At 33.0% G+C, this 60948-nt stretch overlaps 1 protein-coding gene and 2 long non-coding RNA genes across 3 annotated transcripts; 2 read left to right on the plus strand and 1 right to left on the minus strand.

Moving 5' to 3' along the window:
* Positions 1 to 1771: 1771 nt before the first annotated feature.
* LOC140039847 (uncharacterized) lies at positions 1772 to 3074 on the minus strand. The gene is made up of 3 exons (XR_011842654.1): positions 2548 to 3074; positions 2118 to 2222; positions 1772 to 1995 (listed from the first exon to the last, which is right to left on the minus strand). It is a non-coding gene; the product is annotated as an uncharacterized lncRNA (long non-coding RNA).
* Positions 3075 to 36721: 33647 nt separating this feature from the next.
* LOC140040856 (uncharacterized) lies at positions 36722 to 39108 on the plus strand. The gene is made up of 4 exons (XR_011842780.1): positions 36722 to 36905; positions 37455 to 37613; positions 37991 to 38075; positions 38646 to 39108. It is a non-coding gene; the product is annotated as an uncharacterized lncRNA (long non-coding RNA).
* A 17384-nt stretch (positions 39109 to 56492) lies between these two features.
* LOC140039848 (uncharacterized) lies at positions 56493 to 58978 on the plus strand. The gene is made up of 3 exons (XM_072085430.1): positions 56493 to 57372; positions 57581 to 57723; positions 57925 to 58978. Exons 1-3 carry the CDS (start codon positions 56530 to 56532, stop codon positions 58220 to 58222), a joined length of 1284 nt encoding a protein of 427 aa, XP_071941531.1. The 5' UTR covers positions 56493 to 56529; the 3' UTR covers positions 58223 to 58978.
* The last annotated feature ends 1970 nt before the right edge of the window (positions 58979 to 60948 follow it).

The following is a 60948-nucleotide window of genomic DNA, read 5'->3' on the forward strand; positions in this document are numbered from 1 at the left end:
AGATTCGTTGCAAATTAGCATCTAATCAGCGCAACGTTTCAGCTTACAATGCTACAGATTTTAAAGCAGTAATCTCATAGGGAACAGATTCGTTGCAAATTACCAACTAATCAGCGCAACGTTTCAGCTTACAATGCTACAGCTTAAGCAGTAATCTCATAGGGAACAGATTCGTTGCAAATTACCAACTAATCAGCGCAACGTTTCAGCTTACAATGCTACAGCTTAAGCAGTAATCTCATAGGGAACAGATTCGTTGTAAATTACCAACTAATCAGCACAACGTTTCAGCTTACAATGTTACAGCTTAAGCAGTAATCTCATAGGGAACAGATTCGTTGCAAATTACCAACTAATCAGCGCAACATTGCAGCTTACAATGCTTAAAATGGATATGAAAGGATTTTAAAATTTCACAAAAAGGACTTTGTATGAATCCTTTTAATGTTAATAAACAGCACACAAAACATTAGATTCAAATACCTAGTAGAAATTGAGAAATAAACAAATTAAATTTTGGTATAAAACGTCCGCAAAATGGCCGACCAACTGGCACGCCATCTTAATTTTTATGAACGTTCTATACGCACGTACGAGATCGTCAAATTTAGAGTTTGAAACACCCGGGGTTGTAGCCACGGCAGCAGTCGTTTTGTGATTGGTTAATGAATTTTAATACAGTCCAATCACCGCCTTGTCTCGTTCGCGGACTGTGTGGTGTAAACAAAATAAACAAACCCATCCTTCACGAGACTCGCGTGTTGCAAGCTCCCTGTTGCTGCAGTCGTAGAAAATATCGATATTTCACAAATCAATAAAAAGTTATGTCTGCAAAGATTGTACGTGAAAAGAAGAAAGTGTGTATTTGTACTTCTCACACTAAACCACTCACGCAGACTACAAATTAGGCTAGGTCTAGTAGACTATAGTTTCTTCTAAATTCGCTAGTAGTAGTAGGCTAGGCCTACACATGGAGTTACTCCATGGCCTACACTACAGTACAAGAGAGTAGCAGTCGCCGGTCCACCGACGAACCTCCAGGAAGTGGACAAGGCGCGGGCGTAGACGTATGTAAAAGGCGACGTAAATAAAAAAGGTAAGCTTGTGTTGAACTTGTTTTTGGCTCTGACTTTTGTTATTGACTAATATAGTAATATAATAATACTAATAATTAAAGTAGAGCAGAGGAGGTGAGGCCGAGAGGATTATTATATTATAGTTTAGTTAGTAACTGTAGTGTAATTAAATAATAACCTCTTTCTGTTTGTTACCAAGTCATAAAATATAATACTATAGGGCCTAGAGGTAGGATTGAATAAAAATAATAGTACATTTCCATCCATTTATTGGTCTTATCTTTGCAGATTTATGGAATCAACAGTACATGAGATGGCTTTGAAGAACTGTAATAGTACTAGTAATAAAATTGTAAACATCAAATTATATGGCAGAAATAGTGTGTGGAATGAATTTTATTAAACAAATGTATCATAATGAGTTTGGAACAAGCAGGATTTTTCAAACGGGACATAAATTACTTTTGAGACCTGAGTGATACATTTTAATTCTATCAACACCAGCCAGCTCCATCATATTCAAGAGATGGATTCTTTCATAAATGTCCATTGTACATAGTATTTGGCTAAATAAATAAAAAAAAGAAGTACAGTAGTGGTTTATTTGTTTATATACCCAGACCCATTTAGATGGTTAAAAACAAATATGATGCACTGCTACTAGTGTACTGTCTGGTAGTACCAGAACTCTTCCCTGGTAGTACATTACCATAGTTACAGTATGACTGTAACCCTAGCACTCGCATCTAAAGAATTCTATTATGCATATTTTACTATTCTTCATAAATATTTAGTTCTGTAATTTTAATTGTCTGCGCTCATTCTATACTTGGTGTCTTAGTATACTGCATAAATGTATCGTGCAAGCATGATCCAAGTAGCATCTATTATAAAGTACTCTGGGTATCTTTCTATTCACCTGAAAAAAGGAAAATGAATAAGCACATGTTTATCTGCCCTCAAAACAAAATAATAATTTAGTATAATGTATTATGTAGGTTTGATCAACAGTTTAAAATAGCAATGCTCAGTATCTGTTACCTTAATATTATAATTTGACTCTAACATTTGCGCTTCCATTCCAATCAATAAATACATTTGCTTATCCCGTCCATCAATTATCATAGTTGCACTCCAATTATAGACCTGTAGGTAGGTAAAAATACAAATGAATTGTTTATTTACTGTATACTGTACTGTATATGATACAAGCTGAAATACCCCTAACTAGGCCTGGCCTGTTATAACCTTTATTACTACATTAGAGAAAATCCAACTCTATTCATTTTATTGGGAATCATAATATTTAGTATTCAGTGTTGCCTAGCCTACTAGCTAGTAGGGCGGCATGTAATAACAAAAAAATATTTTAATAATGCGTTAGTCAGGACACTACAGCACACAACAATATTAATAAACGTACTTATAAATAATGTGTATATACATAAAACAGTAACACAATTGTGCCTACCATTAACACCCTCAACGATACATCAAGGAGCATACGCTCTCAGCTCACCTCTGGCCGGGCGACTGAACACCGTATCCAGCAGTCATCACTACTAAAAAGGCCTAGGCTAGGCCTAGCTAGCTCCAGGCCATGGCATTGTCAAACACCATTTACTCGTCCAACCGTTTCTTCAAAACGATGTTAACACCCGTGTTAACAAGACGATGTGGACGAATTTCCATCAATTTCAGTTAATTACAACGAAATAATAATAAAATGAATGTTTCAATAATACGTGTATAATAAATAGCGAAATAAACATCGCTCGCGAGGAGGGTCGAGAGAGAGGCCAAGGTGGTCGACTCTGTGATTCTCACGCTTGCGCAAAATAACTCCGTGTACCCAGCAAGATAGGCATTTGGCTATGAATTTCTTAAAAGATGGCCTTGAAAAACGAAATTAAAATCCGTTTTAAAAAAAACATGGTTGATAATATGAATTAATTTTATTCGATTAGGCTAACATACTTATCCAAGAATAAAAATATCAAAGCAATAAGTAATTACTACCATGCTTTTGCAGCAATCAATGATTTACTGCTAAATTCCTATCTCTGTAATACAAAAATAACTTTTAGTGACGTCACAAAAAGTTTTTCACAGGTTTCTCAGGGGCGTTTTGAGGGCGTTTTCGTCCTCCAAAACATTAAGTATGACTATGGCAAGCTTAAAACTGATTGATCTACACGTTGAGCCAATAAAATGATATTGCTAGGAACCCTTTCATATCCATTTTAAGCAAAATAAGCAGCTTAAGCAGAGACTTCACAGGGAAAGGATTCGTTGCTAATAAGCAACTAATCAGCACAACATAGCAATACATTTGAATTTAAATAAAATAACTAAGTTTTATCGATGGGTGTCTTTAAAATATAAATTCAAGGTTCAGAATAAATAGTTCAAAATTTAGATTGAAATCAAATAATATTACTTTATTAATCTTTTTACCATATTTTCTCTGATAGTAATCAAAATATAGGCCTACATAGGTACATTAAAGATGAAAATGGGCCACATAAACCCGCAAGGCTTATAAAGATGTGGAAACCATAATAGTAGGCCTAAATGAATGAGTAATTACACAGTAAGCAAAATTGAAACGATAAAATTAAGGGTAATAGGGCCTACATAATAATATATAATAATACATGTTTAGTAAACTAAAAGTTAATACATATTTCGTTAACAAAAAAAGATGTTAACATCATTATGATTAATAGATCAATACTCTATTATTTCTACTACATTTTAATTCATAAAAAAAAATGGGTACAGAGTCTGAATTAGTATCTAGATCACCGGTAAATAATATTAGGCTGCCAGTTATTGATTTAAACAATGTTTAAATGCGAAGGCTTGTTAATATGCTTCCTTCTTCGTGGTAAATTAACGGCGAACTGTACTAAAAAAGAAGACACATTTGCTTCGGCCTCCAAGCGATTATATAAAACACATTGTTTTCAGTGGGGTTTTATCGCAGGACATGTCTCGGGGTAATGGTATCGAGATCGTCACGGGCTATATATTGAACTATGCCCCAGTCAAATGTATATTGGCCTAATATGCATTAAAGCAGAATAATGCATGTCTGTGTACATTATTATAATGAAAGAAAAACAATGTAAATAAGTTAAACATTTTGGCAACATAAATTTTAGATAGGCCATTACTTTAATTATTTTTCTTGAGCCCAAAGAAATATATTTATTACATTTTCGTTATCCGTGCTCTTAAATTGCTCAGAAAAAACGTCCCCTTTTTTAGTAAACCAAATATAAACAGGTTAAAACCAAATATAAACAGGTTAAAACCAAATATAAACAGGTTAAAACCAAATATAAACAGGTTAAAACAAAATATAGACAGGTTAAAACCAAATATAGACAGGTTAAAACCAAATATAAACAGGTTAAAACAAAATATAAACAGGTTAAAACCAAATATAAACAGGTTCCGAATTATGACATTAGGTTACGTATCATAATCAGCAACCATGACTAATACAATTAATAAAAACCAAGTACGAAAGGATATGTAAACATTTTCTCAGTCGGTCAACCATGTGCTTTTTTAAAATGATAAACGAGTTATGGCGAACACGCACAGTATACATCAACTGAAAGAAAAAATAATATTTTAGGAACTGTATCTTGGAGTTGTGGCTTGGTGGTTATGATGCTTGGCTACCAATCCAAGGGTACTGGGTGCCTGTCGTATGTCAGTAGTTTTTCTAATTTCTAATGACCAATTACAACTCCACTCCAAAACTTGTAATAAGACATTGTTTATGTAGGGCATCTTATGTATGTTTGTCTTCTTGTGAACGGGATTGCCAACTTTAAGAAGGATAGTGAATGAATTCGCGTTTGGTTCGTCCTTGGCAAATGAAAATTTAAATTAATTTTACACTTTATTTTATATTTTACACTGTGTTTTGTCAATATATTTTGCAAGCAAAAAATGCAAAATACATGCATGAAGTAATTTTACTTTGTGTTCTTTAAAATTATGTTCTGTCGTGATACGGCGTTTTAAAAGAATGGGGACGAATGAAAAAGAATTTAGGCACACTGAATAGATTAATATTTGTTTAAGTATACTTTTTTTATGGCTACATGTTGGGCCCATGTACCCATTGGAGCATTTGCAGACGCTTGTATTATCTGTTGTAACACAAGTACCACCATTCAAGCATACACCGCAATCATCTTGAATATCATCTGTAATAAAGAAATTAGTAATGGTATATTTAGTAAAAATAAGATGTTAGACTTGTGTCTAAAATGAATAATGGGAACTTTTATGTTTACGACCTACCACCGACTAACCTAGGTCAGGTCAATCGATGTGTCTTCCTCGTCGTCTAGACTGGACCTAAAAACTATTGAAACAAACATGTGTCGAGGTGAGGAGCAGGATATGGAACGCCATGACGGACATAACTATGTCAAGTTGACCTCGCTCGTGTTATGTAGACATCGCTCTCGTGTTATGGAGACATTGCGCGAGTTGAGTTTACACATCGATCGTGTTATGGAGACATCGCTCGTGTTATGGAGACATCGCTCGAGTTGAGTTTTCGCGATGTGTAAACTCAACACGAGCAATATCTCCATAACACGAGCGATGTGTAAACTCAACACGAGCGATGTCTCCATAACACGAGCGATGTGTAAACTCAACTCGAGCGATGTCTCCATAACACGAGCGATATGTAAACTCAACTCGAGCGATGTCTCCATAACACGAGCGATGTGTAAACTAAACCGGAGGAAATGCGTCCCATACGTAGTTCAGTCGTCACAAATCAAAATCTACGATATTATATCCTTAGGTCCATGATTATACTCTAAATTGTTAGACCACAAAAAGAATAGTCTTAGTCCATGGTTAAACCTACCTGTGAATGGGCCTATATATAAGCTTGAATATGGATATTGAAATCGAGTAATACTGCTCTCCAATGATGGATTTCCAGTTCTTCTATCAACTCGATATATGTCATAAGTCCCCGCATTTGTCCAGTAGATATAAGGGCCATATATTTCAATATCAATGCAGAAATATCCGGCCAAATCAGCAATGGTTGTTCTGTTGGTTCCATCAAGGTTAGCTTCTTCAATGATATTAGCTATTTCATCACACCAATACATCTTTCCATCTTGAAGATAACAACAAAAATATATTTAAAAAAATAATGAACAATGGGATGTAGTTTAATCCAATAATTCAAAATATTATAATAATTTATCAAACTTCGTAAAATACATAATCGGTTGACACTTTTGCTCTTTTTTTTTTATCCCTAAACAGATAATGCTTTCATTGTTTTAAATTATAAAGAAAAAAGATCGAGTTTGTTTACGCTCAGTGTCCAGGCATTTACGATATAAACAAACTATGAGATATGTTTTTTATAATAGTTATGGTGTAATTGTTCTTTATCACTGATTTTTAATATTTAAAAAATAGAAATAAACTTCCACACATCCTACAAAAGATTTGTATAAAGTCCTTTGCATAGAAAGAATGTTATCTACAATCTCCGAAGATAAAGAAATATTACAACATTGTATTAAAACACTGAATGAGGAATTAATTAACAATTTGAGTATTGCTATTGAAGAAATTGAGACAGAAATAGACCTAAAACAAAGGAATTCGAAAATATTTACAGTAAAGAAACGAAAGGTGCTTATATACGATCAAGGGTTACAAATGGATAGAGGAGGGTGAGCGCGTAGCACAAAATACTTCTTAGATTTAGAGAAAAAAAGCATATAAAAAATATTTTAAAAAATAATTGTAAATTATTGAAAAAACCAAAGGAATCATATGTGAAGAAATAAGATTCTTTAAGAAACTATATGCTAATAAGGGAATCTCCCAGGTAAAGTTACTACCTAGATCGTTCAAATGTAAATAGTTTACCAAAATGAAGAAAAAACAAGTTGTGAAGGCTTAAAGAAGAAACGTACAAGAAGCAGTGAAGCATTAAAGCATATGTAATTGAATAAAGCCCCAGGGTATGATAGTTTACAAATATTAAATTTTTGGGAAGAGCTCAAATATTTAATATGTGATGTATTAATTTTAATGAATGCTATTTAAATAGCAAAATGAGCAATACGCAATGACTGGGTGTTATTAATCTGAAAGGGGATAAAAATCAACTACAAAATTGGAGTCCTATTACTCTGCTAACCACAGATTATAAAATATAGATGGTACGCTCGCTTCGCTCGCGTACCATCTAGGTCGTGCCCACAGATGGTTCTCGAATACATAATAATTTCAGCGTTAAAAAACTGGCGATTTCAAATGTACGTAGAATAATACATGTCGTTTACAGGAACGAATAAATAGACAATGATTTATGTACTCAACTAAAATTATCACCCTGAGAATTACTTCCGAAAGAGAAACTTGTCACAAAATGAGACCAATTGTTTAAGTCAAATTTAAACAAACTTAATTTGTGTTTTGTATGTAACATTAGGGGTGAGGGATGGGGAAGAGGATGGGTGCATAGAGGAACAATTTTTAAATATATTAAATATATTCTTTATCCATTTAGTAACGAAATATTAATTGTTTTCATGTTTTACAAATAATATACCACTAAACACAGTAAAACATTGCTATGTAATACTTTGTTGAAACTATAACCGTCCTAGTCGATTGAAATAGTACAGTACATGTAACGATACATCACTACGACGTGTATGTTTATATAATGTAAAACAATTTGTGAAAACCCGGGTGAAAACCACCTTTATTCGAGGAAAATCATAAATTCGATTTAATCGTCAATAAATATTAAATTATCTAACTCAACTTAATTAGTAGGCCTAATGGTTTTCAATTGTTTCTTAGAGCCAATTCATACTTAAGTTGGTTCTTACCCCAGTTCTTACCCTACCCACCAAAGTTGTTCTGCGTGTGATGCACTGGCTTTACAACGCTACTCATGCCAGAGAGGGAAGGGTGATGATGTGGGTGGTTTAAATGCAATAATAAAGATTTTTTACATAATATACTGCGACTGAAAACGGTAGCTCATTATCCGTTTAAAAAAAAATTATATCCAACCTCTGCAGCACAGATTGAAAAAAAAATGGATCAAATTTACGACGCCTGAGGGAATAGACACTTGTGGAACAGAGATTGGAATGTTCCATTCATCGCAAATCAATACATTTGTATAAATGTATATTAAATCTATCAAAATAGTATTTTTTAAAGAAAAGCGGCCTGTCTTCAACATTATGATGCTGTACTCGAGCTGTTCAACCGGTTTTCAGCCATTAAAAACAATTATCGTAGGAGGAGATAGGAAAATGCGAAGCATCCTCGTATTATTGTCTGTGGGTATTTTTCAAGACGGACATCCATTAGACAGTGTATACCACGATCGAAAAACACCCCTATTTGGGGCAAATCGTTGAACCTAAATTCGTTTTAATTGTCAATAACTAATTATCTAACTCAATTTAATTAGTAAACAGGATTACATCAGGTGGTTAAAATCAGTACCGAGATTCTAACCAACTTTATATACCATCGAGTAAACATTCTAGAAATAACGTGCGATTTACCGAATTTTGCCCTTACGCATCCTCGTATTATTGTCTGTGGGTATTTTTCAAGACGGACATCCATTAGACAGTGTATACCACGATCGAAAAACACCCCTATTTGGGGCAAATCGTTGAACCTAAATTCGTTTTAATTGTCAATAACTAATTATCTAACTCAATTTAATTAGTAAACAGGATTACATCAGGTGGTTAAAATCAGTACCGAGATTCTAACCAACTTTATATACCATCGAGTAAACATTCTAGAAATAACGTACGATTTACTGAATTTTGCCCTTACGTAAATTTATATATAGATTAACACACATCCTTAGTAATGTGTATATGACAGGGATGTCGCTTGTCAGCATTATTATTTCTATTGGTTGTAGAAGCAATGGCAATTAAGTAACCTAAGAAATGATCATCATTATAAAGGAATGTTGCTACCTAGTCCTATAAAAGAGGAAGTGCGTCCCGTGGGGGTCACTTGTATATAAACCAAACGGTGGGGGGGGGGGGGTGCAGCAGCCACTTCAAGACATGAGGCACTTGCGCTACCTGTTTTACTGAAAAATACTACGGATTTGAACTACAATTTACCAAAATCCAGTGTACTCTAAAAAGACGGTAGGCAGAAACAAGGCCACGCCAGAGAGGGCGCAATGTTTGTACTGGTTCCCGGCATGATCTGCGCATTGCCAAAGAGACCGTTCATGGCAAAATCACGAAGTTTATCGCTCGTCCGTGTGGTGCATGACGACGATGATCAAGATTGGTCACAGTTGAATGATTTTTGATGCAAAAACTCTAGGCCTATTCAAAGGTATTTAGCGATGGGCTTATATAGCCGGGCTTATAGCATCCAGTATGCTAAAATACCTGCAAAATGTGGCGATAAATCGTCAAATTTTGACACGGGTGGGCGGGCCAGGGACTTGAACTACTAATTTCACCCTGTCATTTCCCACACTTGTGCTACCAACTCTCCATATTTTCCCACACTTGTGCTACCAGGCCCTCGAAATCATACCCGTAAATGCGGCACCTCCCCGTATGGAAATATTAAGAGTGACCCCCCCCCCCCCTGTGAAGTGCGTATAGCACAACTTGCAGATGATACAGTATTGTTTGCAGGAAACGAAAAAAGTATAACAAGAGGTCTATTCATTGTTAATAATTTCTGTGAAGTATCTGGTTTAAGCTTAAATAATAACAAAACTAGTGCCATGTGGATTTTATAGAAGGTATTACCATTCCCAAATGGGAAAAAGAAATTGGTATTGAAATTACAAACTGGTTTGATATTTGGTCAAGAAAAGTAAGAAATGAGAAATACAAAAAATATGCATAACTTAATTACAAATTGCTTCTCAGAATTTTACCAACACATTTACAACTAGAGGGTACTCCGAGAGTACAAACCTCCGCCTACTGTAAATTTCCCTACATAAAATTCACCCGGAAAATATTATAGGCTAACTGCACACTACAAAGTTGTGGATGAGCGTTTGGTGTAATTGTTATGTATCCAGCCTCTTACAGTTGAGATCGCTGGTTCAAGTCCCGCTGATGTTTTTTTTTTTTATTATTATTGTATTTTATTTATTTTTTTGGACCTTGATCTTTGACCCTGACCCTTCAAAATTTAACCACAATTATATGATGAGTCATTGATCATTGTGGCTAAGTTTGGTGAGAATCGGATTAAAACTGTGGTCTCTAGGCAGTAAAATAGTTTTTTGTTAGTTGTGACCTTGATTTATGACCTTTCCCCTCAAATTCAAACTCCTCTGAGCTTTTTGGGCTTAGATCATTGTGAACAAATTTGGTGAGAATCAGCTAAAAACTGTGGTCTCCAGGATGTTCACATACACACACACACACACCCACACCCACGCACACAAACATACAGGGGTGAAAATATAACCTCCTTGGCGGAGGTAACTATATAAATGGAATACTAAAAACCCCAAAAAAGGTTATGTGATGTAACTGAGGATGAAAAACACATGTTTTTCAAATGTAAAAGCAATGTCTATTTATGGAAAAAATCAATGAAATAATAAAAAGTTAGATAATAGTATCGGTTCTTTTGAAGAACTTGTTTTTGGGTGAATGCAATATAAAGAAGAATTTATGCTCTATATTCTATATACAAAATAAAAATATTGTCAGAATTAAATAGGTCAATCTGTAAAAACTTATGGATTATGTTTAAAAATATACTTACACAAGAGCATTCCATGAATGTATTTTTAATTTTTTTTTTAAGGTTACTGTAAATAAACTAATTTGTACAAAAATGTAAATAATGCAAATAAAACAGAAAAGAAAAATAGGGGGAAAACACTAAAAAGAAAAGTAAGCAGAAAGCACTGAAAATGCTATACTCTAGTATAGTTTTTTCAGATGTAAGGGGAAACTTAATATTATAAATGAAAATATTTATACATTTAAAAAAGATAACACAAACATAATAAAATTGTTTATTTATCAAAATGATTATGTTTTGAAATGAAGTAAAGGTGAGTGAACCTCACAAAAGAGAAAAAAAAGAGGCCAGGGGTTCTCAACAGGCGGCTCAAGGACCAAATGCGGCTCGTGGGTGCATTTCATATGGCATGCAAAGAGATACTGCTAAAAAGTTTACTCCTTATAGCGGCATGGGTTCCCGTAAGCAGGGCTTTAAATATTAGCAGCAACCGGAACCGGCACATCAACCGTCTAGCTCTATTTTTCAAATGGTACTGGTTGGTCATGGAAACTAAGTGCCATTTCCCGTTTTTTTTTATCTTTGTAGGCCTACTCCATGACCCAATGCCCTTGTTACATGGCTGTTCTAGCCTATAATATCTGGCCCGCGGCGACATTTGTAAATTGCAATATGGCCCACGGTAGGAACGGTTGAGAACCCCTGACATATTCTAATAACTAAAAAATAAAATATAAGTTGTATCTGAACCGTTAACTGATAACGCAAGCCCGTTTGGTAGATAAAGTGCCGTTGTCACAAGTTCTTCTCTGGTACTCAAGTCATTCAGCTTCGCGCGCTCTATCTTTTGCAAACCATAATCAGTCCAGTACAGGTATCTATAAAATAAAGCATAATAATTTCTCGTATTTATAACGTCCATGTGTAGAAATATATAATACAACTATTACAACCGGAACAGATGAAAATATTCAATTTCATTATTAATAAGAAAACCAATGGAAATTAATAAAATTAAACAAATCAATGTTGAATTTTGATCTACGTCATTTAAAAAAAATTATTTTGTTAAAAAGGTACCGTGATAAAGCCCTGCATAGAGCAAGGATAGATTGATTTGCATAAGTAAACCCACCTAAGCAAGATTTAAACCCGATTTCTTCAGATAAGCTACATACCCGTTAACAGTATCTATCGCAATCCCACGTGGACCGCCTAATGATGTATCAAAAAGAACTGTTCTGCCTGTTCCATCCAGATTTATTACTTCGATTCGGTCTTCTACCTCATCTGTCCAATAAAGTTTATTTCCAATTACGTCAACGGCAATACCACGAACACCTTAATTAATGAGAAATATCATCTTTATATTATTGCTGTGGGTTAACATTACCTTGAAACATTACCTATACAGCCTCGGATTATGTATTAGTGTAACCCTTCTTGTTCGATAAAAAATAATGAAAACTCGGATTTCAAATAAATTTATATCATTCCGGAATTTATTCCAATTGAAGTTTAATCTTAAACTAAAATAGAAAATACATACATGTATTATAATATAACTAACATACATCGATCGATTAAAACAATACAACACTATCAAAACAGGTAACTCTTGATATCTTAATCCATAATTGTCTTCATAATTAATCAATAATCAATAATATCGTAATAAAACAAAAATGCTATAGCAATAGTAATTAAGTGAAAATTCAATATAAAACACGCTAATGCTTCATCACTTTATACATTTACTAAAGCCTAACATATTCCTTGGAATATCTTTAATACAAACGTATCCTTTAACATACTAGATCAAGAGTGAAATAAAAGTTATAACAAGTGTACATAATACAGTACCCCTATGAGTCGTTCAGCCAATTCGGCGAACATAACACTATGTTCTTGATCCTAAATTAATATAAAGATGGATCATCGTAACAAGGCTTCTAATAATTAGTCGTATGGACCAGAAACTTAAAAAAACAGGTTGTTAATATGGTTAGAGCAGTGTTACACTTTGTATGTCTTGGTTTTATCTGTGTGAATCAGGGGAATGGAATGTGGGGCTGGTCTTATTTGACAACTTTGGGTTTAGGTTATTTATGTCTTCTTCAAGAGGGCTCTTTATGTTATGGTTCCCTGTCATTTCAGATTTTGCACTGGGTTACATATAGGCCGAACCTATATTTTAATTCTTGGCCAAGTTCTTCTTCACGGCTGTCAATAGTACATTCTACTTGATAATTATTTGAACATAAACAGAATAATGTCTTGTTCTTACCCCTAACTTCAGTAGAAACCAAAACTTTGTGCTGATTATTGGCAAATGAATACCATTCAATGGTATCATTAGTATAAGAAGACCAGTATAACGTTAAGGTGTCAGGATTATAATCAAGAGCTGTGATACCGATTGGTGTTGGTGAAACTGTCTGTGGCAATGCGGCCACAAAGTTTAAAGTTGTGTTAGTCAGACTTATGTTTGAATAATAAATGGTGTCTTGATAACCACCTACGAACACAATATCACGTCCTGTAAGATAATAACGTTACATCGAATACAATAACCTAAATAATACAAATACAATAACTTAAAACCATGAGTACATTCTAATAAATAAAACACGAATACAGACTCTGTGCATCCGTCAGACAGCGTAACACAAACTACAAATGATATCTATAGTTAATATCTAATTTGTTAGGTAAAAACAAAAGCTCCCTCTATAATGTAAAGCATCCTTCTGTAACAACAAACCTTATTTCTGAAAACACTGTCATGCAAACTTTACTTCCAGAAAATAATATATTATTACAATATTAATAGAAGAAGAATAGTTTATTATTATTCATTAAATAATTTTTTTTGTAAGAATGATGGAAATTAGAGGGAGCTAACCGTACCTTTATGCCTACCGTAACAGAGTTATAGTGGGAAGGTAACCTGTTAATTGTACACTGTAATATATATATATATATATATATATTTGTTGAAATTATAGTGTAGTTTGATAGTCATTTCGTATGATACATGATTATATTTCACCGTATTTATATTTTTTTTTTCTAAAAACGAATAATTATATTAAGGCCATGTCTTGAAGTCAATACTTACCGTAAACGAATCCTATGCGTAAAGTCACTAGACACATTGCAAACAATAGAGATGTCATCATGTTACTTCTATATACAAAAACATTATTTGTTATCGAGGATTCATGACAACTTAATTATATCTTCTTTTTTACATGTCAAACAAAAACTAGCCCTAATAATATTAGTACTATAAAATATCGTGTTATTATGATACCATTAAGTAAGTACTTCAAGCTATTTTACATGGATACAATTTATCAACGTTGATAAAATAGATATCATTGTGTGCAACTTATGATTTTAATTATAATGCAAACTCTACCAACAGACTTTTGTTGGAAGAGAATGGTACTTATAACACGCTTTGACGTCATGGTATGCCTACCAACATGCTTCACTGGGTATTGCATAAAAAAAAAAACTTTTAGCAGTATATGAATTGTAAGCACGATCGATATGTCATTTAGAAATAATAAAGGCTGAAAATAATGAAAATGCTGTGGGTATCGGTGACTGGATCTCAATGGAGATACAAAATAAAATAATCAAAATGCTACTGTAGATCAAAACGATAAAGTAAAACAGCCAGAAAATTATCAGAGCTTTCGGGTAACACTAGCCCTTCATCAGTGCAAGTGAGAGTATATATATTGTGAGGGTGTTTGTTGTATGAGAGAACGTATATGGTGGGTGAAAATCGGTGAAAATATGTGATAATACCATATATGGCTCTGTGGTCTGGTGGTATGATACTCGCCCTGTAAGCGAGAGGTCGCAGGTTCGACTCCCGCCAGAAACATTTTTTCAACATTTTTTTACAACTAAAAATACGGAACTTTCGCCGATGAGCTATGCTCGACACGATTATGAGACATTGGTCCAAATATGAGCACTGTTTCAATAATTTGACAGTATTATTTATTTTATCTCTGGTGCGGGTGCGTACAATTGAGGGAATAGTGCTGAAATCTGTGAACATAAGAAAAAGTCGCTTCAACCGAGATTCGAACCCGGCATTACAAACTTATTTTGTGCTAAAAACGTTCTAAAGGTCACACCGAAAATCACCAAAAACACTGATTGTTCACATTATATTGGTCAAAACTTCGCTGATACTTATCCGATATTTTTCTGGAAAAGTCAAATTTGTTGAAAGTTTAATCATCTTTACAGCAATATAAATATTAATAACTAAATGCTACGTATTTTTTTCCGGAAGTTTGATTCCACTCGTGAAAACGAAACAGTAAAATCGGTTAAATTACCATGCTATAATAAATACAAATTCCTCTATAGCCAGTTTCTTCCCAAAGGTAAGAAACATCTCTGTCCAAAAACAGACGATCAATGATACAAATAGCCAAAAAAGGCTGAAACTGTAACATTTTACATGAAAAAATGAAGATAAAAAGAAAATATCATATATGTAAACAAATGTATAAAATGTGTAGACAATTAAATATAAAAACAGGAAACGACATTCATATTAAACTGAGTAAAGGACATCAATAAAAAAAAAGAAGATTAAGGCGGATCATTAAGGAGTCTGATTAGGGCTGGAATAGCTGACTTTCAGTGTCTCTCAGTACGACAAAAGGATCATCAAAGTTTTTCTAAGGCATCTCAAACACTCACGTTTAGGGAGTAACAAACTGCCGATATCAGATAAAAGAAGTTTCTTCCCAAAGGTAAGAAACATCTCTTCTCGCCTTAAGTGAAGTGACCTACAGACCCAAGAGCAATATCGTAATGGGTATAGTCTTAACCGAGAATGAGACGTAACACTCTTCTGAATTAACTCAATACGCTACGTGTTTAAATGTTAAAGAGGTATGCCAGACACAGCATGAAGCATACTCTAAACACGGCCTAATATATGTGGTATAAACACTACCATGACATTTCGATGGTTTCGGAATGATCTGATTATTATTGCACCAGAGTTCAATCTCATTAAGCATACATTGCATAGAGGATTACCACCCTTTTTAACAATTTCATCAATGGTAAGGTCATTAACATATTTTCATCGCCTGCAGTTTCCCTCACAATCATTATTAATGAGGATGTGTAGATGGTATATTAGTGCCAATTTTGGAATTAATAACTCTATTAGAAAGGAAATTGCAGACAATGGGTATGATTGACGGTCTAACACCAATGGAAATCATCTTATTAATTAAAACAGTGTGGTCAACACGATCGAACGCTTTGGCGAAATCTAAAGCACAAACATAGACGTAACAGCTTTTACCATCAACATCTTTAGAAATAGAGTCAAGCATGGTAATTAAATAATGAGAAGTCGAAACGCCTTTCCTACTACCGAACTGTTTCAAATTAAGCACGCGACCAAAAACACATATAATGAACCGTTCCTATTAAATTATTGCCTGTAAACGGTTCGTTTGAATGACCGACAACCTTTTTAAGCAACTTCAGGGCTGTTGGTGCAAAATAAGTTTATAATGGAACCTTTTGCTTGATATGCAGATGTCCTAAACATTAGACCACTGGGGCTTTCATGGTATTCAAAATTGCACTGATAATAAAATGTATTACTTATAAAATACTTACCCAGATTCCAAACTTGATTAGTTAAACTAGAATTCGCTTACCGACCAATTTACCTACACTGAAAGAGACTTGCCTTTATTGTCGTTATATGAAGTCAATTTGATTGTTAAGTTTATTTGAATTATAATTTATAAAGATTTCGATAAAGCAATTATTGCTACGTTTCGACTATTTTCATGTCAATATCTTTGGTCACGCAAATGACTCTATTAAAATCCTCGTTATTATGTTCTTTACTTATGACAATTCTTCTTATGCCCCAATAGATTTGGCACTCCTTATACAATAATTGTTTTTAATAGCTGAAACCCTGTTGAACAACTTGAGTAGTACATAATCATAATGTTGAAGACAGGCCGATTTTCTTTAAATAAAATAATATTTTGATGAATTTAAATAAACTTTATTACTGTGAGTGTGGATAGGCCCTACTGTTAGATATATATACACAGAATATACAAATAAACTTTATTACTGGCAGTTGTTTCTCAACGCTTGTATTTATTTATAATTACAAACATTGGAACAAATTTTGGACATGGAAAAGTCACAAAGTGTGATGTCAACTTCTTCTAATTTTATACCCCTTTTCGATATCCCGTCTGGGGAAAATAGTTTCGTGGCTTCTTCAATAATGTTGTTACCGTCTGCATCCTTTGACACCGTCATTTTTCGGGTTCCTCCACCCTTCACACTTGTATCCCTTGATGGAGCCATCCAACTTCAATAATGCGATTTGATTTCATTGCAAATGTATAATTACCATGCATGGATTTACTCTTTTTTTGTGATGTTAAAGGGGGATTGTGGGTTTAAAATTGCTTTTAAGTATCGTTTATTTATTAAATAAAAAATATTATAACAATATAGACATGTCAGAATGAAGAAGTAATAACGAGAAATTAAAAAAATTCAATTTCATATACATTTTTGGGTAAAATGTTAATGTTACTTCAAATTATACAACTGCAAACAATTCTATTCCACTTTTACCGATGTAGCATATAAAGCGTGCATACCAAAAGCACAAGATAAATGGGAAAACCAACTTCAAAATTGTTTTATTGACTGGAATCTATGTTGGAAAAACAAAGTTAAGAGTATGTTGCACATAAAAAGAGTGGCTTTCTTTAATTTTAAGTTGCTACATTAAAAAAAACCAACTAGGTGTAAGCTAAAATTATGGAATTTGTCAAACAGTAATTATTGTGAATATTGTAATGAGGATGTTGAAAATGAAAAGCATATGTTATTTACATGCAAAGAAGTAAAACATTGCTGGGTAAAATGTTGCGCTATGCTGAAAACATGTTTTGCATTTACTCAGGAAGTTACATGGGAGAAAATTGTACTTGGAAAATATGATGTCAAAATTAATTAAATATTTTCCATTTTAACTTTCTGTGTTTATAAAAGTAAAGTCAAACATAGACTAGGACTTGTTAAAAAATGTCCATGGTTAATGTTCACTGCGGAGTTAGAAGGTATAATCAATTGTGAGTTTTTAATAAATAAAGAAAAGGCAACAAAAATGTGGTCAGATATGGACCGTAACAATTTAGCAAGGTATAACATTAACGTTTATAAAATTAATATTTATGTAAAGTAAAATATAACTCTTTTTTTTGCCTGAAAGAGATAAAAAGAGTTATAAAATAAAGAATTCTGTGGTAAATTATACGTACATTGTTAAGGATTGAAAAACGTTTAAAGAGTGTATACATAGAGGATTTTTTTTTCTTCTTTCCTTATACTATCATATATAAAATGCAATGTTAGGAGTGAGATATCAGATGTACTGACAGTTATTTAATGTCAATTATATTGTATTGTATCATTACATTACTCATGTGCAATGCATTGTAAACAAACATTTTATTGATGAAGAAATAAAAGTGGGTAGATCCTACATAAGACAAAAAAAACATTTTAGGGTAAATTAGGGAAGCTCATTAATATTCACGAGATATTCACAAACACGTCATCAGTGGATTCCAAACTCGCGACGTCATGTACGTTGTGTTTGTCAACTAATTTACATCTGCCAAACGACGACCACCCGATCATTGTGAAATACATTTTTTGTAGATTTTCTAAGCTAGGCCTAAAGTGTAATAATAACAGTAGTCTTAGCATATATTTATTTGACATTTAATGAAATACAAAATTTAGTACAGATTAAGACCGGCGTGAAGTTGGTTACTTATTCCTTACTAGAGGGTGAGCTCGCTTCGCTCGCTCCCCTCTAGGAAGTGTAGACGATGGTTCTCGGAATGATAATGACTCGGGTAAAAAGTTTTAGGACATTCTGGCCTGGACGATTTCGATCGGTTACCATTATTTAAATGCTTTTGATATTCGTAAAACTAAACCTACTCACTAACCTGTTTCACAGTGTCTTAGATGATTAATAGCGTCTTACGTATAGTGTGGGAAGGGGGAGTGGCGATAATTATTTTAATTGATGTTTTATTGTGGAGGTGTTCCGGGCGCTTATTCAAATAAATACCATCCTAATTGGTATAATTAATACATTATTCCGCGACACAGTGAGCCGTTTTGGCCTAAGAAGGAAGACGTTTTAGACGGCTTGCAATATGGGCAGTAGTATCCCAGGGTCCTGACGGGACACAGATAGCGCATAGTATACATAAAGTCCTGGCAGCTTATCTATCGGGGTTTCATTCCATTTCAAACAAAAGCTCTTATCATCAATTCTCTCGATGTAATTTTATATAATTATTTCCCACAATTTACTCCTATGTTTTATGATTATATTTAATTTGATCTTTATGTACTACAGTATTATAATTTCACACGCGCAGTCCGAAAAAAAAAAAAAATCAAACGGCCAAGGTTACAACTCCCTGGTTGAAACCAACCATGCAGGGAACTTGCTAGGTGATTGACACACCTTACCTTACCGTGAACCCGGAAATTACTTACCGCGCGTCGAGTTAAAATTTACCGATTGAAATAAGAACATTTCTTATAAAACCCTTTATAATATCTTCCTAAGATAGAAATATGGAACAATAGTGTCGATGTGAAAACTAATGTTATCAAATCTTCGTCTCCCGGTACATCTGAGATAGATAAGGTAGGTATCCATGGCGGAGATTTGTACCGAAGTTTTTGCATTGTGCTCGCCTATGTCAGAATTAACCATAATTTATATATAGATTCGATATTCAATTTTTTTTGTGAAGTTGGATCCTTATTCGACATTCACATTCACATGTATGGGGCGCAATATGTGTAATATTTTAATTAAATGAGTTTATACTTACGGCTAAGACTAACTAGGGCTATGATTTATAGGGCTATGACTTCGTTATAAACGTCATGGACCGGGATGACGATACATGGGTCGGGGCGAGTAGGGTCCAATCATTTCATAAAATACCACTTGTCCCGGTCGCGATTTTTTTTTTCGTACATAAGTTGGGGACCCCATCATGAAACGTCACAAAATAAACATGAATAATTTATCAGTTACATTTTCTTGTTCCGTGTGCACCCAAGCGTATAGCAACAAGAAGTGATTACACAAGTGCGGTACGATTCTAGGCCTATCTCCGCTGTGGTTGCCGCGTGCGATTTCATAATAGAATAGCGGAGTTTTGTGTGGATTGTCGAAATAATCAGCCTTTAGTTTATGGTGTTTTTAATATAGTTTATTACTAAAGAATTACGTGTTAAAATTATAGTTTCTATTGATACTATTAGGCCTAATTACTAGTCTCTAATCTAAACCCCTGTATATTCTAGTAGTAGCTGTGTGGGTGTGTGTGACTTGTGTCTTTGGGCTATGTCCAATTACTACTTAGTTTAATGTTTTGCCTAGCTGTCGATTAGCCTCGACACATTTTGCATAGTGGACGTGTGTGTGAAGAAGAGTGCGCGAAGGCAATCACGTGAATTGACCTAGAATCCTAGGCCTATTATTGTAGAAAGAATCGTATCGCAGTTGTTGTTCCGTGTGCACCCAAGCGTTCTTGGACATAGCCCAAAGAAAGCTTAGACCCGCAAGAATAAAATTCTGCTATCAATTATCAAACAATATGCAATGTACTCAAAGGAACTTTAAAAATGCGCGTATATGAACACATGAGATGGGAAGATTTGACCCACGAGAATAAAAAATGTATTTTTGTGTAATGTTTATTGTTTAATTTTGCTGACTTATTACTCGGATTGTGTCATACCAAAGATAGTGTAACTATTACCAAAGATAGTGTAACTATCTTTGGTCATACCTAACACACACACACGTCACACACATCCACACAGCTACTACTAGAATAGACATGGGTTTAGAGACTAATAATTAGGCCTAATAGTATTAATAGAAACTATAATTTTAACACGTAATTCTTTAGTAATAAATTTTATTAAAAACACCATAAACTAAAGGCCGATTATTTCGACAATCCACACAAAACGCCGCTATTCTTCAACAGCGGAGATAGGCCTAGAATCGTACCGCACTTGTGTAATCACTTCTTGTTGCTATACGTTTGGGTGCACACGGAACAAGAAAATTTAACTGATGAATTATTCATGTTTATTTTGTGACGTTTCATGAGGGGGTCCCCAACTTATGTACGAAAAAAAAAATCGCGTCCCGGTCCATGCCGTCTAGCTCTCATTTTACGCCATTTTAAAACGTTACTACAATTTAACGTTTTTTAAAATAAAAAATGCAAATAACAAGATGATATATAGGTCTATAATTACGTTATAAACGGCATGGACCGGGATGACGATAAATGGGTTGGGGCGAGTAGGGTCCAGTCATTACAGAAACATACAACTTGCCCCGGTCCCTGCCGTCTAGCTGTCATTTTACGCCATTTTAAAACGTTACTACAATTTAACGTTTTTTTTTATAAAAAAATGCGATATAACCGAATGATTTATAGGGCTATAATTACGTTATAAACGGCATGGACCGGGATGACGATACATGGGTTGGAGCTAGTAGGGTCCAGTCGTTTCAGAAAAATACCACTTGCCCCGGTCCATGCCGTCTAGCTGTCATTTTACGCCATTTTAAAACGTTACTACAATTTAACGTTTTTTAAAATAAAAAATACAATATAACAGGATGATATATAAGACAATAATTACGTTATAAACGGCATGGACCGGGATGACGATACATGGGTTGGGGCTAGTATGGTCCAGTCATTATATAAAAGTACCACTTGCCTCGGTCCATGCCGTCTAGCTGCCATTTCACGCCATTTTAAAACGTTACTACAATTTAACGTTTTTATTAAAAATGCAATATAACCGGATGATATATAGGGCTATAATTACGTTATAAACGGCATGGAACGGGATGACAATACCTGGATTGGGGCGAGTAGGGTCCAGTCATTTCAGAAAAATACCACTTGTCCCGGTCTATGCCGTCTAGCTGTCATTTTACGCCATTTTAAAACGTTACTACAATTTAACGTTTTTTTAAAATAAAAAATGCAATATAACCGCTTGATTTATAGGGCTATAATTACGTTATAAACGGCATGGACCGGGATGACGATACATGGGTTGGGGCTAGAAGGGTCCAGTCATTTCAGAAAAATACTACTTGCCCCAGTCCATGCCGTCTAGCTGCCATTTTACGCCATTTTAAAACGGTACTACAATTTAAGTTTTTTTTTTTAAATGCAATATAACCGATTGATTTATAGGGATATAATCAGGTTATAAACGACATGGACCGGGATAACGATACATGGGTTGGGGCGAGTAGGGTCCAGTCATTTCAGAAAAATACCTCTTGCACCGGTCCATGCCGTCTAGCTGTCATTTTACGCCACTTTAAAACGTTACTAAAATTTTACGTTTTTTAAAATAAAAAATTCAATATAACCGGATGATATATAGGGCTATAATTACATTATAAACGGCATGGACCGGGATGACGATACATGGGTTGGTGCTAGTAGGGTCCAGATGTTTCAGAAAAATACCACTTGCCCCCCGGTCCATGCCGTCTAGCTGCCATTTTACGCAATTTTAAAACGTTACTACAATTTAACGTTTGTTAAAATAAAAAAGGCAATATAACCGGATGATATATAGGCCTATAATTACGTTATAAACGGCATGGACCGGGATGACGATACATGGGTTGGGGCGAGTAGGGTCCAGTCATTTCAGAAAAATACCTCTTGCCCCGGTACATGCGGTCTAGCTGTCATTTTACGACATTTTAAAACGTTACTACAATGTAAGTACAATGTATGTGTTTTTGGTCACGTGCTTAATTTGAAACAGTTCGGTATTAGGAAAGGCGTTTCGACTTCTAATTATTTAATTACCATGCTTGACTCTATTTCTAAAGATGTTGATGGTAAAAGCTGTTACGTCAATGTTTGTACTATAGATTTTGCCAAAACGTTCGATCCACACTGTTTTAATTAATAAGATGATTTCCATTGGTGTTAGACCGTCAATCATACCCATTGTCTGCAATTTCCTTTCTAATAGAGTTATTAATTCCAAAATTGGCACTAATATACCATCTACACATCCTCATTAATAATGATTGTGAGGGAAACTGCAGGCGATGAAAATATGTTAACGACCTTACCATTGGTGAAATTGTTAAAAAGGGTGGTAATCCTCTATGCAATGTATGCTTAATGAGATTGAACTCTGGTGCACTAATAATCAGATCATTCCAAAACCATCGAAATGTCATTAGTATAGTGTTTATACCACATATAATAGGCCGTTTTAGAGTATGCTTCATGCTGTGTTTGGCATACCTCTTTAACATTTAAACATGTTAAGCATATTGAGTTAATTCAGAAAAGAGTGTTACGTCTCATTCTCGGTTCAGACTATACCCATTACGATATTACTCTTGGGTCTGTAGGTCACTTCGCTTAAGGCGAGAAGAGATGTTTCTTACCTTTGGGAAGAAACTTCTTTTATCTGATATCGGCAGTTTGTTACTACCTAAACGTGAGTGTTTGAGATGCCTTAGAAAAACTTTGATGATCCTTTTGTCGTACTGAGAGACACTGAAAGTCAGCTATTCCAGCCCTAATCAGACTCCTTAATGATCCGCCTTAATCTTCTTTTTTATTTTATATTTTTTGATGTCCTTTACTCAGTTTAATATGAATGTCGTTTCCTATTTTTATATTTAATTTTCTATACATTTAATACATTTTTTTTACATATATGATATTTTCTTATAAATTTAAACTTTTTTCATGTAAAATTTTACTGTTTCAGCCTTTTGGCTATTTGTATCATTGATCGTCTGTTTTTGGACAATAAATATACCTGAATTATCATGGCTATTCTGTAACGATGGGTGAAGTTTCTAAAGAGGCTTTACAAATTTGATTAGTCCGTAAAAAGAACTAATCAAATGCACCTTTAGACATAATTTACAGAATAGATTAAGCTCAGCGGTTTTGTGGCTTTAGAGAATTTGTATTTATTATAGCATGGTAACTTAACCAATTTTACTGTTTTCACGAGTGGAATCAAACTTCCGGAAAAAATACGTAGCATTTAGTTATTAATATTTATATTGCTGTAAAGATTATTAAACTTTCAACAAATTTGACATTTCCAGAAAAATATCGGATAAGTATCAGCGAAGTTGTGACCAATATAATGTGAACAATCAGTGTTTTTGGTGTAGCACAAAATAATTTGCAATGCCGGGTTCGAATCTCGGTTGAAGCGACTTTTTCTTATTTTCACAGATTTCAGCACTATTCCCTCAATTGTTCGCACGCGCACCAGAGATAAAATAAATAATACTGTCAAATTATTGAAACAGTGTTCATATTCGGACCAATGTCTCATAATCGTGTCGAGCATAGCTCATCGGCAAAAGTTCCGTATTTTTAGTTGTAAAAAAATGTTGAAAGCAATTCTCTTGCGGGAGTCGAACCTGCGACCTCTCGCTTACAGGGCGAATATCATACCACTAGACCACAGAGCCATATATGGTATTATCACAGATTTTCACCGATTTTCACCCACCATATACGTTCTCTCATACAACAAACACCCTCACAATATATATACTCTCACTTGCACTGATGAAGGGCTAGTGTTACCCGAAAGCTCTGATAATTTTCTGGCTGTTTTACTTTATCGTTTTGATCTACAGTAGCATTTTGATTATTTTATTTTGTATCTCCATTGAGATCCAGTCACCGATACCCACATCATTTTCATTATTTTCAGCCTTTATTATTTCTAAATGACAATTCGATCGTACTTACAATTCATATACTGCTAAAAGTTTTTTTTTATGCAATACCAGTGAAGCATGTTGGTAGGCATACCATGACGTCAAAGCGTGTTATAACTACCATTCTCTTCCAACAAAAGTCTGTTGGTAGAGTTTGCATTATAATTAAAATCATAAGTTGCACACAATGATATCTATTTGATCAACGTTGACAAATTGTATCCATGTAAAATAGCTTGAAGCACTTACTTAATGGTATCATAATAACACGATATTTATTATTAATATTATTAGGGCTAGTTTTTGTTTGACATGTAAAAAACAAGATATAATTAAATGGTCATGAATCCTCGATAACAAATATGTTTTTGTATATAGAAGTAACATGATAACATCTCTATTGTTTGCAATGTGTCTAGTGACGTTACGCATAGGATTCGTTTACGGTAAGTATTGACTTCAAGACATGGCCTTAATATAATTATGCGTTTTTAGAAGAAAAAAAATATAAATACGGTGAAATATAATCATGTATCATACGAAATTACTATCAAACTTCACTATAATTTCAACAAATATATATATATATATATATATATATATATATATATATTTATTACAGTGTACAATTAACAGGTTACCTTCCCAATATAACTCTGTTACGGTAGGCATAAAGGTACGGTTAGCTCCCTCTAATTTCCATCATTCTTACAACAAATATTATTTAATGAATAATAATAAACTATTCTTCTTCTATTAATATTGTAATAATATATTATTTTCTGGAAGTAAAGTTTGCATGACAGTGTTTTCAGAAATAAGGTTTGTTGTTACAGAAGGATGCTTTACATTATAGAGGGAGCTTTTGTTTTTACCTAACAAATTAGATATTAACTATAGATATCATTTGTAGTTTGTGTTACGCTGTCTGACGGATGCACAGAGTCTGTATTCGTGTTTTATTTATTAGAATGTACGCATGGTATTAAGTTATTGTTTTTGTATTATTTAGGTTATTGTATTCGATGTAACGTTATTATCTTACAGGACGTGATATTGTCTTCGTAGGTGGTTATCAAGACACCATTTATTATTCAAACATAAGTCTGACTAACACAACTTTAAACTTTGTGGCCGCATTGCCACAGACAGTTTCACCAACACCAATCGGTATCACAGCTCTTGATTATAATCCTGACACCTTAACGTTATACTGGTCTTCTTATACTAATGATACCATTGAATGGTATTCATTTGCCAATAATCAGCACACAGTTTTGGTTTCTACTGAAGTTACGGGTAAGAACAAGACTTTATTCTGTTTATGTTCAATTAATAATTCTCAATTAGAATGTACTAATGACAGCCGTGAAGAAGAACTTTTCCAAAAATTAAAATATACGTTAGGCCTATATGTAACCCAGTGCAAAATCTGAAATGACAGGGAACCATAACATAAGGAACCCTCTTGAAGAAGACATAAATAACCTAAACCCAAAGTTGTCAAATAAGACCAGCCCCACATTCCATTCCCCTGATTCACACAGATAAAACCAAGACATACAAAGTGTAACACTGCTCTAACCTTAACAACCTGTTTTTTTTAAGTTTCTGGCCCATACGACTAATTATTAGAAGCCTTGTTACGATGATCCATCTTTATATTAATTTAGGATCAAGAACATAGTGTTATGTTCGCCGAATTGGCTGAACGACTCATAGGGGTACTGTATTATGTACACTTTTATTTGTAGAACTTTTGTTTCACTCTTGATCTAGTATTAGTGGGGAACCTAATGTTCCAAAAATCAGTTCCGTGAGATTTTAATGCTCAAGTTAAGTTCTTGGCAGTTTTGGAATAATTGGGACCAGCAGAATTCATTGCAACTGGGGGCCAATTTTTTCCAACCCTATTTTGGCCGCCATCTTGGATTTCAAAATGGCCCCCATTTTTTACTCAAAACTGATAGTAGCTCCTATTTTAAACCACGTACGAACGTAATTTGTGTGATAAATCTTACAATGTTATGATAAATCAGTCCAATGGTACAATTTATAATAATAGCATATGGCAGCCATATTGAATTCCAAGATGGCCGCCATTAAAAACGTATATAATGTATGCATTTTATAGTCAGGGTCCTCGTGTATTTCCGTAGGATTTTAATGCCCAAAATGAGATTTCACTTCTTTAATATGGTGGTAGGATACCAAAAATGCTAGGTAACCAATTTTCACGATCCCGTAACCATGGTAACAGCCCCAAGTTCAAAATGGCGCCCAATTGGCCCTATCTCCGTATCAAAATACTCGGAGCGTATATATTTATATTCACTGTAATGGAACATTTTGACGAAATGTAATAGGAAATGCTATTTTTCTGCACTATTGACCTTTGACCTTGACTTGCATTGTATCTATAAAACGGCTGGTCATTGAAATTTAAAAATGGTCTCAAATTGCTGAGACCATACATATTTATATTTATTGTAATGCAACATTTTGTTAGAAAATGACCGGAAGTAAAGTTATTGACCTTTGACCTAATAAATATGAACTTGATGTATATAATAATCGGCAATTATTTGAGAATGTATCGGTAATTATCTGTGGTAGGTATTAAACAATGGGTTTATACATATTATTATCATTTGAATATCTAATTTCTAATTCACATACTTAATCAATCAATACCATGCATTATTGTGTCACCATCCTCGTCCCATTCTTTCCATTAAGACAGTCAAAGGAGTGAGAGTGGTTGATTCTTAAACTTTGTACCTTTCCATTTTATTTCCTAATGCTTGTTTTTCTTGAAACAATTTCATATATATAGGTTTTTCATACGTTCGTTCTCCTAACGGGGTTTTATTTCCACAATATTTAGGCCTCTGGCCCTTATATCTTACATACAAATCATACAATAATATTTTCTGGTTGGGTTGCAAAATATATTTTCTATTTTCGTAAGCTAAATAAACAAAATTTGCTAAATCTTGGACTACTCTAGTGTTGCACATTAAAAAATAAAACTTATTTAAACAAGGGAACGTGTGATAAAAATTAGGAATATATAAGTTTCTGATGAGTTCGGAATAATATGGACAGACTAACATAAAATGAAATTCGTCTTCAATAGAATTCATATTGCATAATTTACATAAACGGTTTTGAAGTGGGATTTTGTTCCATCTTCCCTTTTCTATTTCCAAATCTAACACTCCTAAACGAAATTTTGTGAATATATTTTTACGTTTCCAATCTTTTAAGTGTAACAAATGATAACTTATTTCAATTTTCGTTTTAAAATACTTAAAATATTTTAGTTTTGAATGTAAAGAAAATTGTTCAAAATATTTTTTTTTTTCTAAATCAATCAGTCGTAATTTAAATTCTTTAATAAATAATTTCTTGTCTTATCTTCAATCATTTGATTGTACCAAACATAACCAAAGCCGGTTGAACAAAGTAAATGTTTTACCTGACTAGCCCAGCAATATTCATTTCTGTTTCTGTTTTCTTAACTGAAAACTGTAACATTTAAAAATAAATCTATTTTTATCCATGTCTCAATAATATGCAACCAAAAACGAATAATTGAAATTAAACAATCGACATGCAAGGAAACTCTGCCTAATTCTGTAGTTACGGCTGCGCTAGGGGCACTTTTTCCAATGTTCAAAATAAACCTCGCAAAACGCGTGTGGAAATTATTAATAATTATTTGGTTAGAAAACCCCCATATTTCACTGCCGTAAATTAAAATTGGTAATATTTTTGTGTCAAAAATATAATTCCATGTATTTTCTGGTAAATATTTCATATTTCGACTAATAAAAGATTTAACGGAAAATAATGCGTTGTTTGCTTTTTGACAATTATATTCAAGTGCTTTGTTCCACTGGCCATTTGAACTAAATACCACTCCTAAATAATTATAAGTCGTAACAACCTCCATTTGAATATTCCTGTAATACCATTTTTCAAAATATTTTAGTTTCCCACCCTTTTTAAATATCATTATTTTTAATTTATTTATGTTTACACTGAGACCCCATGTGTCACAAAAATGTTCGAGTTTATTTATTAAAATTTGTAAGCCCCTTACCGTATCTCCAAATAATACTAAGTCATCAGCGTATAATAAATGATTGATAAAGCTGTCTTCAACTTGTATTTTGTCGCTATCTCTACTCTGATTTAGATCATAACTTAAATCATTCATAAATATGTTGAAAAGTAAAGAGGATAAAGGTGAACCTTGTTGTATTCCAATAGAACAGTCAAATGGAAATGTCACTTTGTTACCAATTTTTACATGTGCAGACAAATTGTTATACATAGACTGAATTATATTGTACATATTACCATTTACACCTATTCGTTTTAATTTAAGCAAAAGAAAACTATGATTTATACTATCGAAGGCACGCTTGAGATCAATGAAACAGCAGAATACCCTACCTCGTTTTTTACTTAAATATTTTGCAATGATACTATTTAAAATAAAAATATTGTCGAATGTGCGAAAACCCTTACGAAAACCTGCTTGCTCTTGATAAATAATGTTGTTATTTTCAGTGAAGTGGTCTAATCTTGATTTAAGGATGTGTAACAACATTTTGCCAAGTATCGGAATAAGAGCAATGCCTCTGTAATTTTCTGGCTTATTCTTTTTGCCCTTTTTGTAAATAGGAATTATCATGCTCGTCGCCCATTGTGTTGGGAATTGGCCCAACTGAAAAATTGAATTAAAAATAAGTTTTAGATTATCAAATAATAAATTGGGTGCATTTAAGATATATTCTAAAAACATAACATCCATACCAGGAGATTTTCCTGATTTCTGCATTTTCAATGCTTGTTTGATTTCACCCAAGTCAATTTCTGAATTGAGGTTATCGTTTTCGTTAACAATGTTATGTACTATTTTGTCTGTAACTTTGTTAACTGGCTCGGGGGGTTCAAACAGTGATTGGAAATGATCTCGCCATTCGTTAATTGTTATTTCAGAAGTTATTGTTTGTTTATGAGTTTTTAATTTTGACCAAAATTGTTTTGAGCTCCTATTACTGGCTGCTATTAAAATTTCGTCACGTTTTTGTTTTTGATGGTTATATTTCGTTTGTCTTATTGTTTTTTTGTATTCCTTTTTAAATTTGATATAATTATTAAATGAATTCTGTTGATCGTTATTTCTTAAAGCTAAAGCTTTATTCAATTCTTTTTTTAAATCTTTTTTTAAAGTAAGGCATTCGCGATCAAACCAGTTATTTTTTTTCTTAACATTTTGAATAGTGGTATTAGCGGTAAAATGTGTAAATACTTTAGATATTCCCCTACAAGTGTATTCAAAAGTTTTTTGAAGACATGTTACAGCCTCGTCGATTTTGCTTTGAATTATTGCGCTCATGAAACTGTTGTCTAACTTCTCGACTGTTTCATGTTCCCAACGTGCCCTAAATGTGTCTTTATAGTTTTCTTTCCATTGATATTTATTTAGCGTTTTAAAATTATCATTTTCATTACTATTATAATAAAGATTATTAAATTCAGTATTTTCAATTTTAATTTCAAAGTTGACCGGCATGTGATCAGACTCCACACGTTTGTCTATCAACAAGGAAATATTGTTGAATTCTTCGTACGGCGCAAGTAAATAGTCACAAACGCTATTTCCCTGATGACCGACAAACGTGTAACCATTTGTTTTGTTTTTATTTATTCTTCCATTCGTTATACGCATGCCGGTTTCTTTGCAAAAATCAAGAATCTCGATACCATATTTATGTTGTCATTGATATTTAAATCATTCCGTTCAGCGAGATTATTATCATTGTGAATATAATCTTTCTCTGTCCCTGTTCTGCCATTTAGGTCACCTGCTATAAAGATTGGGCAATCATATTTAGCATTGAATTTAACAAGCTCGTTAGAAAGAATATCATAAAAATTCTCGATTGCATATGTGGATCCCATTGGTGGCCTATATACAAATGCAATAATGATATTTGTTGAATGATTAATTAATAATTTTAACCAGATTATGTTTTTCGATAAACTTGGTAATTCCTTAATGGGAATGTTATTTTTGAAGTATACAAACATACCTCCTGTGTTTCTACCTAAATTTGATTTTTTTTCTGGGATCTTCCAAATGCAATCATATCCATTAATATTATAACATTGCTCATATTTTGCCCATGTTTCACTTAAACTAAAAATATCAAAGTTACGTACATAATCTATAAATTGCGAGTCTTTAAATGTGTCTTGAATACCATTGATATTTCATGCGAGACATTTTACCTGCTTGAAGTAATTGTTTTGTTTTCCCTGATTAATTGCATGAACAATATTGTTTTTAGGGCCTTGACCTAATTCTCATTTTCCTTTGTTCAGTTTGGCATATACTTCATGTTCCTCATCGTATGTGTATATGTCACCATCTATATATGCTTTATCAAAACTTAGTTTGCATAGTTTCCCTGATTGTTTTTCTTTTTTAATTAGTTCTATCAATTTCTTTCTTATGTTCCGTACTCTGTATGTGAAGTCTTCACTAACACTGATTATGTCTCGTCTGTTATGTCCTTGTGTTTCTTCATTTGTTCGTTGACTATCGTTCGTCCTTCTTTCCTTTTACATCTGTCTAGCTTTTGCTAACACTTCTTCTTTTTGTTTGTATTTTTCAAATTTGAGGATTATTGGTCTTGGTTTTGATTTCGTTTTCAGTCGATGGGCTCTTTCAATTAACAATTCAGTGCGTATTCCGCATTTATCTTTTACGTATGATCTAATTTGTTTCTCACTTTCGTCCCAATTCTCGTTCCCCTTTTCGTTGAGACCATAAAATATCAGATTATTCCTTCTACTTTGTCCTTCAATATTATCAATCTTTGTCATAAGGCGTGTGTTTGTCTTTTTGAGCTCCTCATTCTCCCTTTCTAAGTCTACCATCCTATGCTCAATTTGCTCGACTGTTATGTTTATGTTATCTATCTTTTCATCTGTTCTTTTAACACTATCGTCTACTTCCTTTATATTGGCGTTTACTTCATCAATACGTGTGTTCAAGTCATTGAAATTTGCACTAAATTCTGCAAAACTGTGATCTATTTTTTGATTTAATGCAGTTAATTGTTGAACTGCTGCCTGCCGGCCATACATTATTACGTGATCGTAGATGATAATTTGTATGCTTGGTTCAGTTGCTTGATTAGACGTTCCTTGGGGTTTCTTCTTTGATGTTTCGATATAAGAAGTAATCTTCCAATGCTAACATTGACTGCCATTTTGTAGTTATATCGACAAGCCAAGGAATCATTTTAGATTAGATAGCGTGAGATTGTTAGAAGGGACCAAGAGGTTTTGGATGTTTACAACATTTTATGTTCTCTTCAAGCTACTAAATGTGTTTAGTTTCATTTTTTAGCTATTAGCTATTCAAATGATAATAATATGTATAAATCCATTGTTTAATACCTACCACAAATAATTGCCGATTATTGTATACATCAAGTTCATGTTTATTAGGTCAAAGGTCAATAACTTTACTTCCGGTCATTTTCTAACAAAATGTTGCATTACAATAAATATAAATATGTATGGTCTCTGCAATTTGAGACCATTTTTAAATTTCAATGACCAGCCGTTTTTTAGATACAATGCAAGTCAAGGTCAAAGGTCAATAGTGCAGAAAAATAGCATTTCCTATTACATTTCGTCAAAATGTTCCATTACAGTGAATATAAATATATACGCTCCGAGTATTTTGATACCAATATCTTGTTGATAGACCAAAGGGATACGGAGATAGGGCCAATTGGGCGCCATTTTGATCTTGGGGCTGTTACCATGGTTACGGGATCTTGAAAATTGGTTACCTAGCGTTTTTGGTATCCTACCACCATATTAAAGAAGTGAAATCTCACTTTGGGCATTAAAATCCTACGGAAATACACGAAGACCCTGACTATAAAATGCATACATTATATACGTTTTTAATGGCGGCCATCTTAGAATTCAATATGGCTGCCATATGCTATTAATAGGGAGGTTTCGCAACCTTACGAATACGATAACGAAAACGGATACGTCATACATTTGTGAAACTTTTGAGCTGATCCCCATTTCATATTCGTAAAGCGTATTCGTGTTGACGAATATCGCCAGTCATAAAACGAGTATAGTTTTTGATCTATTTTGCACATTTTGCATTTGAATCAAGAATGATTCATGATTATAATATAATTATAGATTTATTGAAAGTAATTTACTAAAATGCCAAGTCAATTTTGATAAATAGCAGTTTTTAAAGTCCTCACTCGCGTTGATGTTACGCTAGGCCTAGGCAGCCAAGCACCAAGCAACACGTACCTGCGCTTCGCTCAGATTTACCGCAGTCATCATTTGGACGCGCCTCAATATTTCGTTGCCATGCGAAACAGATTTTTTTTATGGCTTACGAAAACGAATACGTGTGTGTGATGTATCCGTTTTCGTTATCGTATTCGTAAGATTGCGAAACCTCTCTATTATAAATTGTACCATTGGACTGATTTATCATAATATTGTAAGATTTATCACACAAATTACGTTCTCGTACGTGGTTTAAAATAGGAGCTACTATCAGTTTTGAGTAAACAATGGGGGCCAGGTTGCAATGAATTCTGCTGGTCCCAAGGATTCCAAAACTGCCAAGAACTCAACTTGAGCATTAAAATCTCACGGAACTGATTTTTGGAACATTAGGTTCCCCACTATATGTTAAAGGATACGTTTGTATTAAAGATATTCCAAGGAATATGTTAGGCTTTAGTAAATGTATAAAGTGATGAAGCATTAGCGTGTTTTATATTGAATTTTCACTTAATTACTATTGCTATAGCATTTTTGTTTTATTACGATATTATTGATTATTGATTAATTATGAAGACAATTATGGATTAAGAGATCAAGAGTTACCTGTTTTGATAGTATTGTATTGTTTTAATCGATCGATGTATGTTAGTTATATTATAATACATGTATGTATTTTCTCGTTTAGTTTAAGATTAAACTTCAATTGGAATAAATTCCGGAATGATATAAATTTATTTGAAATCCGAGTTTTCATTATTTTTTACCGAACAAGAAGGGTTACACTAATACACACAGCAAAATTTGAAATTCTAAGCAAGAAAAAAAAATCTTGTTTTAAGAAAAAATTCTTAAAATAAGTATTTTTTTTTCTTGTCAAGATTTAAAATTACTTAAAACAAGAAATAATTTTCTAGAAAAGACACATTTTCTTAAATTAAGTTTTGCAATATTCTTGAAAATGCTTATTACAAGAAATATTTTACTTAAAATAAGAAGTCAATATCATTCTCTTCTTATTAAGAATAGTTTTGCTTAAAACAAGATTTGAAAATACTTAATTTGAAAAGTATTTTACTTAAAATAAGAAATCTATATTATATTTATCCCTATCAAGAATAATTTTTCTTAAATCAAGATTGATGAATTATAAAAATTACTTAAAACAATCAATATTTTTCTAGGTAAGACAAAGTTTCTTAAATTAGGTTTCGCAATAGTCTTGAAAATACTTGTTTTGAGAAATATTTTACTTAAAATAAGAAGTCAATTTCACACTACCCTTATCAAGATTATTTTTACTTGAATCAAGATTCGCAATATTCTTGAAAATGCTTATTACAAGAAATATTTTACTTAAAATAAGAAGTCAATATCATTCTCTTCTTATTAAGAATAGTTTTGCTTAAAACAAGATTTGAAAATACTTAATTTGAAAAGTATTTTACTTAAAATAAGAAATCAATATTATATTTATCCCTATCAAGAATAATTTTTCTTAAATCAAGATTGATGAATTCTAAAAATTACTTAAAACAATAAATATTTTTCTAGGTAAGACAAAGTTTCTTAAATTAGGTTTCGCAATATTCTTAAAAATACTTATTTTGAGAAATGTTTTACTTAAAATAAGAAGTCAATATCATACTATCTTATCAAGACTATTTTTGCTTAAATTGAGATTCGCAATATTTTTTAAAATACTTATTTTGAGAAATGTTTTACTTAAAATAAGAAGTCAATATCATACTATCTTATCAAGACTATTTTTACTTGAATCAAGATTCGCAATATTCTTAAAAATACTTATTTCGAGAAATGTTTTACTTAAAATAAGAAGTCAATATCATACTATCTTATCAAGACTATTTTTGCTTAAATTGAGATTCGCAATATTTAAAAAAATACTTATTTTGAAAAATGTTTTACTTAAAATAAGAAGTCAATATCATACTATCCTATCAAGACTATTTTTGCTTGAATTCAGATTCGCAATATTCTGATTTTGAGAAATGTTTTACTTAAAATAAGAAGTCAATATCATACTATCTTATCAAGACTATTTTTACTTGAATCAAGATTCGCAATATTCTTTAAAATACTTATTTTGAGAAATGTTTTACTTAAAATAAGAAGTCAATATCATACTATCTTATCAAGACTATTTTTGCTTAAATTGAGATTCGCAATATTTTTAAAAATACTTATTTTGAGAAATGTTTTACTTAAGATAAGAAGTCAATATCATACTATATCCTATCAAGACTATTTTTGCTTGAATTGAAGTCAATTCTATTTTAATATTCTTAAAAATACTTATTTTGAGAAATGTTTTACTTAAAATAGATTGTCAATATCCTTATATTCACACAACGGTAGAGCAGTTAGCACTTCAGTTTCAACTGATGAAAGAATCTGGGTAATCAAACTGTTTGTGCTTTGAATAATCGATTGCACTGCAACCTAAAGAAAATAATATTGATTTAATATTTTTTATATTCAAGTTTTAATATGTTTAAAAACTAAGTTGTGCTTTAGTTGGGGAGCTATGCAGCCTAACAAAAAAAATGTTATTTGTAACAATGAAATTGGTCACAAAAAAATGCAACATAAACTTAGAGTGTATAATGCCTAGGCCTAGTACCCAAGTCCTATAGTTACTATAGCTAATAGTCCTGTATAATAACAGTACCAGCAAGGCCTAGGAAATAGACGTATTTCTCTAATAAAAAATAGTTTAAAATGCATAATTGTTGTAATTTTAAAGCAAAATGGCTTACCTGTGGAATCTTGTTTCTCTCCTTTAATTTTAGTAGAAAGAAATCAGCATTTTTTATACTATTATCTGCTTGTTCATCCTCTAGTTAGTAGGCCTTCTTGCTGAGCATCAACAAGATAATTAATATTAAACAATCATTAACAGTATAACAATACTAGAATTATCACTACTACTATCGTCAGTTGATAAATCATCCCCGTTATAATAGTTTTTTTCTTCATTAACTTCGTCAGTCTCCTAGTCTAGGCCCAGTTCTACTTCATCCTCAATTGGCATCCTCGTTTTCTCCAGGCATACTTATATACTGATGTTTCCATCGTCAACTGCAGGAGGTTGCCGATTGTTATACTCGTCCTTAAAATGGCGTCTTATGACATGCTTGTAAAACGAATTGTAAATTCCAAAGCTTGCCGGGCAGCGAACCACCAATTCCACATGTTACTCGAAAATTCGGAGTATTTCCATGAATTGAATTATAATGCCTTAGCAAATAGGGTAGCAAATACTGTACCTACTTCAGTTTACTGGCACCAACTTATCGCTTTTTTTCGGACTGCAACAAACATGTGTCATTATTATTGTCTGTCGTATTACTGTTGGTCCAGACGTTTTAAAGATTTGCTTTAACCACCATGGAGGTTTATACCTCCATCCATGCTTTAACGTTGAGCAGTATAATGACCTTATACATTCTGGGTAAAAGGCCAGCGATAAATTTTTGGTTATAGTTGAAAAACAACACTGTGTGTGGTCGATGACCTAGCTCCCGGCGGGCGGGATCATGGCCAACGGTTTTTTAAAGCAATCATTCAAAATCTAGAGTTTGTAAGTAAAAGACACCTTTCATCGCAATTTATATATTAAATGCTTCAATAGGCCTAGTAAGATTAGTCTAATATAATGTCGAAGGAAGACGCTTTGTTGAAGATCCGAGAAATAGATGAAGAAGTGGCCAACATTTTAACAGGTTCGTAGGCCTAATAATTATATTTTAATCTGCCAGCAGTCTAGGCCTAGCCTAGGCTCCTTCCTAGTTAGTAATACTGTAGGCCTGGAACAAGTAGGTCTAGGCTAGCCTACTATGCCTGTACTGACGGACAGGTGTATAGGTTTAGCTTAGCATTTTAGTTCAGACATTGACAGAGGGGACAAATATTGTCGGACCTATTTCAGCTAGGTATAAGGAAGGCCTAATAATAGATAATACAATTATAATGTAACAGTTATTTTGTAATGTAGCCATGAAATATCTACGAAGGATTATATTATATACACATATTCCAATGAGAATATAATGACATTTAAAAACATTTCTTTATATTTAATTAATTGTACACACTAAGTAATCCCCTAAGTGATCACATCGATATTGAAACTTAATGTTTTTAACTCTAAATTTAAAAAAAACATACTAAAAAAACAAACAAAAAACATACGTACTGCATAACTAAAATTGTTATATTAAATTTCTTTTTAAAAAAATGTGTTATTTACAATATCTTAAATTATTTGTTAGGTAATTGAAGAAGTTCGAAGGATACTAATTATTACTAGGCAAAGAGGAATGAAATACAAAAGAAAGCTTTTTAAAAAAGTGCTTAGCAAATTTTTCCCAAAGAAGAGAATAATATAGTTTATTTTGGTATTTTAAAGAGAAACACCAGTCCTCCATCTGGTAAGTACAGTGTATGTTTTTGTACTTTTATCTATTCATAAATAGTTTTATAATGGACCAATGGTAGTGAGGAAAATACGTGTACATATTGTGTACGTATTTTTAACAGCTTGGTTCGACTCAAGCTAGTGTCATGCACTCCTCCCTTTGACAACTAAAATTAAATAAATGACTTATGAATATTAATTGTTGACATATTAATGCTCTCCTGGCCAGCCCACCCTTTCCCCTTCCTTTTACATTGACCACCTACAAAACTGTAGACTACATTATTAAAAATTTGAGCTACAGTATATCAAGTTAATGTCCATGCATTATTCCACTCATTTAAATAAATTTATATAATATAATGTTTTCAATTTGTTATTTTTGGTTAGGTTCAAAGATAACCCATATGTTGTCAAATCTGTCAAACATATTTGTTGGGAAAAACTCATCAAAAAAAGTCTGCCGACCTTGAAGGTATTTAGTGTTTTTAAAAATTTAAAATACAAGTAACATTATGTACATTAAAAAAAAATATCTTAAAGTGTTTTTTTTAAATCAAATTTATCTTAGCTTAAAATTCGAGGTATATACTATGTTTACAATAATTTATTAAAATCAAACAATTAAACAAAATTTACATTTAATTGTATGATTGTTATTATAAACATTGATACGGAATAAAAACATCAATCAGGATTGAGCACCGTTTTGCGTATTGTCTTCCTAAATAGTAATATTAAAACTAAATTTAGACCCTAATAATTTAACTAAAAATAATAGATACAGCCAGGCCTGTCTTTGGGATCGGTATAAACAGGGCAAAGTTTGTGATTAAAAAGTTCAAATGCATATTCCACCCACCCTTATGTCTTATAATGTAAAATTATTCTTACCACCGTTCTAATATTGCGTCATGATTTTGTGTTTACCGACCCAGATATAGGACTCTAAAACCACACCGTACCCAATTAGTTGATGATGTTACACATTTAATAATTAAATACAGTAATAACTAAAACTATATTAATCTCTTTTCATTTTTAGGAACATGAATAAAGATCCAGAATCCTGGTCTTCACGCCGATCAGGTAATATGCCGGTATTGCTCTTGGACACAGAAATGGCCTACATTAAAGTTTAGCAAACAATTCTAACTACAAAGAAAGCAAAATTAGATGAGGCTCTAGTTACTCTCCTCTCCACTTTTTACCTTCTGGATTTCGATTATCCAAAATGAAAAGAAGTAGGCCTCACTATCCTTTAACAGTTAGTGATTTGTGATGAAAACACACCTGTACACTTGACAAAGGCTGTTGAATCATCATTAGTATACATTAATAAATTTAAAGACACCTAATAGTTTAAAGCCCAGGTGCGGGAGAAGAATTTTACGAAATTTGTATTTTACCATTTTAATGTTTTTAAGTTTTCTTTTGATGGCATTTTATTATTAATAAAAACAAGTTTGTTTTAAAGAAGTTGTATATATTATTGTACCTAATGTCATGTAAATTCTAAAAAATACAAACCGGAATATTCTTACTTATTTTAAGAAAAATATTGCTTGAAACAAGAATTCTACAAATAAAAATCGGAATATTCTTACTTATTTTAAGAAATATATTGCTTGAAACAAGAATTCAAAAAATACAAATCGGAATATTCTTACTTATTTTAAGAAAAATATTGCTTGAAACAAGAATTCAAAAAATACAAATCGGAATATTCTTACTTATTTTAAGAAAAATATTGCTTGAAACAAGAATTCAAAAAATACAAATCGGAATATTCTTACTTATTTTAAGAAATATATTGCTTGAAACAAGAATATTAAAATTAAAAATCGGAATATTCTTACTTATTTTAAGAAAAATATTGCTTAAAACAAGAATTCTAAAAAATACAAATCGGAATATTCTTAGTTATTTTAAGAAAAATATTGCTTGAAACAAAAATTCTACAAATAAAAATCGGAATATTCTTACTTATTTTAAGAAATATTTTGCTTGAAACAAGAATTCAAAAAATACAAATCGGAATATTCTTACTTATTTTAAGAAAAAAATTGCTTGAAACAAGAATTCAAAAAATACAAATCGGAATATTCTTACTTATTTTAAGAAAAATATTGCTTGAAACAAGAATTCAAAAAATACAAATCGGAATATTCTTACTTATTTTAAGAAATATATTGCTTGAAACAAGAATATTAAAATTAAAAATCGGAATATTCTTACTTATTTTAAGAAAAATATTGCTTAAAACAAGAATTCTAAAAAATACAAATCGGAATATTCTTACTTATTTTAAGAAAAATATTGCTTGAAACAAGAATTCTACAAATAAAAATCGGAATATTCTTACTTATTTTAAGAAATATATTGCTTGAAACAAGAATTCAAAAAATACAAATCGGAATATTCTTACTTATTTTAAGAAAAATATTGCTTGAAACAAGAATTCTATTTTAAAAAATCGATAAATTGTTACTTATTTTAAGGCAGATACTGCTTAAAACAAGACTGAAAAAAGCAATTAAATTCTTGGTAAGAATATTGTTCTTAAAGTATTATTTCTTGGTAAGAATAATTTTCTTGATAAGAATTTGTGTGATTCTTGTTAAGAATTTTACGATTCTTGGTAAGCCAAAAAGTATTGAAATACGGACAAGTCAAAATTTACTTGTTTCAAGAAATATTTTGCTTGAAACAAGTTTTTTTTTTCTTAAAACAAGAATCAGAATTTTGCTGTGCATAATCTGAGGCTGTATAGGTAATGTTTCAAGGTAATGTTAACCCACAGCAATAATATAAAGATGATATTTCTCATTAATTAAGGTGTTCGTGGTATTGCCGTTGATGTAATTGGAAATAAACTTTATTGGACGGATGAGGTAGAAGACCGAATCGAATTAATAAATCTGAATGGAACAGGCAGAACAGTTCTTTTTGATACATCATTAGGCGGTCCACGTGGGATTGCGATAGATACTGTTAACGGGTATGCAGCTTATCTGAAGAAATCGGGTTTAAATCTTGCTTAGGTGGGTTTACTTATGCAAATCAATCTATCCTTGCTCTATGCAGGGCTTTATCACGGTACCTTTTTAACAAAATACATTTTTTTAAATGACGTAGATCAAAATTCAACATTGATTTGTTTAATTTTATTAATTTCCATTGGTTTTCTTATTAATAATGAAATTGAATATTTTCATTTTTTCCGGTTGTAATAGTTGTTGTATTATATATTTCTACACATGGACGTTATAAATACGAGAAATCATTATGCTTTATTTTATAGATACCTGTACTGGACTGATTATGGTTTGCAAAAGATAGAGCGCGCGAAGCTGAATGACTTGAGTACCAGAGAAGAACTTGTGACAACGGCACTTTATCTACCAAACGGGCTTGCGTTATCAGTTAACGGTTCAGATACAACTTATATTATATTTTTTAGTTATTAGAATATGTCAGGGGTTCTCAACAGTTCTTACCGTGGGCCATATTGCAATTTACAAATGTCGCCGCGGGCCAGATATTATTGGCTGGAACAGCCATGTAACAAGGGCATTGGGTCATGGAGTAGGCCTACAAAGATAAAAGAAACGGGAAATGGCACTTAGTTTTTCAAATTCAAATATTCTTTATTCATCCTCAATCATGAAAATATACAACAACAATATATGAGAACATAAAAAAGATGAAAAGGAAACACATAAAAACTCAAAAGAGCTTGATTAGTTGTGTCCCCCTACGTCCCTAACTAGCCTAAAAAACTAAAACATAAATAATAAAAAAGCTAAATCCTGCAACAAGTATTATTTTTAAAATTATTTGTAAAATGATAATAAATGTTCTTTAAACAATGATTTAAATATATATATTGATTTGGTACTTTGTAGTTCGTAATTCAAGTCATTCCACAATTTGGGTCCCACACATGACACAGTAAAACTAGTAGAAGTACGATTACGTTTTCTGAGTCTCATTTTGTCTTTAGATCTTGTATTATAATTATGGTAAGAACCATTTTTAATAAAGAGCGATGAAAAACGCACCTCCTGATTAGTAGTAACATTATACATGAAAAGCCCAATTTGGTACTTATTGATATCCGCAATTTTAAGAAGTTTAAATTTATAGAAACATTCAGTCATTGAATCATTAAACTTTGACCATGTTATAGCTCGTAATGCCCTTTTCTGGAGTTTAAATAACTCATCTAGATAACTTGGAAATGTGCTACACCATATTATGTTTCAATAATTTAATACTGGTTCAATGAGTGATTTGTATATTGTCCAGAGAGCATAGGTTGGTAAAAAATGTCTTTATTCAGAACAAAATACACAAGTTCTGTCAATTGTTGCATCCACATGAGTACTGTATTTATTTGACATAGGCTTGCTAATGCGTGACGATAATCTAACGTGACGGTTACAATGTTCCTATATAATTACTTCTTTCTAGGAATTCTCCGCCACGCCCAAGTTCACATATCACGATTAACTGAAAGTTTAACAAAACATCTATAAAGTAAAGACTCAATAGTTACTACAATAGTTTCATTAAGATGATATGCCTGCCTCCTAATCTTATGTGTATATAAGTATACGCTTACCAAAAGTAGGCCTAAGCAACCAAAGTAATACACTAGCATCCCACTGATGTGTCCATTAACCACCATTGTCTTGTACTAACTGACTGACCTTGGCCACAGAACACAGTGAGCTAATTTGCATAATAATGCCACCTGTGAGCACTACTAACTAGCCAATCAGCAAAGAGTCACTCAAGTGGAACAATGAGCTAACTTGGCTTCATAGAGCCACACAATAAATAAAGTACAGTAAATTAATAGTAAAACTTCTTAATTTGGCCTTTACAGTCTTACTTTATATAGTATGCCTAAATATCGAGATATTTTCCTAGCTGTAACATTGATGTGGTTCTTATATGTGAGAAATTCATCAATATGTACTCCAAGGAATTTAGTCGATTTAACTCTATCTATTCTTTTATTGTTGACATAAATATTTACATTCTCTAAATTACTTGGATTTCGCTGATTGCGGAAAATTATGTAATTAGTTTTTTAACGTTGATTGATAGTTTATTGCACATGAACCAATCCGAAACATTTTTTAGTTCACAATTAACTAGTTCTATGAGCGTATCCAAGTTTTCGTGAGATGCAGATATGTTTGTGTCGTCAGCAAATAAAACAAAAGATAACGAGTTTGAGCAATTAAATACATCGTTAATGTACAAAATAAAAAGTAGAGGCCCCAGAATTGAACCCTGTGGTACACCGCAATTTATATCCAAACACGAACTTGTGTTATCAATAGACGTAAATTGTTTCCTTCCACTAATATAGTTTCTAAACCATTTAAGGGCCGTGCCTCTTATGCCATAGTGTTCCAATTTTTTAAGAAGTATATCATGGTTGATGGTGTCAAACGCTTTTGACAAATCAATAAATATTCCGATGGTATTTTTTTTCTTATCAAGCGCATCGGTTATTCGTTCAACCAGATCTATAACGGCCATAAAAGTAGAACTGTTTTTTCCGAAACCATATTGTGCATTATTAAGGATGTTAAACTTTGTGATATAATTATTTACTCTAATTTGAACAATTTTTTCAAGAATTTTTGAAGCGGTAGGCAGAATAGAGATCGGCCTATAATTACTGACGTCACTTTTATTGCCAGATTTAAAAATTGGAACTACTCTAGCTACTTTCATACTATCAGGGACCATGCCTGTCTCAAGAGAGAGGTTAAAGATATGTACAAGAGGAGCTGCCACAGCAGCAATAATATGTTTTAGAATGCGATTACTTAAGTTATCAACACCTTCTGAATTTGAATTTTTGATTTCACTAACTATTTCAATGACCTCTTCTTCATTCGTAGGATTGAAAAATATGGATTGGGATTGACTCTCTTTCATATATTGTTTAAAGTCAGAATTGTTTACATTTGGTATTTTGTTTGCTAATTCATTTCCAATGTTGGAGAAGAAGTCATTAAAAGCATCAGACATACCTTTTGGATCACATACCAAAGTTTTATTACTATGGTTAATTACTTCATTTGGCTTAACACTCGATTTTTAGAACTTCATTTAAAACTTTCCATGTTTGCTTTGAATCGTGTCGAGCTGCATCCAGTTTTTTGGAATAATATTGTTTTTTCCAGGACCGACCAGTCCCATTTGAGCTAGACGGTTGATGTGCCGGTTCCGGTTGCTGCTAATATTGAAAGCCCTGCTTACGGGAACTCATGCCGCTATAAGGAGTAAACTTTTTAGCAGTATCTCTGCATGCTATATGAAATGCACCCACGAGCCGCATTTGGTCCGTGAGCCGCCTGTTGAGAACCCCTGGCCGCCTCTTTTTTTTCTCTTTTGTGAGGTTCACTCACCTTTATTTCATTTCAAAACGTAATCATTTTGATAAATAAACAATTTTATTATGTTTGTGTATTATCTTTTTTAAATATATAAATATTTTCATTTATAATATTAAGTTTCCCCTTAAATCTGAAAAAAACTATACTAGAGTATAGCATTTTCAGTGCTTTCTGCTTACTCTTCTTTTTAGTGTTTTCCCTCTTTTTTTCTTTTCTGTTTTATTTGCATTATTTACATTTTTGTACAAATTAGTTTATTTACAGTAACCTTAAAAAAAAATTAAAAATACATTCATGGAATGCTCTTGTGTAAGTATATTTTTAAACATGATCCATAAGTTTTTACACATTGACCTATTTAATTCTGACAATATTTTTATTTTGTATATAGAATATAGAACAATTGAGTTGCATTCACACTCAAAAACAAGTTCTTCAAAAGAACCGATACTATTATCTAACTTTTTATATATTTCATTGATTTTTTCCATAAATAGACATTGATTTTACATTTGAAAAACATGTGTTTTTCAACCTCAGTTACATCACATAACATTTTTTTGGGTTTTTAATATTCCGTTTATAAAATTACCTCCGCCAAGGAGGTTATATTTTCACCCCTGTGTGTTTGCTGGGTGTGTGTGTGTCTGTGAACAGCCTGGAGGCCACAGTTTTTAGGCGATTCTAACCAAATTTGGTCACAATGATCTAAGCCCAAAAATCTCGGAGGGGTTTGAATTTGAGGGGAAAATGTCATAGGTCAAGGTCACAACTAACAAAAAACTATTTTACTGCCTAGAGACCACAGTTTTAATCCGATTCTCACCAAACTTAGCCACAATAATCAATGACTCATCATATAATTGTGGTTAAATTTTGAAAGGTCAGGGTCAAAGATCAAGGTTCAAAAAAAAAAAAATAAAAAAAAAAAAAAAAAAAAAAAAAACATCAGCGGGACTTGAACCAGCGATCTCAACTGTGAAAGGCTGGATACTTAACAATTACACCAAACGCTCATCCACAACTTTGTAGTGTGCAGTTAGCCTATAATATATATTTTCCGGGAGAATTTTATGTAAGGGAATTTTACAATAGGCGGAGGTTTGTACTCTCGGAGTACCCTCGAGTTGTAAATGTGTTGGTAAAATTTTGACAAGCAATTTGTAGTTAAGTTGTGCATATTTTTTGTATTTCTCATTTTTTACTTTCTTGACCAAATATCAAACATGTTTGTAATTTCAATACCAATTTCTTTTTCCCATTTGGGAATGGTAATAGGAGCAACAAACATACCTTCTATAAAATCCACATGGCACTAATTTTGTTCTTATTTAAGCTTAAACCAGATACTTCACAGAAATTATTAACAATGAATAGACCTCTTTTTATACTTTTTTCGTTTCCTGCAAACAATACTGTATCATCTGCAAGTTGTGCTATACGCACTTCCCGGGTGGGGGGTGGGGGGTCACTCTTAAATATTTCCATACGGGGAGGTGCCGCATTTACGGGTATATTTTCGAGGGCCTGGTAGCACAAGTGTGGGAAAATATGGAGAGTTGGTAGCACAAGTGTGTGAAATTACAGGGTGAAATTAGTAGTTTAAGTCTCTGGCCCACCCACCCATGTCAAAATTTCACGATTTATCGCTAAATTTTGCAGGTATTTTAGCATACTGGATGCTATAAGCCCGGCTATATAAGCCCATCGCTAAATACCTTTGAATAGGCCTTGAGTTTTCACGAAACCTAAGACCACGAAAGGTAAGACCCCATAAGACCTAAGATCACGAAAGCTAAGACCCAAGACCTAAGATTACAAATTCTAAGATATACTACAGCTTAAAAACAATACTTGTTTATCCATACATAATTTTAAACACAGTAGGTTTCATTTATTACCATAAATATAATTAAATACTACCGCAAAACATAGATAAACTCACATTATTTTCGCCCGTTGAGTAAATGTATATTTTTTCTTTACAACAAACAAACTTGACGGGTTGTTTGTTGGTATATATTTACTCCATTGTGTTGGTTCAGAGGATGTTTTTCTTACGCACCTGCCTTACTTGTATTTTGACTCCAAATTTGTTTACTAACTTTATCCTGAATACCACACTTTAAAGTTAGGATTTCTAAATACTTTCAGACGGAGAAACACATAAAAACAAATAAATAAATCCTTTAAATTGATGATTTTACAGACATGTTTCTTTGTATACTGTAACTCCTCGAGCTTCCCCCATGCTCAATGTTTTTGTTTCTATGGAGCGCCAAAAGAGCAACAATAATAGTACAAGTATAAAAACAGTAAGAAAACAAAACAAATCATGATTTTTAAATTAAAATTTATTTGCCAGTATTTATTTCTCCGTACTTGCATGATTATACTATTATCATTACAATTTTAATTTTACATTGTTCCATCCACACTGTAGATGGACTCCACAGAGTTTTCAGCCCTCTATATAATTTTGGCTCCTTTGACGTTCCATAGAAACAAAAACATTGAACATGGTAGGCCTACAACTGCTACTGTACTGTAGGCTAGCGAAATTTGCAAACAGTTTGTGTGCGAGAAAAACGTCTGTACGGTAAAATCATCGATTTAAAAATGTATATGTTACTTATTATGTGATTCTTTTTCATAAAAGTGCCAATTCTAAGGTGTGGTATTCAGAATAAATGTTGGGAGTTAAAATACAAGGCAGGTGCGAAAGATAAATATTTGTAATCTTAGGTCTTGGGTCTTAGCTTTCGTGATCTTAGGTCTTAGGGGGTCTTAGCTTTTGTGGTCTTAGGTTTTGTGACACCCTAGAGTTTTCGCATCAGCAGAAGAACACGAAACATAGCCTAGGACAAAATCATTCAACTGTGACCACTCTTGATCATCGTCGTCATGCAACACGGACGAGCGATAAACTTGTCATCAAAACACGTTCGTGATTTTGCCATGAACGGTCTCTTTGGCCATGGGCAGATCATGCCGGGAACCAGTACAGATATTGCGCCCTCTCTGGCGTGGCCTTGTTTCTGCCTGCCGTCATTTTAGAGAAAACTGGATTTTGGTAAATGGTAGTTTAAGTCCGTAGTATTTTTCAGTAAAAAAGGTAGTACAAGTGCCTCATGTCTTGAAGTGGCTGCTGCACCCCCCCCCCCCCCCCGTTTGGTTTATATACAAGTGACCCCCCCCCCCCGGGACGCGATTTTTTTTTCGTACATAAGTTGGGGACCCCCTCATGAAACGTCACAAAATATACATGAATAATTCATCAGTTAAATTTTCTTGTTCCGTGTGCACCCAAGCGTATAGCAACAAGAAGTGATTACACGGTACGATTCTAGGCCTATCTCCGCTGTCGAAGAATAGCGTCGTTTTGTTTGGATTGTCGAAATAATCGGCCTTTAGTTTATGGTGTTTTTAATATAATTTATTACTAAAGAATTACGTGTTAACATTATAGTTTCTATTAATACTATTAGGCCTAATTATTAGTCTCTAAACCCATGTCTATTCTAGTAGTAGCTGTGTGGATGTGTGTGACGTGTGTGTGTGTTAGGTATGGCCAAAGATAGTTATACTATCTTTGGTAATAGTTACACTATCTTTGGTATGACACAATCCGAGTAATAAGTCAGCAAAATTAAACAATAAACATTACACAAAAATACATTTTTTATTCTCGTGGGTCAAATCTTCCCATCTCATGTGTTCATACACGCGCATTTTTAAAGTTCCTTTGAGTACATTGCATATTGTTTGATAATTGATAGCAGAATTAAAAAAATACAGTACACAAATACACATTCTTATTCTTGTGGGTCTAAGCTTTCTTTGTCCAAGAACGCTTGGGTGCACACGGAACAACAACTGCGATACGATTCTTTCTACAATAATAGGCCTAGATTCTAGGTCAATTCACGTGATTGCCTTCGCGCACTCTTCTTCACACACACGTCCACTATGCAAAATGTGTCGAGGCTAATCGACAGCTAGGCAAAACATTAAACTAAGTAGTAATTGGACATAGCCCAAAGAAAGCTTAGACCCACAATAATAAAGAATGTGTATAATTTGTGTACTGTAATTTTTTAATTCTGCTTTTATTATCAAACAATATGCATTACTCAAAGGAACTTTAAAAATTCGCGTATATATGAACACATGAGATGGGAAGATTAGACCCACGAGAATAAAAAATGTATTTTTGTGTAATGTTTATTGTTTAATTTTGATACCTAACACACAAGTCACACACACCCACACAGCTACTACTAGAATATACAGGGGTTTAGAGACTAGTAATTAGGCCTAATAGTATCAATAGAAACTATAATTTTAACACGTAATTCTTTAGTAATAAACTATATTAAAAACACCATAAACTAAAGGCTGATTATTTCGACAATCCACACAAAACTCCGCTATTATATTATGAAATCGCACGCGGCAACCACAGCGGAGATAGGCCTAGAATCGTACCGCACTTGTGTAATCACTTCTTGTTGCTATACGCTTGGGTGCACACGGAACAAGAAAATTTAACTGATGAATTATTCATGTTTATTTTGTGACGTTTCATGATGGGGTCCCCAACTTATGTACGAAAAAAAAAATCGCCCCCGGGACGCACTTCCTCTTTTATAGGACTAGGTAGCAACATTCCTTTATAATGTTGATCATTTTTTAGGTTACTTAATTGCTTGCCATTGTTTCTACAACCAATAGAAATAGTAATGCTGACAAGGGACATCCCTGTCATATACCACATTTCATTTCAAAATTATCAGATACCCATCCATTGTTAACATTCTGTTTTGCTATACTGTACATTGTTTTTTACCCATTTACAAAAGGACTGTCCAAAATTAAATTTTTCCAACAAATTAAACTTGAACCCTCTACTTACAGAATCAAATGCTTTTCTAAAATCAAGTGACAAAAAAGCACCTTCAACATCTTCTTCAACAGTATAGTATAGGAGATCATGATGTTTTCTCCAGCAAAACGACCTTTGATATAGCCATTTTGGTCACTTTTTACAACAGGATTTAATTACGTTATGTAATCTATTACTAAGGAGGTGTGTTAATATTTTATAAACTGTGGTGAGCAGAGTAATAGGACTCCAATTTTGTAGTAGATTTTTATCCCCTTTCAAATTAATAACATCAAGTCATTGCGTATTGTACACTTCGCTATTTAAATAGCATTCATTAAAATCAATACATTACATATTAAATATTTGAGCTCTTCCCAAAAATTTAATATTTGTAAACCATCATACCCTGGGGCTTTATTCAATTTCATATGCTTTAATGCTTCACTGCTTCTTGTACTGTGGTTAAGCCTTCACAACTTGTTTTTTCTTCATTTTGTTAAACTATTTACATTTGAACGATCTAGAGTAACTTATATTTGCTTCGGAGATTCCTTTATTAGCATATAGTTTCTTAAAGAACCTCATTTCTTCACATATCATTTCCTTTGGTTTTTTCAATAAAAAATAAATAAAATATTTTTTATATGCTTTTTTTCTCTAAACCTAAGAAGTATTTTGTGCTACGCTCACCCTCCTCTATCCATTTGTAACCCTTGATCGTATATAAGCACCTTTCGTTTCTTTACTCTAAATATTTTCCAATTCCTTTGTTTTAGGTCTATTTCTGTCTCAATTTCTTCAATATCAATACTCGAATTGTTAATTAATTCCTCATTCAGTGTTTTAATACAATTTTGTAATATTTCTTTATCATAAATTGTTTTGCTCCGTTTACCCTGGCCTATTTACGGACAGGTCGAAGATTGTAGATAACATTCTTTCTATGCAACGGCCTTTATACAAATCTTTTGTAGGATGTGTGGAAGTTTATTTCTATTTTTTAAATATTAAAAATAAGTAATAAAGAACAAATACACCATAACTATTATAAAAAACATATCTCATAGTTTGTTTATATCGTAAATGCCTGGACACTGAGCGTAAACAAACGCGATCTTTTTTCTTTGTAATTTAACACAATGAAAGCATTATCTGTTTAGGAATAAAAAAAAAAGAGCAAAAGTGTCAACCGATTATGTATTTTACGAAGTTTGATAAATTATTATAATATTTTGAATTATTGGATTAAACTACATCCCATTATTCATTATTTTTTTAATATATTTTTGTTGTTATCTTCAAGATGGAAAGATGTATTGGTGTGATGAAATAACTAATATCATTCAAGAAGCTAACCTTGATGGAACCAACAGAACAACAATTGCTGATCTGGCCGGACATATCTGCATTGATATTGAAATATATGGCCCTTATATCTACTGGACAAAAGCGCCGACTTATGACATATATCGAGTTGATAGAAGAACTGGAAATCAATCATTGGAGAGCAGTATTACTCGATTTCAATATCCATATTCAAGCTTATATATAGGCCCATTCACAGGTAGGTTTAACCATGGACTAAGACTATTCTTTTCGTGGTCTAACAATTTAGATTATAATCATGAACCTAAGGATATAATATCGTAGCTTTTGATTTGTGACGATTGAACTACGTGTGGGACGCATTTCCTCGTGTGGCACGCCAGGACGAACATAACTATGTCAAGTTGAACTCGCTCGTGTTATGGAGACATCGCTCGAGTTGAGTTTACACATCGCTCGTGTTATGGAGACATCGCTTGAGATGAGTTTACACATCGCTCGTGTTATGGAGACATTGCTCGAGTTTAGTTTACACATCGCTCGTGTTATGGAGACATTGCTCGTGTTGAGTTTACACATCGCTCGTGTTATGGAGACATCGCTCGTGTTATGGAGACATCGCTCGTGTTGAGTTTACACATCGCTCGTGTTATGGAGACATCGCAAATACGCGCGATGTGTAAAAACTCAACTCGAGCGATGTCTCCATAACACGAGCGATGTGTAAAAACTCAACTCGAGCGATGTCTCCATAACACGAGCGATGTGTAAACTCAACTCGCGCAATGTATCCATAACACGAGAGCGATATCTACATAACACGAGCGAGGTCAAGTTGACATAGTTATGTCCGTCATGGCGTTCCATATCCTGCTCCTCACCTCGACACACGTTTGTTTCAATAGTTTCTAGGTCCAGTCTAGACGACGACCGACGAGGAAGACACATCGATTGACCTGACCTAGGTTAGTCGGTGGTAGGTCGTGAACATAAAGTTCCCATTATTCATTTTAGACACAAGTCTAACATCTTATTTTTACTAAATATACCATTAGTAATTTCTTTATTACAGATGATATTCAAGATGATTGCGGTGTATGCTTGAATGGTGGTACTTGTGTTACTACAGATAATACAAGCGTCTGCAAATGCTCCAATGGGTACATGGGCCCAACATGTAGCCATAAAAAAGTATACTTAAACAAATATTAATCTATTCAGTGTGCCTAAATTATTGTTAATTCGTCCCCATTCTTTTAAAACGCCGTATCACGACAGAACATAATTTTAAAGAACACAAAGTAAAATTACTTCATGCATGTATTTTGCATTTTTTGCTTGCAAAATGTATTGACAAAACACAGTGTAAAATATGAAATAAAGTGTAAAATTAATTTAAATTTTCATTTGCCAAGGATGAACCAAACGCGAATTCATTCACTATCCTTCTTAAAGTTGGCAATCCCGTTCACAACAAGACAAACATACATAAGATGCTCTACATAAACAATGTCTTATTACAAGTTTTGGAGTGGAGTTGTAAATGGTCATTAGAAATTAGAAAAACTACTGACATACGACAGGCACCCAGTACCCTTGGATTGGTAGCCAAGCATCATAACCACCAAGCCACAACTCCAAGATACAGTTCCTAAAATATTATTTTTTCTTTCAGTTGATGTATACTGTGCGTGTTCGCCATAACTCGTTCATCATTTTAAAAAAGCACATGGTTGACCTACTGAGAAAATGTTTACATATCCTTTCGTAATTGGTTTTTATTAATTGTATTAGTCATGGTTGCTGATTATGATACGTAACCTAATGTCATAATTCGGAACCTGTTTATATTTGGTTTTAACCTGTTTATATTTGGTTTTAACCGGTTTATATTTCGTTTTAACCTGTCTATATTTGGTTTTAACACTGGTCCCGTTTACTCAGCCCTCATCTTTTAAAGCTGAGTGTAACTCAATTACGATTTTTAATATTATAGTGAAAATTGGTACTGTATTTGTGAGAAAACGGCGGATTGCTCCTGGGAGTTACTTGTTGTTGTAGAATAATATTCCTTAATCCACCATGCTTGGTGGGATTATACTAGGGTACCTCCTTAGTCCAGTATAAGTTAGAGTGGAACTGCTGGTCCCATTTACACAGCATTTATCTTTTAAATCTGAGTGTAACTCAATGACGATTTTTTATATATAGTGGAATTTTATACTGTATTTTTAAGAAAACGGCGGATAATTGCTCCTGGGTGTCACTTGTTGCGATTATACTAGGGTACCTCCTTATTCGTCCAGTAAAAGTTAGAGTATGACCACTGGTCCCGTTTACTCAGCCCTCATCTTTTAAATCTGAGTGTAACTCAATTACGATTTATTAATATTATAGTAAAATTCGGTACTGTATTTGTGATAAAACGGCGGATTGCTCCTGGTAGTCACTTAGTGGGATTATACCGGGGTACCTCCTTAGTCGTCCAGATGTAGAGTAGGACCACTAGTCCCGTTTACTCAGCATTTATCTTTTAGATGAATATGACTTGGACAAGTATACCAAAATGACTATAGTTGAGAACAGTGTTAAACGGGATCGTACATTTTTGTTGTATATTGTTAAGTTTATCCTATTCTTTATCACTGTGCTCAAGTATATAAAAATGACTATAGTTGAGAACAGTGTTAAACGGGATCGTACATTAATTTTATTTGTTGTATATTGTTAAGTTTATCCTTTTCTTTATCAATGTTCTCAAGTATACCAAAATGACTATAGTTGAGAACAGTGTTAAACTACATCGTACATTAATGTTATTTGTTATATTGTTAAGTGTATTCTTTATTCTTAATAATTGTACTAAATTATTAAGAAAGAAACAGTACTGAACTGAACTGAACTGAACTTTTATTGTATCTCTTTTAAATCAGAGGCACAGTCTCAATGAGATGTGCAACAAGTTTACAGTGAAAAATAATACATACACACTTAAATATAAATACAAAACAAGAAATTAGACATAAGAACAAAATAACAAAAAAAAATTTAAGAAAACTGAGACAGATTAAATACTAAGAAAATGAATAAATTAAGTTTGAGAAGGAATTGTATTATATATATCATTTCGTGTGTTCCAAGCCATGGTCAGAAAAATTTTACAATGTTTGTCGAAAATAATACTTGCTAATTCGTGTACATCATGAGTCAATTGATTTGGTGTAATTTTAAATTCATTATGGATTTCAAGATCATCGAAGAATAAGTGGTATTTAAGATCTAGAGAGCTAGTAGTAAGCATAACATTTCCCCACTCCTACATTAGCATGGTAGGATATTGTAATGGTCGCAGGTGGCTCAACTTTATTTATTACTGCAATGGGATGGACATGGTCCTACTACCACCTTACCATCCAATAGGATTCCAGTAAATTTCCTGTAGGGCCTACTACCATGCCAATCAGGATTCAGTAATTAAATGAATGAACCCCTTAAGTTAACAAGGAAATCAGCCTATCCGAATATACCAGTAGACTTCGTCGTACAGTCGTACTGTGGTAATAGTTGAGAATTCTCAATAGTCAATTTGGTATATTTTATATACCTGACAGGACTGGACACAGAGTGGTTTCAGTCACGTGGTTTTAAAATACTATACTGCCCTCAACGTTTATATTTAGTTAGACTGTACGCCGATTTGTCCTTACGCCAATTGTTGTCCTTTGGGCAATTTTGTCCTTTGGGCAATTTTTGTCCTTACGCCAATTTGTGTACTTACGCCAATTTAACCATACGGCAATTTGTTCATACAGTATATGGCAATGTGTTTGTGTGTCCGTACGGCAATATTTGTTTGTCACTCGAGGAATTATGTCTTTAACGCCATTAGTTTGCCTTACGGGAGCGGAATTGTTTGTACGGCAACGTTTGTCTATTTTGGCCCTAATGGCCGCCCATAAATTCCCGAGTTGCCTATCTACAACTCAGGTTTTTCTCTTAAGCTGACTGAACCAGCATGCGAATTTCATATAACTTTATTAATTTGAATTTTTAAATAATTGTAAAATAAATTCAATAAATTATTATTTAATATTTTCTTTTTAAATCATAAAAAATCAAGGGTTTTTGACTAATGACACTATTGCAAAAATAATAAGAACCAATGTTAATATTTATCACAATGTATAATACATTTTAGAAATTAACAGAACATAATTCCTCTAAGAAAATAATATCAAACATTTAAATATTAAGATGATAATTTAGAGACAATGCCTAATTGTCAATAAACAAAATAGCAAGAAATAAAATAAAAAAGACTAATATCAATATAAATGTAGTGAATTTATTTTAGTTGGTTCCGAGCTTTCTCATGCGTATACATATAACTCCACGCGACGTACACTGTCACTGAATGATAACTCATACAAAAAGTATATTTAACTCAACTAGAACTGTTATTCCTTGTAACTCGTTTAATACATCTTTCTACCACTACCAGTCAAGCCTTAATATTTTCTTTATCATCTTTCCGTTTATCTACTTTGATCTTATTCTCTCTTCTCCCCCTAATATCTATTACATTCCACTTTTATACTGGACATGCAAATTTTAGGCTTCAGAGGAGGACAACATTTTCCCTCCAAAATTTATACGATTTTGATTGGCTAATAATATAAGGCGGACCTGGTCTAAAGCATCCTTATCTAATCACAGAGAATCACAACATCAATAATATGACATTCCCCTTTTTGGGAAAAAGATTGTGTCAATCTTTCCAAAAATTTAACATTTAAAACCATTTTACTATAAACTATCTACAAATAACACCTCTATAATATTATTATGCACGGCTTAATCCATCTGCATTTCCATTTAATGATCCTTTCTTGTAAATAACTTTAAATTTATATCCTTGTAAAAACAGAGCCCATCTCATAAGTCTAACATTGGCACCCTTCATTGAGTCCATCAGTAGAAAGAAAGGTACTTCAGACCCGACCTTGGTGTATTTCCTGATTACGTAATATCCGCCAGGTGTTTCTAATGAAGGTCGTTCATTTCCTGTTATTGTATTAGTTATGTAACTTCCGCCAGGTGTTTCTAATGAAGGTCGTTCTTTTCCTGTTATTGTATTAGTTATGTAACTTCCGTCAGGTGTTTCTAATGAAGGTCGTTCTTTTCCTGGTTTCGTACTAGTTATGTAATTTCCGCCAGGTGTTTCTAATGAAGGTTATTCTTTTCCTGTTATTGTAATAGTTATGTAATTTCCGCCAGGTGTTTCTTTGTCTCATATTTATTAATTTTTGGCGCGAGGTTCTGGTACGTGGTGAGTGACGTCATTACTTTATTTACGATTTAAGATGGTGTAACAAAGTGAATCGGTTATTGTTGTACTATTTTCCAGTTGTTTTGCCTATTTTTGCGTAGAGTATCTCTTTACAGTATTTCATTATGTCTGGAAGTATATATTTTTCGCAAGAGAGTTGTGTAGATACTGTTATAATAATTAGCGATGATGAGGATACTGTTGTTGTTCCAGGCAGTGATATAGATGATCGTTACACGGCGGCCGAAGAGGTTATCCCCGTCGGTATAGATGAAGGAGTCAAGAGGAGTAACAGGCCTACAAGTTGTATATTTACGTACGTGGACGAGGTGGAGAGAGAATTTTTGTTGAAAATGGAGCGTTTGGTTAAACAATTGTTTGCTGCTCAAGTGTTAGCCAAGTGTTGGGTTTTAAGTAAAGCGGCTTGTTATGGTTGTGAATTTGACAGGAGCAGTCAAAAAGATCATGATTTCTGTTGTATGAAGTCTCTAGAAGAACAGATTGACTATTTTTATCGGGAGGTTCTGGATAAGAAGTATGTTTCAGTCGATACCGTTTACAACAAACTAAATATGCACGGAGAATATTCATTGCCTCGGTATAGACATTTCGTTTATTTTCTTGTCAATACCCTGATTAATTCAGAGACTATTTTTAAGCTGTTGTGCGAGGACATTTAAATTGTGTTTCGCACGTGTCACGGAAACGATTGACCGGAAATAACAATCATTATCTTTTTAATTACTGTACTGGGCTACTTCCATACTGAGCTGCATATCCTGTTTCAAGCGTAATCGTTCGTTTCACTCTCTGTAAATCTCTACAGTCTATAAACATGAGTTTCAGCTGTTTACCTACTCCGAAATTAGCAATTGGTGAGAAACCCCGTAGGACAATGAAAAGAGTGATGGGGAGTTCTAATGGTCAAGCTGACGAGTGTAGCAGTTTAAAATTACCAACGATGGCTTCTAAATCAGCGAATATATTGGATTCTATAAAATCTTTTAACGGTCAAACAGATGAGTGTAAAGGTTTGAGTAAAGCCTCAGGAATGAGCGCCCGAGATTTTGCCGTAATGACCGATGGTGTACCAAAGATTTCCATAACTTCAACGAATCGGATTTTCTTGTCTGAAAAACGCCATGTAGTGGCCCAACGATGGGGTGACGATGTTTATGTTTATCTCAGAGAGTATTATCAAACGGAAGAATATGGTGTCTACAAACCTGGACCTCTAGGTATTAATTTACCCGTTCTGCTGTGGCAAAAACTTTTCAACAATATTGATTTAATTAGTCAGGCACTGGAAGACTTACAAAGAGACATTAACATGGTGGAGGCAGTAAGAATCCCACTTTCGGACATAATTCATGTGGTAGTTAGTAACTGGAAAGAAGAACAATTTGTGTGTATTCGCCGCTATTACCAGTCTGAAGAAGGAGGCAAGTTTAAACCCGGTAAAAAAGGTGTAAACCTTCCAAAGAGTCAGTGGTTCAAGATAATTGAAAAACACGGTGAAATACAAAAGATGATTGAGGAGGTTGGTAATGATAATGCGGCTACTGTTGACAAAAACGTTAATGGAGGACGTTTATTCAATTCAGAACATCAATTGCTACCCCCTGATAAGTTATCGGTGCAAAAGATAATAGGGGAAAATTTAGACTGTGATTACCTTCAACTTCTTGATAAAGGAGCAGCCGATACATTGTTTAAAAAATGTGAGGAAGAGATTGACTATTTTACCGGAGATCTTGCAAAGGTGAAAGTGTACGGAAAGTGGTTTAATATTCCTAGAAAACAGGTTAGTTCCATTATGTTTTTATCCATGGTTTTGTATTAATGACTTGTTAATTACTTGTATATCGTTTCCTTTGTTTTTTCCATAATTTACCGCTGTGTAGCTATAGGTGTTATTTACTCTTTTTCTGTAAATTATTTTATTTGGGGCGTGTTCATTTACATCTCGCCAAATAATAAATGACTTTCTTTGTATGGTTTCCCCTCTGCAGGTTTCGTTCGGCGATTCAGGCTTAACTTACAAATATTCAGGCAATACAGTACCAGCTTTACCGTGGCCACCATTCCTGAAAGATCTCCGCGATCTTTTAAAATCGGTTACAGGACATTACTTCAATTTTGTTTTGGTCAACCGGTAAATATTCTTGTTTATTATTTTATTTATTTATTTTATTTATTGATTAAAAGGGTCCATCGTTTACCTCTAAAACGAATGAACACTATCAGTATTCATACTGGATGATTTCTGCAATTTGCTAGATAATAATTGGGGTTTTTTTTTTAGTCTCATCTTAAAATATTTTATTTTCTATTGTATTTTGTCGTTACTCTATAGATATGCTACTGGAAGTGATTACATTGGCGAACACAAAGATGATGAGAAAGACATGAATCACTTTAGTCCAATCGCCTCTGTATCATTGGGGCAACCACGTATGTTTAGATTTCGACATGGTGATGCGCGAGGTAAGAGTCCCAAAAGAATCATTGAGCCAGTAACTGTTGATCTTAAACACGGTACATTATTAATGATGAATTATCCCACTAATGAGTACTGGTACCATTCACTGCCTAAAAATCAATCCATCAAGCTACCAAGAATAAATCTCACGTTTAGAGATATTAAAAGATGAGAGAAATGTTACGCAAACATTACAGTCTTTAATAGTGATTGCAGATCTCAAGAATATCAACTGTTCATGATCTGTTCTCATTTAGTATAGTAGTACCAGTTGAATTATTTTTGTGATGATATTCCTAAAAATGGTTGTATTATTGTATTGATGTTAATTCACTTAGATCTAGGCCTAATTCCATTGATCGTTAATAATCATGTGATTGTTTGTCATTGTGTGGATAATGATTAACTTTACGAATAATTTCTTAAAAGTAACTTGTAATGTATTTCTAATTGTTAAATACAATTTTTTATGTTTTTAATAGGTGTGTAAGTTTTTCTTTAAAGCGTTTTAATCGTAATTTCAAGAGTAATAGGTACTTGTAACGTTTGAAACGGACTGGTAGATTAAACAAAAAAAAACCAAAAAAACAACAAAAACAAAACACGTTATAATAACACTAATAATAGCACATATTTTCGTACATGTATCAATGATTTATCTACATAAGTGTGATTAATATTATTACAATAAAGACCATGTACATCTACGATATTTTTACTGTAAGTGGTATTGTAAATAAAAATTATGAATTCAATCGTGAGAAATGACCGATATCTGTGTATTATTTTATATTACTTTTATCATAATTGCAACAACACCAAAAAAAAAACTCAGAGAAATCATAATTATCGAATACAGAAAGACGTTTTGGTTACCAATTGTATTTCTTGACACTTAATACATTTTAACAAAAAACAAGACCTTCAACCGGAGCCAAAAATGGAAATTTGTTTACGTGCAGGTTATTGCCATTAGATATTCTTTGAACTACTCTGGTTTTTATAAATATTGTCACTTTTTTTCTACACGTTTATCTACCGAGATTTTGTTTTCCTTTTTATGAATCTTCCGCTGTTCATGAGCATTATTAATTTTTTACAGGCCTTGTTCTTCGCTTTGCAGGCTAAATCTTAAAACGGCATAGGCCTACATTTTAACGGTTCTTTGTTACCTATAGTTCTCTGAATGTTTTAATTTACCGTAGATGATGAAAAAATCCCTTAATCTAGCACCATTTTAAAAAAAAGGTTCCGCAGTAAATGGTTTATTTTTGGTGGTATTAATGGAATCATCGAGGCACAATATTAGGCTTAAAAACATGACGTCACTATTTTAAACGGTTTATCATACAAGAACAATTAACCAATCACAAAACTGAGCTACTGATTTGCGTAGAAGTTTCTGGAAATGACAAATTAAGGAAACACGTACACATTAATAAATATATATTAATTTTTATATAAATAATAGACAAAACAAAAGGAAATACACCAAACAAATCATTTTCGTTATGAATTTATAATAACTTTAAATTTTGTCCATCACAGGAGACGCGTTTAGCGTTTTCCAATTGTAAAACAGTTTCGCATTGCGTCGCAACGCATGCACATACTGCAAGTACCGTACCGTACTGTAACAAGTGTACTGATATGTATTTTGTTGGTCACTCATCATTTTAGCCAACACATTATTTAACTCATCAGGTGTAATATCTTTTCACAAATCCTTTATATCTTTACTTTTTCTTGACAACTCATAACAAACAAGAATAGTACTCTGAATGAGTGTGGGAGAGGTGTGTGGGAGTCCCATTCAACTAAACCTTGCCAATTTGTACTCGACCTACGATAAAACCATTTTTTAAAAGTCAACATAGCGACACGAGAAAACAATTGATAATAGGGATATAAAGTTTTTCTTGCATTGTTATACAGTAACCTATGTTTTTCGGTGTTTACACCATCTCATTGTTTATAATTACGTTTGTTAATATCGGTAGTGTTTCTCTAGCAGAGTTATATTACTTGTTTATACTCGTATAGTTTGCAGTCCTCCATGTTGTTCGTATATTTTGTAAAAAGTGTACTTATGATTACTTTAAAAAACCAACTCATTTTATTTGCATTTTATCTACACCTCATGGTTAAAATGTGTTGTTTTTCATAGAGTGTGATGCTGCTTAAAACGTTATACTAGTATAACCACCAAAACGGTTTATTATCTGTAGGAAATCATCAATGGTAACATGCGGTAAACAATACAAATTAGTTTCACAAATTATTTAAAAAAATAGCACAATTGTTACAAATGAATTTAAGAAAATAAAGGTGTACAGATTTTATTTCGAAAAATTGTAGGCCTAGACCTACAAAGATAATTTTACAGGTCATGGTTAATTGTCACAGTCTATTCGTCCTTGTATAGATGTCAAGTTCAAGTGTCAATTGACACAAGTATTTTTCCCATGTTCAGAGTTCAAGTAATTGACCTTTTAATGTTTAACCCTGGTTTGAAAATAAAATGTCCTCTTTTGTAGATTTGTAACCCTTATTGAGTTTGAGCACATTTGTTAAGTACCGGTACTTAATTAAGTTGGGTGGCTCATTAATTGACCTTTTAATGTTGCATGGAACTCTCCCTGTAACCCTAATAAGTAATAAACATTTAGTGACAGTCTCTTGTAGATTTGTAACCCTTATTGAGTTTGAGCACATTTGTTAAGTACCGGTACTTAATTAAGTTGGGTGGCTCATTAATTGACCTTTTAATGCTGCATGGAACTCTCCCTGTAACCCTAATAAGTAATAAACATTTAGTTACAGTCTCTCTTTATCTATATTTGTGAAGTCAGTATACAGAGAAATAATATATTACCTTAACCACTAAAGATATGTTAT

Source organism: Antedon mediterranea, chromosome 2, assembly GCF_964355755.1.
Source record: "Antedon mediterranea chromosome 2, ecAntMedi1.1, whole genome shotgun sequence".
NCBI lineage: Eukaryota > Metazoa > Echinodermata > Crinoidea > Comatulida > Antedonidae > Antedon > Antedon mediterranea.

Bases quoted from the DNA above. Each gene is read 5' to 3' on its own strand.
- LOC140039848 (XM_072085430.1), top strand. From the start codon at position 56,530: ATGGCTTCTAAATCAGCGAATATATTGGATTCTATAAAATCTTTTAAC. The intron at 57,373-57,580 runs GTTAGTTCCATT...TCCCCTCTGCAG, and splicing joins TTAATATTCCTAGAAAACAG to GTTTCGTTCGGCGATTCAGG. The intron at 57,724-57,924 runs GTAAATATTCTT...GTTACTCTATAG, and splicing joins AATTTTGTTTTGGTCAACCG to ATATGCTACTGGAAGTGATT.